The 64,829-nt window shown below is 37.3% G+C and overlaps 1 protein-coding gene across 3 annotated transcripts; it reads right to left on the minus strand.

Annotated features, from left to right (window-relative positions):
- Positions 1-3,341: 3,341 nt before the first annotated feature.
- On the minus strand, positions 3,342-57,100 carry WDR33 (WD repeat domain 33). Of its 3 annotated transcripts, none has more exons than XM_009582583.1 (22): positions 56,884-57,100; positions 54,923-54,991; positions 54,336-54,440; positions 53,613-53,708; positions 52,968-53,119; positions 51,108-51,205; positions 23,274-23,400; positions 22,540-22,694; positions 22,327-22,405; positions 21,702-21,812; positions 20,780-20,874; positions 20,562-20,570; positions 19,818-19,904; positions 19,447-19,586; positions 18,947-19,099; positions 17,441-18,490; positions 12,550-12,652; positions 11,809-12,070; positions 8,039-8,205; positions 7,816-7,908; positions 6,781-6,966; positions 3,342-3,989 (listed from the first exon to the last, which is right to left on the minus strand). In XM_009582583.1, exons 1-22 carry the CDS (start codon positions 57,085-57,087, stop codon positions 3,757-3,759), a joined length of 3,774 nt encoding a protein of 1,257 aa, XP_009580878.1. In that variant the 5' UTR covers positions 57,088-57,100; the 3' UTR covers positions 3,342-3,756. The 3 variants fall into 3 exon arrangements, with proteins under 3 accessions (XP_009580878.1, XP_009580875.1, XP_009580876.1); XM_009582580.1 differs by having other exon boundaries at positions 11,809-12,271; XM_009582581.1 differs by lacking the exon at positions 20,562-20,570 and having other exon boundaries at positions 11,809-12,271.
- Between the last annotated feature and the right edge of the window lie 7,729 nt (positions 57,101-64,829).

Here is a 64,829-nt window from a genome sequence, read left to right on the forward strand (position 1 = left end):
TGCTGGCCTGCCGAGCCGTACCTGGGCACGGGGTTGGTTTGCCTTGTTGCAAAGTCAGCTCGATAGCCATGGCCTGGAGTCTCTCCGGCTCTGGGTGGGAGCTGGCAGCATCCCACTTTCCTACCTCCAGTATAGGACCATGTGGCTGCTGCAGCCTACTTCAAAACGTGAGTGAGATTACGGAGCCGATGAAATGTCATTGACTTGCCCGTTACTTGAGAAGCAAGTATCTTACAGCTGAGGTGCGCAGGGCCGACGGGTGTTGAAACATGGAGACAATTCCGCGAAATCTGATAAAGTGTGGGGGTGGATGCTCAAAAATAGTTAGCTGCTATTAACTCATTTTTGTGCTGACCCCTACACTGAACACTTTAGTCACTGTATAGTGCAGTCATCAGCCACCTCAGACCAGTGCTGAATATGAATACTATGTGCCACTGAACTGCATTTCTTTCTAAAAATCATCTTTAAAATACCATCCATTAAGTGAAACAAACTTTCCTGGGTCTGTGGGTTACAAAGACTACCCATAATTGTAAGGGTAGTCTTCTTGCCTGATGATGATAGGATGAAAGGTGCTAATCTTAGTTAAGAGCCTTGGTCTTTGCAGGTATTGCTGCCTTACAGTTGCTGTAAGGTGGCAAATACTGGGGCTCTAAAAGGGTAGCTTCAGCTCCTAGAACTTTATTTTTTATATATATATTTTTCACTCTTTCAACTTGGGCAGGAATTGCTTACTTGTCACAGCATGACCTTCAAAAATAGGTTTGCTAGTAATTAGAGCCTGTTTCAGCTAGCACAGCTCTGTTTCAATCCAGAAACTAAGCAGCCTTAGGAAGGTGCTGAATTCAGGCTGACAGTCCCTGCTGAGAGCTTGGTACTTCAGTCTGGGCTGTATGCTGCACTACTGCAGATACACAGGACTACCAGACCTAGCCTGCTCAGAGCCTAAGTGAGTATCTCACTGAGTATACGTGCCTCATATACAAAATAACGCCAAACACTGCAATATTTATCTGCTATCACTACTTAGGGTTTAGCGTATTCACCTAATACTTGCTCCGAATTAAACTGAAATTGTTAAATGGGGGTACTTAAATGTACATAGATTGCTTTAATAAAACTATTTGTGTACCAAATGTCAGTATAGACATCCATTAGTGGTCGCTTTTTTCCCTTAAAAAGATCAGAGCTCTCTGAATAGCATTAAATTAGTTCTCTCATTTTTACAACTTCTAAGCTATAGTATATAAAATTAATTTTATTCCTAACAGCAGTATCAAATCAAACAAATCTTAGACAAGGTGGAGCTGTAAACTAGCAGGTAGAGCATAAGGATTCTACATGCAGCACTGGTAAAAGAATTTAACCTGAAAAGTACAGAAGTATAATCCCATTAAGTAATTTAATCCATTTTCCAGCAATAGTGGGTCATGGTATCACGGACTGGGAAGCTGCTTCTGTCTCTCCTGCTATGCTGTCACCTTCTAAGATTTTATACAAAACCTAGCTAATTATCCAATTTTCTTATGACTTTTTGTGCATATTCCATGGTCGTGGAATATTTCAAAACTAACTTAATTAAAAAAGCTGCCCCTTGATGAAGAATATTACTTAACACCAAGTACCACAGTGGTTTAAGGAGTTAACCAACCATGAGAGGAAAAACAAGCATACTCCCTTTTGTCTAGATAGAGAAAGCTGGGTTTCCTAGTATTAGGTGCACTCGAACTTGTTTTGGTAGAGGACTGTGGTTTAATTAAGGACTAAAGCTCATCCTCTAAATCACATATTCTAACTGTTACACAAAAGTAACTTTCAGCCCCTTAAAAATATATAAAAGGTTTTTGGGAAAAAAAAAAAAGAGGGGGCAAGCTTTCCCCTTTGCTAATGATTAACTCATTGGTATTTATCACTAAAACTTCAGGATAGATCCTAACTCCCGGACATACAAAAGTAACCAAAGGCCTTCTTCAGATAGAGGTAAAAAGCACTTCCCCCCTCCTCTCCCCCCAAAGGAGATACTGTGTCATATCAGGTACATCTCAGCTAGCTGTTTCCTGGTTAATTCCTTTAAGACCATTCTGTCTCTCTGGAGCCCCTTGACAAGGATTTTATAGGCTAATGATCAGAGTTAATTACTATAACTTTCAAATACCATTTTATACACTATGAATTAAAAACTAAGGGAAAAAAACCCTACTTGTGACTGACTGAACCAAGAGAACAGCAGTTAAGAATCTATGCTTTGATCTCATTTTTTAAATAAGATAGGTCATCGGGACTTAAGCCAGTCCTTAGTAAATTTAACTGTAGGAGAAGTCAGATAAAATAGCTGCCATGTATCGCTATGTTGTTGCAGTAGCCTTGTCAGCTATAGAATTACGTTGCCATATTATCCTGAATATTATAACATGAAATTCAAGGCAGGGGGAGGGAAGCCTGGTAGTGATATTTTTTATTATACGTTATATCCTATACTTTTAACATAGGACCTTCCTGAGAGCTGGCTTTAGAATATGTACTTACGTGATAGAATTTTCATTGAGGCTTTAAGTATTAAAGGAGCCGTTTGATAACCTGGTGACTGGAGATGATTAATATGAATGATTTATGGGGAAAACAGAAACTCATGGTTGGTAAGCAGCTTTATTATGAAATGTGGGAAATGGGAATAACCCCTCCTCCTCATTTCCCTCCCCTAGTAAAACTAGGAAACAATATCCTAAAGAAAAAGATACTTAAAAAATGTTAAGGTGAAAGTGATCAACTATGGAGGTTTGCACGTCAGCATTTGAACGCACCAGACTCTGCTGAACACTCGTATCTTTAAGCAATGCATCCTAAAGCCATTGTAAAACATGTGCATCCATATTAATCAAGCTGCTAAATTTTTTTCTTCCTCAATTTCTATAAACAGATGCTTTTTTGAACAAAAATATCTGACTTGCCCAGGTGAAGCATAGAATGCCAATATTTGTCATGATGTCTATTTTGCTAGCAGTCCAGGTTATAACTCACACTATGTCTATGACAACTTTTTCTAAATGGTGTTCCACGTTTTTCTCTTTCAGGATGGTAGACTAGCAAGCAGCGGTGATTTCCCGTGTTTTGGAATTTTAACGTCAGCACCACTTGTAATCTGTAGACAGCTGTGGCAAAAGGTGAAAATGAAAGTTCTCTATACATGACAAACCAAAAAACTAGGAATCAGCTATTGGTATTTTAAACTGTTGAGATTTCAGGAGGTAGTTCTGTTGCTCCATCTGATATACAAGTTTGCCTAAAGACAACCCTCTTTATAGTAATAGGTGAGTAAAGAATCACACACTGTGTTGATTTTTTGTTAATTTTTGCGCAAATTACATTCTGTATTCATACAAAAACAACGTAACTCTTCTGACAAACTGTACATATAGAAACAAGTTTCTGTCTGGAGGTGAACTGAAATCTGTGGAGGTGTTCCATGTCTCACAACACTTAAAAAAAATTCCAGCTCTTCACAAAACAAAGTAGGTAAAAGAAGGTAAGGAAAACAGGGGTGGAGAGGTCAAAACAGAAAGCTAGCTACAATACTGCAGCTAGTAGCAGTTGATGGATCTAGGAAAAGAGCCTTGTTAGGAACTAATGCACATTCAGTTATCCCAGTTAAGAATCCAGGTTTGTGGTGTTGGAGGGTTACTTTATGAGTCCAGAGTAGCAGTTTATTTAAATATTGTCCAGCAAGGACTGGGTGTGACCCAGTCAAAGCCTCTTCTATCGGCCTCTTCCACCACCCCTGGATGCTCCTCTTCTTGATTGACCAGAGTTCATGTTATTTCCTCTTCCCCAATTACTTCCACTCCTTCCTCCTCGAGAAGGGTTATTGCCTCCTGCAGGGCCTCCACCAAAAGCTTCATCCCTGTGGAATCCGTCATGATGGTCTCCATCTAAAGAACTAGACCTCCCAGATTTTGGCGCTCTCTGTGAAGGTCCTGAATTTCCTCGTCCTAAAAATGAAGCACAGTCAGTTACTGATGTTGAAGTCTAAGCCATGCCTCTCCTCAGACATACCATATACTTAGCTAGTTCTGTGGTATAATCATTCACAGACCATATGTAGTCGAGACCTATAATTTTATGCCTCCTCCCTCTATATGATTTTTCTTACATAGATTTAGTGTCTCCATTACAGTCCAGAAGATGGACAGCAATCAAGCAATTCCTTGGGAATTAGAGGAGATTATATCTGATACCATCAGCAATCACTTAAATGAAGTAACTTAGAACAGTGATAGACATGGTGTCCTCAGAACTGTGGTTAACACCATCTGTGGTTCTCTGTATATTTTTATTGCAAAATACTGGTTTTTTCCCTAAACAAAGACATTACACTGATGGATCAGTTGAGGTTGGTGGCGAAGACAATGAGTAACATTACTGTTTCATTCCATTTTTTGCTAGAAACAATGGAAAAATGCTCTATTTTACTACTAACCAGGACATAAACTACAAGAGCTCTTACTGCCAGGAGCAGGATTTTCTGCTTCTCACAGATCTTTTTAGTACTAATGCATAAATTAACATAAAAAACTCCAAAGTCATTAGCTCAAAATAACAAGCAGTATTTTGAAAAAAATTAATGGTAACAGTGCTTTATGGACACGTGCTACAGCTAAATTAGGATAATTTTGCTCCACTTTAGCAAGAGTGATTTTGTTGACTCTGCTTGGTTCTGTGTAAAATAGAGACCAAATTCTTCCACAGAGTTTATAATTCATGAAGTTTTAATCTTCCAGTGACTTTACCAATACAACTGAAGGTGACACAGCCCATATATGAAAAAGTATTGTTCATGTTTTGTTTATCAGGCTTTCTGCCATCGTTCTAAACTTTCTTTGGTACATTAATGAGTTGTCTAGGCACAAGAAGTGTGGTAGTTAACAATTGTTTTGACTTCAATAAACAATCTGATAGAGTTATCACAATTATTATTGAAGCTGGAGAAGGAATCCTTACAGATTTGGTAAGATGCTGGCTAAATGAGAATCACAACATACAGTTTTGAAAGGAAAAATATTGATACAGAGGGAGTTTGCCAGCGGAGTTTTATTAAAAACGTCTGTGAACGAATGATAAAACCTGCTGTTAATACAACACTGGAAATACAGTCCACACAGAGGAGGACTGGCATACAGTTAAAACTAAATGAACTTCAGGACAACAATAAGAGAAGTGGAATGAAATTCAGTGGCATCAAAGACAAAGCTGTGCAGCAGAGGTCTAACCACAAAAAATTCAACTATACGCTGGCAGCTCGGTATTCGGAAGCAACTGAGAAGGATCTCTGTCACTGAGCACTACCTAACAGTGGGTAGTCAATGAGGACATTAAAAAAAAGAGGACATTAAAAAAAAGACAACAGCAATCCTGAGATTTTTAAGAAGAAAAAGGATTAGGAACTGGTGCAAGGCTAATAGGATGATTGTGGAAATGGCATACACAGTAATAAGCTCTGAACCAGCTACTAACTCCAAAAGAATGTATTTTATCTGTTACAGTAGCTAGTTGCATGACAGTGCCACGTGACTGTTTAGTAGCTAGTTAAAGAGGGAAATACGACATCAGGAGCTATTGGGAAAGAATGGAGAAAACAGAACAAAACCAAGTGAACTGTAGAAATCCATGGTTAAACCAATCTTAAATAGTGTGTGCAATTCCTAGTTACCCTGTTTAATTTACAAAAGGATAAATTAAAACTGAAAATAGTATATACAGAGTGATAAGGATAGTAAAAGATACAGAACAACTTCCCAGAGAGAACAACTAAACAGATTAGAGCTCTGACTTGGAGAAGAGCTAGTTCAGGTTGGAAATGGTAGAGTTTGATGCAATCAGAGGTGGCATTTAGAAGTAATAGGGATCAACTTTCAAATTGTTCCAATTACAACACAAGACATCACCGAATGAAATTAGTGAACAATAGGCTTAAAACAAGAGAAGAAACATTTTCCTTCCTTCCTTTTTTTTTTTTTTTTTAAAGTATAGTCTACTGCAGTTAAGTTTTAGAGCTTTGTCCATGGATGTTGTGGATGTCAAAAGTTTATATGATTCTTAAAGCAATTAGAGAAGCACACAAAAGGTAACTGTCAAAAGCCATTAAATGTAGTATTTCAGTAAGTCACTGAACTACAGATCTTCGTAGGTTTAGAGAGCATTTCAGGGACATACCACTACAGACTTACAGTGTTCTTAACACTCTTCCCTCAGTACCTGCTACTGGCTATTGTTGAGGACAAGGTACTGAGCTTTATGGACTTCTGGTCTGATCATGGATGGCCACGCTTACACTCTTGCAAGTAGAGAACTCATAAGGAAAGACTTAAAAAAAGTCAGGGTTCATTAAGTCCAACAGAATGAAGGCTGCGACAGGAAAGATATTTGAGTTAAAGGACGCTAGCACAACCATGAATATTAACAAATAACTATTCTGAAAATTAGAGAAAAAAAGCTCTTAAGAGTTTTCCAACTGGAGTAACAGGGAGCCAAAAACTAACTGCTTTTGAACAGGGCAATAAAGAAAAGGATTAATGATGCTGGAGAGAACATTTGGACTTGATGTCCCAGAAAATCCCCCTGTTCTTATGTTCCTAAGATTGATCTTCAGCTTCACAGCTGGTAAGATCAAATATCTACCAGTTCAACTTTATCCCCTCTGAATAGATCCGGAATTCTGGATAAGCCTACTGTTGAAAAATGTGCCGGTGTTACATAAGGCTTTCAATACAAGGGGCTTTTTACCTTTGCCCCTCTCCTCTGGAGGTCCACCTGGAGCATCCATTTCTCTGTGGTCAGAGGTCCCTGGTCCATCATGCCAGGGACGTTTACGTGGTGGCAATGAGGCCATGTCCATGCCCTGGAGCGAAGAAGAACGTTCTCTGTTAGCTGGAGAATGCCCATCATGAGGAGGGTGATCTGGACGAGGACCTGAGCATGAAGAGAAAAAACAGGATAATAAGTAATGTTCATTTGATCATTATTCCTCATTTTTGGAGGCAGTCACATAAATTTACATACTTTCCACCCTATTTGGCACATAATTTTAAGTTAAAGTAACAGAAAGCTTCCCCCCCAGTCCCAACAGGCAAACAAGCAAACATTAGATTAATAAGTTGTAAGAAAGCTAAAGGTAAAAAAAGGTTTCAAAGATAATGGGAAAGAAAGAAGTGACAGATCTAAAGTGTTCTTTTCAGTATAAAATATTTTCATATATCTTTGAGACAATCACATCATCATTTATTCATGTGTCATCTGTGCTCATTTTTTCCATGACATTCTAAAACTCAGTTTTGCCCCATATGGGGTTGCCATTAGTAACACAAATGCAAATACTGATAATCTGTCAGACATGGCAGCTGAAAACATTATTTTTGCAAACAGTAGAGAAGATGCCATCCAAGAGAAAGATTACTATTGGCATCAATATACATCTCAAAAAAATCCCACGAGATACGCTTCAGTCATCTACAGGCGATAACAACAGGCAGTTCTGGCCTGTACAAAAGTTCAACTTAAAATCAAGACTTTGAGGCCACAACCATTTTTTGTTCAGTGAGACAGTTGCATTTAGAGCCAGTTAAATTCAGCATAGTTAATTTTTCTCTACATTTAGAAGTCGAAAGAATTACATTTTGCTTTTCTTGTGGTAAAAGACTGGTAACAAGCATATGAGGTACAGGGAAAAAGAGGTGATTTTTTAAAAATTTTTTTTTGTAAGTGGTTATATTGTAGAAGTCTAGTCTATTATCTAGAACAAACCTCACCACATTTTTTTACCTGGTTCTCTGTTTCCATCCCAGGATTCTGGTTTCCGCCCTCCTTCAAAGCGTGGAAATTCATCTGGAGTAGGAAGTAAACCCTTCCGGCCTCCTGAGCAGTAAGAGATGCAGGGAACAGGAGTGAGAAGAGACATTGTATTCATGAAAATACTGTAATTTGCTCAAGAAATGTCTTTGCTTCCTTATCCTTGCATTTCAGTGTGGAAGAATGTTCCCCTCACCTCTAAGAGCACCACGACCTCGCCCCCGAACACCATGGTCCCTTCCTCTTGAGTTTTCATCTGGAGAGTCAAAAGTGTCATCTGGCCCAAAATCTTCAGGGCCAGGAAAGCCATCTCTCCCTCTGGGTCCCCGGCCCTCATGTCTCGAGGCTCCTCCTCTTCTGAAGCTACAAGAAAGAACATGGTACAAATGTGGTTTTTAGGCAGAATTTAGATTGATAAACTTGAGTCAGCTTCAGTTTAATAATCAACTCATTTCTGAACTGTTTTACTTAATACTATAGCACATACAGTTATTGGAATAGGATTTGTAGGTGGAAAAGTGCTCATTTTCTGCCTTTGAGCACTTTGTTTATTCATTTTTATAGTTTTTCCTCATATTTCCTTCTGTTGATTGTGTTGGTTTTTCATACAAGAAAAATATTGTCAAATATACTGCGTTCATTTGATGAAAAGGGGGAAAAACAATCAGTGAGTGATGATATATCTAAGGTAAGGTAAGGAAAAGTATAAGTGAATTTCCCTTAACTGTGGTGGTCTTACTTTCCCCTTCCCTTTTTTCCCTTTCATTTTAGTGATAAAAACAAACTGAAAAAATACCAGCAATGAGAGTCATGGCTATAACAAAACATTCCAGCATCTTACTCCTATTGATTTGGGATTCTTTTGCTAGAACACTCCCTTTTTCATTCCATTCTTCTAAGTTTACAATTTTAGCAAATGAACCTAGACTGCACTTGGCTCTGTAGGAATGACGATTGCTTAACAGTGCATTCTACACAGTGCACAGTGGCATTCTACAACCTGGAGAGCAGTTTATCCAACTGCAATAATGAAGAATTTTGTTCTGCAAGATGTAGTTATGACACTAAAATTGATAAGTTCCTTCTAGCAAGTACCATGGCATCTTCAGTAATTTGGTGTGATTGGGTTCTGCATCTCATCTTAAATGAGTATAGCTCCTCCAGTATCACACTGGGGTTTTAACAGAGACCTTCAGAGAGAAGAATGGTTCTTAATGAACTGCCAGTGCCATTTCAGGTAAGCTTATAGTTGGCTACATGAATACTAGTAGTTTTGTTTTTTACATTACCAGTTTAAACACTTGGAGTGCTTGTAAAAGCGCATACATGTTCTGTGTATTACTGCAACTCCAAAAGTGCGCACTAGCACCGGTTGTTAACGATTGTCTCAGTTTACAGCCCAGTTTCTGTGCAAGCACAGGTGAGATGTTTAGGTGGTGCAGGCACACTGGTTCAGGAGTCCTCACGGTGTGACCCCACATTGCTGCCCACCCCTCAGTGACAGCACAGATAGTGCGGAGCACTCTTTGCCCGTTCACACTGAGACCCTCCACCTCCCCTCTCTTCCCAGTTCCACACTGGCCAAACCGTAACCACCGTAATACTTGGATGGTGTTGGCTTTGTGCAACATCCCCTTCCCCAGCTCATTAACGACACAGTGCATCCTATTACAAGCAAAACTTTAGATACTTTTATTTAGAATTTTAACAACATTAACCTTTTAATTACAAATTTAAATATTTTAACAGTAGTCATAACACAATACAATATTTTTAAACTTTTACATTTTTTTTAATTAAAAACAATAGGTCTGTCTCCACCTCCCAGAAAACAAACACAATACAGAGAGGAGGCTGCTGTGCCTGTATAGGTACAACAGTGGATGGAAGGAGTGCTGTGTATGGACAATGAACCATTTTACATTAACCTGGATGATTTGGGAAAACAAACTGAACAGTTTCAGGTACAAATGGTTCAAATAACCACATAGCAATATTGTTTAGCCTTGAAACAGCACAGTCCTCTAGATGTTCTTTAGAGGTCCTCCCATTTTAATACTGACATGGTGTGATTCTGCTTAGCTTGTAAATTACCAAGATTTGCAACACAAGGTCCTATGGCTAGCAGGAATAGGGCCTTTCCTTTTGTTTCCAGGCAACATTATGGACACAGGTTAGTTTTGAAATCTATCATACCTATGCCTGACATAACCACAGCTCCTAATATTGTTACGTATATCCTTTTTCACATCGGTAACATGTAAAACCCTGCCTTGCATAGGGCTCAGTTCCTGTTTGACTGCTCTCAGATCTTCTTCCTTGAGGCCTAGGACCTTAACGTACAGAACTACACACTGTGCAGATTAGCAGGCAGGAAGAGGCAGGTCTCTGCGGTAGAAGCATCAAGTTGATATGCACAGGTAGAGTGAGAACAGGACAGGGATGAAAAGGACGGGAAATTAGAGAGAAACACACATACACACACTTCCCTCTCATGCTTGATCAAACCAGTTACAATCTAAATTCCAAACCAAGTCAGCTAAATGAGTGGTTGGGATTCTTAAGTTCACTTCAGCATCTGCAGTAAATGGCACCTAATTCACCTTCATTCAAAGGAATTCATTAAGTTTGCAAGCACAATAAGCCTTTTATAGCCCTGTGCTGATTCCTTTTAAACCAAAATCTCTGTACAAACACTTGTACTCTGACAAATAGACTCTTCTCAGTTCCAAAGTCAGATTTACAGGTCACAAGGTTCTTGGACTCTCTTCCTGAAACCTTTTTAAAACTTAGGATCATCATAAAATATTTTCCAGTCTCTAAGCATTTCCAATATAAGATTTGAAAATCTCTACTGAGCTTCTAAAAGTGTTGTCTGCTGTGTCTTTTAGAATTCTATAATGCAGACCATTCAGCTTGAATTCTCTCTATTTTTACTTTTTTAAAATGGCTTTAATTGTTACCTTCTTTTAGTTACTGTTCATTTCTTTTCATACTCTTCACACAAAAGGAAGGTACATCTTTACAGAGCTAGGTAGAAAATAGCTAAAAGAAGAGCTGTATAGATGCAAAGTAAAAGGAATGTAAGAAAATGATTAAAAAGGCAACTAAAACACACAAAATTCACATTATGTGGAGGCCACAATATATTTGTACAAGTACATGTTCTTATACATACAGAGTTGGTGGTCAGTGAGAGGCTTAGACCTTGGAGGCCAAATTTAACTCAAACTAGCATAATCTGGAGCAATTTCGATGACAGTTAATCTTGCTGACTTAGCATAATTCCTCCATATTTACATTGGTAACTAGAAGCAAATTCATCTCTCTGTGATTTATTTGGAAATTGTGAGCAATGACATGGACATTGCTGTAAATTAGATTATTTTTGAGTTCTTCACTTGGCATTAAGAAATCAGTCAGAAAGAGAAATAAAATCTCTACAAGCAAAAACATGAGAAAATAGTCTCAACAGTCCAACAGATGCTGTAGCTCTGCCCCTTATATTTGATAGTAGGATCACTGTTCCTGCTCCTTACAAGTATATTACATCTCATTCTACAGTCATGCTGTAGTTTGTGACTGGAGACAAAGTCTCAAAATCCACTTCTAGTGTTCAAAAGTTTGTCACTTTAACCTTCAAGTTTCCTCTCAATTTTCATCAAAACGGTCTCAAATCTTCATCCTGTGTCACTGGATCTTCTCTACAAATTTCCTCCCTTCTCTTTACTTACTGTTTAAAGACACGGAAGCTGCTGTGTACAATGACCATTTTTCAAGTTTTCTTCTATTACTGAATGATTTTTATGGACTCTATACTCAGGTATATTAGAGTTTTCATTTCCTTATTGGTTTCCAGTTTATAAATCTGAAACAGATAGACTCCTTAATGAAAAGGAAACCAGGAAGAAAGAGTTCCATCCATTTACCCTTTAACCCAAAAAAGATGAGTAGATTTATTCTTACCTCTCATCTCTTCTTCCTCGGAACCGTGCATCCTCAGGATCCCGTGGATATCTATCATCTGAAGGTCTCCGTCCTTCCCAAGCACCAGGAGGCCCACGGTTTGAACCCCCTCCTTCAAATTCCCTGTGATCAGGAGGAAAGGGAGGCCCAGGTCCACCTCGTCTCCATTTTTCATCTTGCAATGGTGGGCCTCCTCTCCCCTCAAATTCCCGTAATCGATGGCCAAATCTCTTATCTGGATGGAAGTCGTCACGGAAGTCATCTGGTCGATCAAAGTCATCATGGAAATCTGGGTGAGGTCCTCGTCTATCTGGCATGCCCCTGCTGTCTCTACCATCACCCCACTCCTGGCCACCTCGAAACAACCCTCTCTCAGGCCCATGATCAGGACCACCACTGTTCTGGTCGTGCCTTCTATCTGAGAGAGGGCCCATGTGATGGTTTGGTGGACCACGGGAGTCACCTTGAGGGAAAAAATCATAGCAGATTTCTGTAACGTTTTCTAAAACGCTCTAGGATGCTCTAGTTCGTACAGTTCTACAAAGCATACACTATACATTTCACATTAAATAATCTTTTGGGGAAAACTTTTCCTCTATATTCCAGCCCAAGTCTACGGAAGCTTTCCTCTCAGCCAAGGCCCTGTGCTCTGCTGAAGCCTTTTCTGTCTAGAGGCACTGCACTGGAACAGCCTCTTTCAGGAGAATTGCTCACAGAAGAACAGACAATGTATTTAATTACCTTTATTAAGACCAGGTCCTTGGTTGTGAGGGCCAAGACGACCTTGTCCTCCCTGCTGTCCCAGTCCTGGTATCAGTGGTGGAGGACCTGGGTTCTGTCCGTCCTATGAGCATATAATAAGAAAAGCCATTGAATTGCCATGCAGGAGTATTTTTGCTTTTAAGCATTTTGTAAGGGGGCAAAACAATTTTCTTTATGTAAAGACTGCATCTTCACAGGTCTTACAATAGAAACAGCTGATTTTCCAGTGGTTTCAGCCTAATTTTTTAGACATTCACATCAGTAATGCTTTTCAGTCATGTCTGAGAAACATATAATTTTATAGGAAACCTAGCATTCCAAGGACTGATATTTTACCCATAACAACCAAAGATGATAAAGCTCATATTCTAGCTGCCAGTTAGAGAAGATGAGGAAACTGTGTATATTTGTTTGAAAAATATCAGGTATTGATTTATATGCAGTTAAAGAGCTGCATAGACCAAGGACTACTTTGAAAATGAAAAAAAAAAAAGAAACAATGAAAAAACAAAATATCAAGAATGTCGGGACAGGAGGGACAACAACAGGGCCATAAGAGAACCTCTCCTATAAACCTTTGTAAACTGTTAACATGGAAATAGATGAGTTTCATTTTTAACATGCTGGCAAAGTTTGGTTTTCTTAATTCTAATTCTAGGGTCAAAAGAAAGTACTAATACTTGGCTAAGCACCAACAGCCGAGTTGTTAATGGGTTATTAAGCAACGACAGGGCTAAAGGCAGAAGCTGCAGTCACCTGCTTTTCTCAAGCAGAAACAGTAGAGCAGGAGTTTTGTGTAAGTTATATGATCCCATAATAAAAATAAATTAGATATGTCTTTTGTTATTTTATTTTTTGTGAATTTTAAAGTATAAAATAATGTTCTTTAAATGTTCAGCTACTGTCACAGACCCATGAAAGATTTCTACACGTACCATGTTTACACTGGACCCACTATGATAACATTGGTTGGGAAACAATGTGGTTGAACTGTCCGATTCTGCCTTTAAACAGCAAAGGCCAGACAAAAAGTCATCATTTGGGGTTTATACTTGACTAGAACTAAAAGGGGGCACGTACATAATTTACACTGTGAGATCCAACAGTAAAAATGTATCACTGTGAACAAGACAGAGTGGAAACTTGCAAGATTGCTATACAAAACCTTTTTATGTTCACATCACCAAAAAAAAAAAAATACCCCCAAAACCCATACCAGAAAACCCTAGACACGTAATATTTTCTTCCTAGACATGTCTAATATGTAAGATTTAGGCTTGGCCTTCATATTGGCTTGTAAAAAACTCTCCAGACTGCAGGTAGTTTGTAAATACTTAAAACCTTACACTCCGTCACTGTCATCATACTCATAATGACACTGCTTAATCTCTCCATGAATCAAAGCTAAATAATTTTCATGCTCTACGTTCATGCTTCTACCTTTTTTTTTTCTGGTTGCAGAGAAGCAATAAGTTAATTTGTGTATTTTTCCCATCATGTCTTGAAATACTGGTTTTAAATTAAACATGTATATTCAACTGCAATATAGGTGATAAACACAAAAAAGCACACAAATATATACTACAAACATCACGTTTGCACCCAGTAATTTTGTAAGGACTTTAAAAAAAAAGCAAAATAAAAGGCCTAGTCCAATGCCTATTAAAAAAACCCCAAAAATACTTTCCTGTATTGACTGAATGTTGACTTGAGTCCAGAACAAATAAATTCCCTGGCTAGGTAAGATCCAGCTGTCGCAGTGCTCCTGCCATTCTTGACCAAAACCTTGCTGGAGTTCCATGATTTCTCATATATTTAGCATATAGTTATTTACAGTAAAATTTATTGAACTTCTTAAATTTATGCCACTAGTGTTTAACCAAAGCAGCAGTTTTTAGCGCTCACTAAATGAGTTTCCTTAGCATTTGGCAAAAGCTTCCATTCCAAACAAACCATGCTTTGACAAGGTAGGAAGACAGAGCCGTAACACTGCATTTTCACATGCCTTTCATTTCAAAATACATTCTGCGCCCCAAACTGGGCTCGTAACTGAAAAACAAACACGTACAGCTCAGAAGGAGATACCGTACTAAAAGCTGCAAAAGGCCCTGTGTACCCTGCACCTCGAGGCGGGTACGTGTGGAGCACCTCACGCCGCCGTCGGCTCAAGGATTCCCCAACGCGGGCTGAGGTTCCGCACAAGTCAGGTAAGCTGGTGCAGCAATACGCAACTGCTCCACGTTACCCGCGTATCTGCCCTATATATGCAAATGGGCAGATTTTGCGTATATAAAATGCATATATAAAAGTGACAGCCATCTGTATTAATTAAAACTACGCACTGAAGGGAGAAAGAATTCTTTGTATTTACCCATAAGAAAAATTTGCATTTCTTCTAAAATACTGCACAAGCTCCTAAAGTCTGTCTCTATGTGGACAAGAGACTTGGCCTGACGTATTCGTACCTCACTCAACCAGTGAGTGAGATGACATTCAGCACATCTGTCTAAACGGAATGTGAGAGGATCGAATCTAAATTAGCAATAGCATAAGAGCTCCAAAGTACTACTGCTAACTTGGGAATATTCTATATATCCATCTGCATTTTAATATCAACATGCCTATCTCCAGAATAAGACTTTGACAATCGTATCTCAGGCAATTTCCTTCTCATAAACAGTTCTCTACTCGTTTCACGTTTGCAGAAAGTAGCAGATCTCACGTTCAGGAAGAGATGTACGTCTCGCCCACACACTCTGCAGTAAACCTCTGCTTTCCAATGTACAGCAGATGCAGGTAATAGTGGTATCTTATATGGAGATTAACCTTTACAAATATGTATAAATGTTCAGTATTAATGTCACTAGCCCCTGATAAAGCAGATATATATTCATACACTCCTGCTATTGAAAAGGAAGGCAAGTGATTTGTACAAGTTTACAGAAGATAAATGTCAAATTCAGAACAAAAAACAAGCTAAAGCCTATTGTTTAAAAAATGACAGATGGGGCCTTTTTAAATAGGAACTGCTATTATATTCATATTACAAAGGAGCAAAAACTGACATTACGAATTTTAAAATCTGTAATCTGTGCATTTTTAAAAGACATTATCATACTAAAGCTGCACAAAGAAGAAAAAATGGTCAAAAATACCTTGCTTTGTCTTTTTTTAATATCTGTAAAAGACTTCAAGATAGCAGTATTCATTGCAAATAACCAGCCACCTGTCAAAAGCAACTTACTGAATTCTGACCAGAGTGTTAGCAGCGGGGTCAGACAAGGACAGCCCTACACATATATGTAAACATACAGAAACTTTTATACACACACAAGCTTGGTAATTATTCTCAAAGCAGAAAAGTCAGTCTCCCTGGGATAGCAATGAAAAACACTATGCTAGTTTAAGTTAGACAATTGTGGAACCAACTCTCGTTCGCTTAACTTTGATGCTTTTGAAATCTCAGCAATAGTGTCACATTAGCAGACTTCTGGAGGGAATTATTGCTGATTTGTAAGGAAAAAATATTCAACTAAACCCACGATTTGTAGGCTACTCTGTCTGAATCTGAAATGGGATCACTGAGCTAAAGCTCATTTCAATGTCATCACTCATTGTGATTGGTACTGGACTACACACTAAGGACTATATGTGTACCTGTCTAAAGCTTTAACTAGAAACCATTGGGTGCAAGTCTAAAAGAGTTAATTCTGTTTAAAAAGGCCCACACATTTTTTAAAATTGAGTAAGTAGAATTTTTTTCCAAACATCCCCTTCGAAATTCACCTTAAAGCTGAAAACAATCAAGAGAAATTTTAAGTACAGAATCAGTGCCATACAAATAGGAACCTGTAAGAGCTAATACAGAAAGCTCTGCATTATCTGTGGTAGATCAAAAGACGGAATAAGCCCGTTACAAAAGATGCTGAAGAGGGCAGAGCAGGTTGCACCTGGTACTGAACCAGACTGAATCAAAACCTGACTTGATTCCTGCAGAATTAATTGGTGCGTCTATAAGCGACACTCTCCGGTATTCCAGGTCAGCTGAGCGCAAGTCTATTGCTGAGCTGGTGATCCCTCCTGGAGCTGAGTGCCAAGGCAGCACGGCACAGGGACATCTAATGGGCAGCGCAGCGGTCAGCACACATCCAGCAGTTCCAGCTCAGTGCTCGCCCTACCAGACCTGGGCTAGTCCTACACAAACCTGTCTGGTACCTGTGCTCCCTCTCCTGCTTCTCGGCAAAAGGTGCAGTAACCAGTTAATGGTGTACAATGCCGGTCTCTGAACTTGTGCTCCAGAAGGTACAAAGGTGGCTAAACGATTTCTATACTAAGCAGGATAGCTGTGTTCCTGTGCGCTTGGTTTGAACTGGTAAGTTCAACCAGACCTAAGCTGATTCCAGGTGTGCCAGCATCTATGGTAAATTCATCCCATAGTTCAGATTAACTACACTGGGACAACTGAGAGTTGGCAGTAACTTGCTTTAATTAATACATATGAGGTTTTTTATGTTCAGTTTGCTTAAATTCAACTTTTATTAGTACTTACCTACTCCCCAGGAAATTCCCCACTTAAGATAGTTCAGTGTCTTTAATTAAAATTAAAAAACCTGGAGTTTCTCTTAAAGTTACATATTTTCATAGCAGACTGATTTCTGGACCAGTATTTCCAATAATCCCTTTTCTACAGTTACCTCTGCTGTTTCCAAACTACGTAACTCATTTCATCATCATTTAAGTTTTCCTGAGACCTCAGTCTTGCAAGTATACCAAACCTTCAGCCTCTCAGCTCTTGCTTTGCATTTCTACCGCGTGATGTTATCATTCCTACATTCTTAACACTCTTCTCGTTATACAGACCGACACATACCTGATTAAATGGGGGACGAGGCCCATCACCCAACAAAGGCGTTTTCTGCTGCTGGAAAGGCAGAGGGCCCTGGGAAGGGTGCGGCCCCCTTGAAGGGTTCGGTTGTCCCTGAGGTCCTTGCATGTTTCCTTGAGGCCCTACTAAAGAGCCTTGTGGAGGTCCCTGCTGGCCTTGTGGACCTGGTGGCCCACGCAATTCTTGTGGCGGTCCTAACATTGTACCTTGAGGCGGGGGTCCCTGGAGGCCCCTCATCTCTTGAGGACCGTGTCCTAGTAAACCACTTTGCATATGAGGACCTCTCATTTCTTGCGGATGACCCATCATCATCCCTTGTGGAGTAGGTCCCTGGTTATCTCTGGGTCCTGGTGGACCCTGCATCCCTCTTGGATTAAGTCCCATCAAAGGCCCTTGAGATATAGGGCCCTGCATCCCTTGAGATCCTGGAGCTCCTTGCATGCCATGAGGAAGAGGTCCTTGCATTCCTCGGGGACCAGGTGGCCCTTGCATTCCTTGACCACCAGGGGGACCTTGAGGACCCAAGTGACCTTGTGGGCCAGGCGGACCCTGCGGTCCTAAATGAGTCTGAGACCCAGGTAGACCCTGTGGTCCTAAGTGGCCTTGTGGACCAGCATTACCCTGTGGACCTGGAGGCCCCATTGGCCCATGAGGGCCAGGATGTCTCTGCATTCCTTGATGTCCATGTAAATCCTGAGGCCGTGGCATTCCTTGTGGAGGCCCTTGGGGGCCTGGAGGTCCTTGTGGTCCCATGAACCCTTGTGGACCTGCTGCTCCTTGGTGTAATGGAGGACCTTGAGGTCCCATTTGTCCTTGGGGTCCCGGAGGTCTGAACTGTCCTTGTGGACCAGGAGGTCCCATCTGAGGCATATTCATTGGCATCTGCTGAGGTGGAAGGGGCTGCTGAAATCCTTGAGGCATCTGTGACATTGGGCCTTGCCCTGGAAAAGGCTGGGGTCCGTGAAGAGAGCCTCCTGGAGGTGGCGGCTGCACTTGCTCGGCTTGCTTTTGTGCAAGTCTCTCAATCTTCAATTGCTGTCCGAAAAAAGAGACCCAGAAAATCAACTAAGCACGGAAGTATAAGTAACAACTAAAAACCAGAGGCATGTAACAACTAAAAACCAGAGGCATGTAACAACTAAAAACCAGAGGCATGTAACAACTAAAAACCAGAGGCATGTAACAACTAAAAACCAGAGGCAATCATCTCATTTCTCAGGAGTTTAAAAAGATTGAGTGCTTTTCTCTTAATTAACAGAAATACAACTAAAGAGATCCATAGGTCAATATCAGTTAACTGAAATGTGGGGGCCTCACTGAAGGTTTCATAGCATCATGCATTAAGTCCAATACCCTGTTCAATTAAATGTTTTTTTGAAAAAAGGTGAAAACAGTACTGCAAGAGCAAGCTACACATTTTAGTGTTGAGGTCCAAATATATCACACAGAGCACTAAAACAAATTTGCTAATAACTGTCTTTACATACATACCTCCAAGAGTTGCGGGTTTGTGTACTGAAGTGCTGCCATTTCCTGTTCAATCTCCGCCTGTGTCTTCTTTTTCTCCTCCAGCTTAATATCTTCCTTTCTATCATTCAATGGCTCAGGTGGGGGAGGCAAAGGAACTTTATTCTGCATCCATGCCTATAAAGAATTGTAAACACAAGATGTGGAACAACATGTGTGCAGTATATTGCTGCACTGGGAAAGGATATGTTGTGTAGTATGGATATTCAGAAGCTAAAACCAATGCTGAATAAAACTTCCGTATCTTATAACATCCTATTTTCCAGGTACAGATACAAGACACAAGGGATTTAATCAAATATTTTATGCTTAAATAGTAATTAAGCTAACTACTGTGGTAAATTATTTTGCACTGGGTGTTGATATAAAAGAGCTGGAAATCCAAAACATTTCAAGAGCCACACACTTTTGAAGTTGGGAAAATAACAAGTTGTTCTCCTGTTCACTGTTTGTCAGGTACTTACCTGCTGAAACTGTGCTGGTATTGGTTTTGCATAGGGCACTTTTTTCTGTGGCACCTTCTTTTGGTCCTTTTGCATTACTTCCTCCATTCCCCAATCCAGTCCTGGGATTGTCATTTCAATATCATTGGACTCATCTTTCCCTTTAGCACCAGGAAGACAAACAGTCAGAGCAATGCAGAAAACTCTTTACAGCTTATTTAGCAAAAGAGACCAAGAGGTTTTCTCCTCTTCCTTCTTTACATGGGAAATACACACAATACTAAACTTCAGAAAAAAGCATCTGTGCTACCAAAATGTATGAAAGGAACGAAAGAGAAGTCACACAGTATCTGGATGGCTCAGGAAAATGCTTCCCCATAGCTACTACTTACCCATCTGCTCTTGCTCCATGGCTATTTTCAATTGTTCAGGAATTCCCATCCCAGGAATAACTGCTAGGCTGTTGGGTTCCAGATCATCTACAGAAAAACAATAAATATTTATACTTGGAACATTTTTCTTTACATTATCATTTTATCCCTTTGGATTCTCACATGCTTTTACCATTGGTATCATTACATATTTCACAACTGGTGGGTCACTTTTTAATTCTATACATGAATTACAGGATATTAAAAGAACTGCAAGTTCAGATTCATAAATACACCCCAAAAGGTCAGAAACTATGTCCTTTCAGGAAATTTACATCTAGGGTAGGAGCTCAGAAAAGGAAATAATAACCCATACCCATTCCCATTTTTGTTATAACAAATCTATGTATTTTAAAACTTAAATTGGATTAAAGTGCTGCATTTTAATTAACATTCCCAAACACAAAAGCAAAAATAATCAAAAATCTGAAGAAACAGATGCAACCCAGAGATGAAAAGGTTGCTGAGGATGCCATAGAGCTGGGCAACCCTGAGCAGCCTAAAATTACCAAGATAAATCCATAAGAGTGGGGTAAAGTTTTAAGATTTTAGTCAAGTTCAATAATTTTCAAGATTTTCCTGCTGTAGTTCAGGACTGTGGGAAGTCTTGAAGTCACATGAAGTTTTCAGGAAGAAAAGTAAACTGGAGATATTGCCAGAGGGAGAGCTAAACCTCCTTCCTGTGATTAACAGAGCAGGTCTTACCTCCCGGAGCTGCGGAAACAAAAGAAAACTCATTGTTGGAATGGTGATCGCTGACAACATGGAGAGTAAAATCATCCTCGTAAAAAAAAAAAAAAAATCTTTGTCTAGGTAGTCACCAATGCTATAATACTGTTCCATCATCTTACCCAGAAGCTAACGCCCTAGGCTTGTTCCTGACCCCAGCCCTCTTTCTTCCATATTGAGGGAAATAGCCTTACCATATTCCACACCATCCTCTGACATGCCAGGCAGCAGATTCAAGTTGTAACGATCTCGCATTTTATCTCCAGGCCGATTTCTAGTCCAAAACTTGCTGTCAAAAGGAAGTTATATGATCTCAATAAAGGGTCAAGAGTATTAACTACTTTTAATCTAATTAGGTCTTTAATTTTTAGCGTGCTATCTTCATTATATAAGGATTCAACTCTTATTAAATCAAGTCCAGCGCTAGATCTGAACATTAGGTGTGAGGTTCAAACCAAAAATAAAACCCCAACAATTATCATATTGAATTATATAGTTATAATTCAGAAGATGCTTCAAAGTGTAAGGGGTATAATACAAGACATGAACATCAGATCCTGAACAGACAGATATATTTCTAGTCCATTCCAAAAACTTCTCACCCAATTCAAATATATTCTTCGTATACAACTGAACTTGTCAACACACACATCCACACACAAAAATTTACTCAATTTATAGAATGCTGCATGTTTACAGCATGTTCAACCTAAAAGCACAAACTATATGCCTCCAAACATGTTTGCAATGTGAAAAGACAGACATGACCAGCAGATGATCTGCGGGAAAAATGCTGTGGAGGTAAGAATATTTCTTCAGCAAGAAACCACAACAATTCTTTTTAAAAAATTTCTTCAGGAGATTTCAAAGCTCACACAAACCCAAAATCCTAGTATTTTTTAAGGCTTCCTTAGTTGAAGGACAAGAGGTTAGACTCTACCTTTTAATGTAAAATGTCAGTGCATTCCCATTTAGTAAGTTTGTCTCTCTGCTTTGCCCATTGGCTGCGTATCAGAATCATCCCAATCTATTCTTTGTTACTGATGCCATGCACCTTTCTAGTTTCTAAGTGTACATACATTCCCTTAGATCTTTTCTTTAGATATTTGAAGATACCTGGTGTGATCATTTGAGCCTGAACAGAGAATGTGTCCAAGGGGATGCCATGCCAGACTCCAGATCATTCCCTCATGGGCCATTTCCATTCCACCAACCTCTTTCTCAACCCTGATGTATCAAAAAAAATCAGTCATCACACAGGTGAGTATCTGCTACAGATAAAATACAAAACTTTTGCTATTCAGTTGTTCCTCCTCCTCTATCCCATATTTTGCTAAACTGAAGCCTCTATTATTTTTCTATTGGGTGAATTGATCCTTCCTAGTTGTTCCTAAGAGGGAATTCAGTAACGTAGGGATTTTTAACTGTACATTTAGAAACAAATTAATTACAACATCTCAGAACAAGCTCTAAGAAACTAGGAGTTTCAACCATTCATCACCCCCTCAACAAAAGATCATTTCCTGTGCAAGCAATTGTATCCTTTAAAATACATCTGCACAGGAAAACTTCTTCATAAATGAAGCATATTCACAAACTTCCTCAGGTATAGAAAAAAACTATACCATAAACATGCATGTTAAATACAGATTCAAAGGTGAAAAGTATATTTTATGTTTAGTATAATAGCTTGCACATCTGACCAACATCTTTACAACGTGCTGATGAAAATGCCACATACCCAACGTGCCAGAACAACAAAGAGCCATCAGATCCTCCACTGGCGAACAGCCCTTCATGAACAGGATGCCAGGCCACAGCTGAAATACAAAGCCAGCCACAATCAGAAAGTGTAACGCTAGGATTTCTAATGAACGGAAATCAGGATCTCAGAAACTTTCATTTTTAATCCAAGCTTATTAATAAAAATCCACATAATATAACAAATTCTGACCTGTGGCCTCCTTCTTATGACCCCTGAAGACCTGAAGTTCTTCTTTCAGATTACGAATGTCAAAGAGCTTACAGAGATGGTCACGAGAAGCTGTTAGCAGCCAGTTGCCATTCAGATTCAGTTTCACCTCCATCACTGTGTTTTTATGAGCATGTCTGCAAGCAGAGAAAGACAAACTGTTTGTCCAGATACTGATTTCTTGGGCACAAATGAAAATGTGATAATTTACCAGTCCTAAATACTCAGGTCAATAAAAAAGTAGTTCAGGCTACTAAACCAGAATATTGTGGCTTTCTGTGCAAAGGCCCTATGCCTTAATACAGTTCTTTCATATTTCAGAGCAACTGGTAGTACTCATTGAGACAGTACTCAGTTACTCTGCACGTTTCTACTGCAGCATAAGAAATTTTTCATCAGCCAGATGAAACATCTCATTTGTGTTTCTGTATCTCAGTTCTGTTTTCCAAACGAGAACTGTGTGACTAGGAGGTCTATGGAGAAGGACAAAGTAAATTTAAATAAGGAATATTAAAGTCACAATTTTCCCAGGATAGACTTGACTTCATCTAACCTCTAGATTTTCTGGCACAGCTAAAGCAACTAGCTTTATATTTGAAGCAATTGTGTATGGCTGAAAAGATGTGAGGCGAAAAGCTAAGAAGGGAATTAAAACCAAAATATTTTATAAAGTTAGCTTATATTTGAACAAATCAAGTCTGTGGGCAAGAACTTACAGTGTGGCAAGGCTCTGTCCAGTCTTTGGATCCCAGAACTTGATGGGCTGTTGGCTATCTTTACTTCCCGATACAACTAATCCCTTTGTTGGATGCCAGTCAACACATTTCACATCTGCTCCATGTCCTGTTAAGAAGATAAAAATTGTTCATTTTGAGATTTCACAGACACTGAAAAGACACTGGAAAATTAAAGGGTGCACACCTTATAACTGTAATGTAAAACTGAATGAAAAACATCACAGATCACAAAACATAAAATCAACCTAACTAAAAAAATCTTCTGAGTTATTTAGGTTGCATTCCTTCCCACTAATCACTGAGAGCATCTTTTCCTCGGATTACGCCCTCAAACCAAGCTCACTTCACCAACATAAAAACTGTCTAAGAAGTTTCTGCTCAAACCTGTACTTTTCTTCAGGCTTTGGCCCTCCACTATTACACAATATTTTAAATATAACACTGATAAAGCATTTGTATGGAAGTGGTAAGGGAAAATAACACCATGACACCTCACTTTCTGTGAAATATTGTAGAAATGAAAGGCAAATACATATTTGTTCCTATGCTATCAGTACTACCCTTTGCTTATTTTCTGACAGGACAGCAAAAGAAATTAAATTATGGATCTGAAAACTAAATTAGCATATGATGAAAAGAAATCTTACGAGATGTAACCTCTTATCAGGTCAGAGGGATTCAGGTTTTTCTACTGCTCAAGAGTTAGGAGAGAAAAACCCTCGTGATATCATTTCTTTTTAAACAGACTGACTGACCTTGACAGAGAATCAGTGCTGCTCAGATGATCTAAAATCTGTCAGGAAGAAGCACTTGTTCCTGCTACACAACAAAATGAGGTTTCTGATCTGAACTGTAGGGATTTAGAGAAGAAATAATGAACAATAATTTCTTTCTCTAATCTCTCTCCATGCCAGCCCACTTCAAGGGAAAGCCAACAGTAATAGTCAATGCCAGAAAATAAGGCAGCATGCAGTAACTAAAGAAAAAAGCAAAATGAGAAAGGAAGGTCTGTCTGCAACATAAAGGCACTGAAGTTACAAAATGGTATGGAAGAATGGTAGCATGTTCCACAAAAGACAAAGGGTTCCCATCAAAGTCAGAGAGCTCCCACAAGTACTGCTTTACTACATGGTGGAACATGTAACTTCAAGCAGCCCAAGCTGTCTTAATATAGGCCTCAATTCAACAAGACATTAAAAATTAATATCAGTTGAAATTTTCCTGAGGCCACAGAAAAATCAAATCAGAATAAGCAATATAATTCTATCTTAAAATAAAAGCAAAATGTGAACACACAGAGCACTCTCTCCATCAAACGTGTGCAACTTTCCTCCTCTCCAGAGGAAAGGACAGACAGGGAAGAGATTCTTGACCCATGAAGAAATGAATACAGCTTTGGTAAGTATACGGGGAACAACTTTAAGGACTGATTGACAACATGGATGAAGGAACCCAACTCTCCTCCCCCAGCCAAAGCAGGCAGAATTGCCCTTGGAATATTCAGGATCTCAGGGAAGAGCAGGACCCTCAAGTTGCAAAGACTATAAATGTCCTCACAAGTGACCGCTCTGGTGGTCTGTCCGACCAACAGAGGGGCATTTCGAGATGCATTGTTTCCCTTCTCTCTGCCTCTTCTGATGCAGAAAGAAATGAAAGGCACTGTCTGTCTGCATTTGCTCTGACTAAATCTCTCTCTCTCAACTAAAACATGAAGCTGAATGCTGAGCAAACCTTGCTTCCGAGTGTTTATTTGGGAGGAACAATTTGGCCAGTAGTAAGAGAGAAAGCGCTCTTCCTCCACAGTGGAAGGCAATTCATGCTTGCAGATTTTCAGCTGATGATATTCTATAGCTACTTGCTACCCTGCAGCTCCCAGGGAAAGACAGGGGATTTTAATTCAAGGGTACAACAGGCCCTTATAGAGAAACGTTCCATTACAGTTAATAACTGGTTGAACCATATGAAAATGTGTTCAGACTAGAATACTTGAGTACTATCAAAAATATGAAAAAAACAAAGCCCAGCAAAACCATAAAAAAAACTACCCACACAGTCTGGAATTACATTGGCCTTGCTGCTCCCAAAATAAAGACAATTAGTAATGGAAGAGCGCTGAGAGACAAAGGGCTACTCTGTTTAGTCGGTAAGATCACATCCGGAAAACGAGTTATGCTGGTGAAAGATCATCTCTGGACGACAGCTCATCCTGTGCAAGGCCTGATTTAGGCTTTTCTTTCAAGACCTCACCTGAGTTAAACCAGCCCAAATACGTGCCCCGAGGGAAAAAAGGCTCAGAGTGGGCAATCCAGTTCAAGTTCAGAGCCACACTTAAACAGAGCAACCCAAGCACCCATCCTCTAAAAGTCTTCAAAAGGGAGCGACAATGACAGGACAGCACCGGACTGATGGGATTCTCAGAAGCCAGGTGGGATAGTCACTACCCACTAGCCCCAGACCACAAAGCTGAAAGGTAGTAAAAGATGCCCGGACACTCAGAACTTGTAACCAGAGCAGATAAATCATTAGGAACTTATCAGCAGGCTTTTAGCCATCATCAGCACGTTAAAATTGACCATAGGGATCAGAAGAAACTTATCATATTTAAAAACATAACCATTATAAAGATAGATAACTGGCATTTCCCACAGAGATTTCAACCAGTGTGCTCTGGTCTACAGCGATGGTGGGCGAAAACTGGGACTCTCCTTTGTAATCTAATCAAAATGATCTATCCTGCCCTCAAGAGAGGCATCTCTTAGATAAAGTCCTGCACTAAATGGGATCATCATATATCCTTAGCTATAGGTTCCTCATGCAATGAAGCTTCCTCAAGAGAAAATAAATTACTTCCTACAACAAAAGTGATTTAAATAAACTATTCCCAAGGGACAAACTAACTCAGAAGAATTACATAAGATAACCAAGATAACTGAACAGCATCATCTAATAAGACCTTTTTTAATTTCTTTTTTTCTCTCTTTTTTTTTTTTTAATTGGAGCAATTGACGCTGTATATTGCTTTTCCTTCTTTCTGCTGATAGATGTACATACTACTATCTGTAATGAGACAGACAATGCAGAAAATACATTTAAAATAAAACTCCAGAGAAAAAGAAGCCTGGTAGATTTTACTTTGTAGTTGTTTTCAGTTCTTAGTTCTAGGCTAAGACCCGGGAATCGGACTCTCCTCTGGTACAGAACCCCTGTCACCAAGCACCACGCTCAGAAAACCTGAATTCATGCAAATCTCTGTTGTTTACACTCCTTATTTGCTGACTCTAAGAGCTTTTGCTCAGTAACTTCAACAGTCGCACATAGGTGTTTGTGACCTAGGAGAGCCAGGATGGGAATTCCTCTCTGACAACGCTTGCACCCTTTCTGCCCCGAGCCCCTGCCTGTAAAAGGCACAGATGTTATATCATTTCCCTATCTTGTAGGGACGCTTTATGGATAAATGAATTGAAATGTGTGAATTGTTTAGAAGTCATGGCAATGGAAGGCCTATAAACAAACTGAAATGAAAGACCGAAGGTAAAGATTTCTGATAAAACTGAACTTGTTTAAAATCATGAGTTAATGTCTGAGCATAAAACAATATACTAACGTTTGTCAGTTTTACTTACTACAACTTTTTCTAACCTTTTAAAAAATCTGCAGAAAAAATAAATTAAAAACAAGCATATGTAGATTCTTTAAAAAGTTCAGATACAAAAGTATTTCTCTAATAATACTTTGCATATACATAATAAATTTTTGAACTGAGTCACTGTAGTCACAACCCCGTTAATTAAAATACTGATTGTTAATACTTCTAGCCAACTTATTTGAAGGGTTGTTCTTTAAAAGACACTGAACAGAAATACTGGCTGGTGAAAGGCATAACAAGCTATAATAAGATTATGTGTAACAGCGTTTGATCAAATCCAGCATGTCGCAAGTCTGGAAAAGTACACACAAACTAGGGACTTGATTTTTTTCCCCTCTCACTCTAATTTCTGCATATATGACTTACTGAATGTAATATATTGTGTAAAAAAGTTGTTTTGGATCATTGTCTTTTTATTACAGTCTATAACATATCCATACACTTTATAATGCAACTGTGTATAAACTATCAATTATAGATATATCACATTTATTGCTGTAGCTAAATTTTTTTCTATTATATCCTTTCCCCTAGGAATAAGCCCCATTCTGAAGGCACATACATTGGAAAGAGGATTTTATAGACGATACTGTAGGATTTCTAGATCCTTCTCAGCAATTATTTGGATGTATATCACAGACTGAGATGACACTCTTAAGGCATCTTCTTGCACTTCAGCATCACGCTCCAAAGAAAATCGATATTTGTAACTACATATATTTTAAAGAATGAACATAATAATTTAACTGCAACAATACTGACTGTTTCTCATTTAGAGAGAATTCTATTTGCTTGGATTTTTATTTTTGAAAGACACACGGTTCTCTTATGCTGTTTTAAATGGGGAGTAGAGCTGTGTATCCACCACTTGAATTGGTCAGACTTGAAGTCTTTTCATCACCACACAGTAACATTCACCTTCCTGTAATCTGTATCCCCAAAATAACAGAACACCTCTCAGAAGAGCAGGCCCTTTGTAGGGGACCATTTCCCAGGGATCTGTAAAGAGACATCAGGTCTTACTACCATTCAAGCTAAGGTTCTCCACCCCCAAAAAGAAAAAAAAAAAAAGGACCTGCAAGTTAAAGATAATGGAAAACAACCATGTTAGCAGAAAGATGTTTTAAGTTTTCTACATAATTCCCTTAGACTTCATTAGTTGCTTCCAGCCTATTAGGCAAATTGGATTATTCTGCCTGTTCCATTTTTATGGAAGGCTTTTAAAACGTTATCTGATGGTTACCCATTCGCCTAGCAATTCCCTCCTCCTTAAACTCACTTAGGAACTGAATACCTCGTATCTACAAGAACCTAGGTATTGTTTTGATAACACTGATCAGGTTAGCAATAAGAGTAAGAATACATTTTAATTCCAGTAATTTAGTGTTCTTGCCCTATCACGTTATGTGAACTATACTCTTGAAAGCTGTCCTATGAGCTCTTTCACTTCCTATGCTCCATTCCAAGAATGAATACCACAGAAACCCCCCATTTACAGATCTACAGTATGCTTTTTATTTTTAGCATAATGTGGGAGGCTGGTGAATAAGAAATTAAGGGAAAAGCTCCTTTCAGTCTTCAGTGGATTAAGAACAATGCCTCCCACCATACTTTCAGGCCTCTGTCCCATAAACTCAAGTTTTATTTTCCTTTATTTGCTCACAGTCTTTCTCTAGCTCTCTGCTAGTTTATTAAACATGGTATCTAGAGACTACTAGAGTTTTAATCTACCTACAGGGAATGTATGCTAGATCATCAGTATTCCTCTAAACCAGCAGCAGAATGGTTTATAAATCCCGCCCCCCCACTCCCCCCCCAGTCCTATTATCATACTATGTTTTCTTCTTGGACAAAAGCTCTTGTAACAGGACAGTTTGTTTTTACCATCTGTGACATCAGAAGGTTAAAAAACCCCAATAATCAGTAAACACTAATGAAACGGGTGTGGGTAAACAAATGAGTTTTCCCAAGATTACCTGAACATGTAATCAGCCCCCAAAATGTGCTTCCATAAATGAGTTTAGAATTTGTATGTGCTAGTCCCAACCGAATTTACACCACTCAGTGAATAGTTTGAATTCTACAAAATCCTAGAACACTAGCAAAAAAAAGTTTGAACTTAATGTTAGTCGTGTGCTTGCACAGCTTGCATAACAGCACATGCACTCTAAAGAATCATGAAAAAAATCTTGTAATGTTACATGTAATTACCAGTAATGGCATGGAGTGATCTGAATTCTTTACATCTGTTGAAATTCAATGACAATGTCTTCTGTAAAGGTTTATAGTGAGGGGAAGAAATCCAGCTGGGTGCCAGCGTATGTGGGAACTGGGTCATGCAGGGTTCAGTCTTTAACTAATGGGACTACTCACACGTTAAAGTTAAAAGCGAATGTTTAAATTCTTCAGTGAATTGAAGGTAGAATGCTGAGCAACTTCCAAAGCTGAAATGCATTGCTTTGGACAGAAACAAAAACTACACAACTGAAAATGCCTACTGGTTTAGATTTGTGGTGTCAGGTCTTTTTTTTTTTAAATCATTGAGTATGTTCATGCTAGAGTTTACAAACAGTATAGAGATACCTTTCCTTTTAGACATACTTGTTTTTTCCTAACTCCTGAATTTTGAGCATTATCACTACCTACACCAAATCAGGTTATTTCCTGTATATGTTGCAAAACAAGTTTGACAGCAGGTTGTGCAACAGCACAGTAATGGGACCAGCAACTGTAACGTGTGAAGAGCTGTTTAACATTCTCTTAGAAGTGAGAACTACACGAAAATCAATTAAGTATGCATGTTTCACAATTTCTAATCATAAGACATAGTTAAGTCATATTTAGATTGATCACAGATAACTATCAACAGAAAGTTATTATTTTAGTATGTAAAAACATTACAAAATTTTCACTAATTTTGCTTAATCAGCGTCCAGATTTTCTAACTTACCACTACTTTTATGCACTTAATCAAAAAAACCTATGCATAACATTAAGCACATCTGTCACAGAGACTTCACCTATGTGACGATGCTTTAAAATGCAGCATAATGCTTAGTGCAATACAGTAGTCATTATTTCTAATTAAGAAGTCATTATTAATCTTAAACAGCCATCAGGAAGCTCAGAGCTAGCTCAAGAGAAATGACAGGAAAAATAGGGCAGAAAGTGTAAAAGGGGAAGATACACCGCATTAAAACTGTCCAACACCTTCTTATTCAATATATATATGCTAGTGCTTAGCAGTAATGGCAGCTGAATTCAAGGACAAAGGCAGGTTTTCATCACAGTTAGAGTTACATTATTTATGAAAAGCAGACTGGATTCTACTTTGCACTTCGGCACAGTTATCTGTCAAAATTCTCATGGCATATTACTTGTAATTCCTTTGCAGGTATTCATCAGAGAATTAAGAGGGCTTTTTTAAATCGCAAAAGGTAGAACATCATCCTTTTTTTTGCTGGTTATATTATCTGTAAAGTAGCTGGGACCAGATGTTCTGTTCAAAAATTAGCCAGCCTACTTTGAAAGCAGCAACACACGTGCTTGTCATTGACAGAATATATTTATTTACAATGGTATTTACATTTAATGATATTAAAAATAAATGTTGTACAAGAAACATTAAAAATGAACAGCAATTGTAAGAAAAATTCTCATGCTTCATAACATAAACAGCTGACAGGAGCAAAAAAACCACTCCCTCAGAGAGAAACTGTCCCACAATTTTCTATTGCTTGTTTTCTGGCACCTTCCTTTCAAGTATCTGGTACTAGTCACTGGATCTGAAAGAGCTTGCAATGCCTCTAATGAGTGTTTACTGTCTTAAGCCATCAGACAAGGCTGATCTCTCATCTGAAGCGGCATGGCAATTACTACATAACGCCATACAGAAAAGGGGAGAGTATAGCCGTGTCCAGGAATAGAACAACTGGCGGTCCTTCAAGGGAAGAAAAAGCGTGAACTTGAAAGATGAGAAATTCAATGATTTTGTCAATCATTAGTCTGCAGTTCCCATAGATTTGTGGCTTTATATCTGGGTACAAGATCAGTTTGCTGGGCAGCATGGTTTTTTGTAAAAACAAAACAAAAAATATCCCCAAAAAGTGTGAGCTTTCATGTTAAAATGTTCCCAGTCAAGTCCTCCAAACAGGAACAAAACAAGTGTTTTGGAGTCTGCTCATAGCCTGTACCATCAACTTTAAAAAAAAAAAAAAGATGAATCTGATTAGAATGCCAAATAATTTGAAGCCTCACAGTGAGGCTTATCTTAAAAGTAACTATTTAACTACTGCTAGTCAGAACATACACTTATATTTTATGAAATGAGAACAAAGCGGGGCATGTGTTAAAAACTGGTGCCTGAAGCTAAGCTTCTAGTAAGTGATGTAATTTTAAGATGCACTGATCATAGAGTAGCTTCAGTGAGGTGTTTTAAACACATACTTAAGAAACTAGTTTTATTCACTAATTATTGAAAATGTTGACTGGTGTGTTCAGTTGCTGCCATCAAGGTGTCAAAATCCCTAGCCTTTCCACCTGCAAACTTGTCAAGCCTTTGCCTGTTACACCTGTGTGAAACACCACTAAGCAAAGCCAGACAAATTTTGATATTTTTACTGAATACTACAATAATAAGTAATGGAAAGAAGGAATGCCAAAAACACAGTATTGATTGAGACATATTTTTGAAATTAACTTGAAGCTAATAAACCTTGGTGCATCCTAAAATTCAGCATGGCAATTTAGTGAAAGGAGGGAAAGGAAGGAAATCAGGGGACACACTGCAGAACTTCGTACCAGCTTGCCTCAAGCTCCGTGCTCTAATTGTAATTTCAGTCAAGGTTGTAAGCGATAGTCTGAATACTTAGTTCCCAACTCAGGGAAGAGAACAAATACTTGCAGAAAAGCGAAGAGTAAACATGATTAATCATTTTCAGTACTTATTTCCTTTAACATGCTGCTGGATGTTCATTAGTTCTGCTGGCGAGTATGGCCGTTGCAAGAGAAAAGCATGGTCCAAATAGCTAGTTTAGAGGTTAATCCAAGTTTCAAACCACTGTCTGGCCACACGAGCAGACATCACTCTCAGCAAGCTGCTAAAACCTAAGAAAAAATTTTGTGGATCCCAGCAAAAGAAGTTACAAGAAGTCTTTTATACAACTTGATATACCCTTACTCCCAAGTGAACCCAGAATCTTTTAATAAAAACACCCAACACAGAAGGACTACCAAGAACTTTCAGTCAACTTGATCTTCCTTCATTGGAAGAATAGGTTTCAATGTGTTTTTATGGTTAAGACTACAGGGCAGGATCCTACTATTTTACATCCCGTTGAGAGGGGAGGTACTATCAACGCTCTTCTCTACCAGACAAATAAATTACTTTTAAAGAAAGCCATGTTCATCTGGCCAGTCACAGAAGAACACTTGTCCAGCCAGCTTCTCACTTTAAGGGACAGCAAGTTTGCAGGAAAACCATTTTCCTTCTTGCCAACCAAAAAAGCCATGTAAGCCACTTTTGATAGCCAGTTTACCAATACAGAACATCCCATAAGTATGAGCCCATTATCATCTTTAAGCAAAGAAATAATGAGTTGAGGTATACAGAAGTTAGGAGAACTGTTTTCTTTGGTTCTAGGGCAAATATTGCATAAGCACCTGCTCTCAGTAATAAATGAACAGCAGTTGGCGCAGGGGTGGGGCGAGGGGACAACAGAGAGATTATCAAACTTTGTATAGACTCCAGGAAAAGATTTATTTGTGTCAGTCAATAATCCAGACAATTGGTAAGTGTGAGAGATCCAAGAAGGGATATGCAGATAGAGGCCATTTAACTTGCCCTTTGCATTTTACAATACCACCAAGATTGAGCAAACTAGGAAGCTGCAGGTCTACTGAAGTAAACTGCTGGCAGAAAGCAGAGCACCTAATATTGGCCTAAGCTACAAAGCACTACTCTTTCTATACAGAGGTGAAGCTGAACAGACAGGAGAATTTTCATCTCAAGCACAGAAGACCAATTTTCAAGCAACCGAAATATGAAAGGGCTGTAAATTATGAGGACAGAAACACACACAATGAGCAGAGTACCATGAACTAAAACAAAAAAACCCAGCATGTAATACCATACGGTGACTTATGAACATGTCTAATCTAGTGGTGATCTCGGGGCTAATGAGAAGAAACACAGCAAAATTTAAAAAAAAAAATCAGTGCAAAAATGTAAGTAAAATGCAGGACCAAAACAATGATTTGAACAGTGTTACAGAAATGTATCAGAGGCAATACCTTCCACTGAAATTTCAATCAAGCAGCAAAGAAAAGATGAGCTCAGGTGAAAGACAGAAACAAAGAATGTTTTATCACAGTCTTCAAATTTCTGCACCATCAGTGCTCCTATTCCCTCTTATTTTCCTGTGCCTTCCTGTATCACCACCACCACATCTGTGCACTCAGTCCTCTTTCCTACCACCTATTAATTTTGAAACTTAAGATGATCTTTTCCTCTTTCAGATTTAAAGATAATAGTGAAGTCCCTATTTAACTAGAGGAACCCAAATACTTACTATTTCTGTTTCAATTCTAAAAATAGGTCCCCTATTAAGCAACTGTTCTGTAGAATGTGGCTGTATAAATATCTATGAAGCTCTCTAAAATACCATGCATCCCCATGTATCTTTTTAAATTCCACAAGCACGTGAATGGATCGAATAGTAAAGCTCTTCACATGTGATCGAACAGAACGACAGGGAAAAAGATGATGTTGAAAACTTACCAGGGATTTTGTGCGATAACACCTAACAAAGAAAGGGAGAGATGTCAACAGGAAGAAATGGGATAAAACAATCCAGAGAGTACTTAAATAAATCAGATATATCAAAACCAGGGAAAAAAAAACATGGAGAACATGTAAAAGACGAGATACATGGTCGTGAGAAGAAGAAAGGCAAAGGGGCCCATCACCAGTTTAAGTGGGGTTCCAAACAAAAAGTATTGGTAACAATTCGTGGAAAACGCTGTTTCAGATTCATTTACTAACGTCACAAGTAGATGTGAACAAAACTAGGGGTATTGATTTAAAGCGCAGGGGAAAAAAAAATATTATTTCTTCTTCGTGTAAAAAAAAAAGCTTGAAACAGGTTTCCTATGACAACATATTAAGGAACTATTCTTTCAAGAATAGAGGATATAAGAATTAAACGGACCCCACCACACCATATTGTGGATGGATTGAATATGTCTTTGAACCCCGCGTTCTTGAAATGACTACCAGTTAGATTTTGTCACTGCTGACTTCAAAGGAATTTAAAAAAAAAAAAAAAATCAGACAAGATACAAATATTGTACTAGCATTTAAATGTGGTGCTTCCCTCTGTGATGCAGTCCATGACTGAATTTGTATTTGAATCTACAGGTACATGTACTCAGTTACAAATTTCCAAAGTAAGCATAAAGGAATAATGCGGAGGTTTGTGTACATTCTCATGAATTAAGCGGAATTTTCATGGAAAAAAGTGTTGAACAGGAAAATTTTCTCCCTAGAAGCAGAAAAATATTCAATTCAAATGCCACATCTACACCTGGAGCAAGTAACTCCTGGATGTTATTGCATACCCCTTCATGTTAGCACCAGAAACATTGTCTAATATTTAAAAATGTAAATTTTCCAATTTTCCAATTAAAGAATAGACAGAAACTTTGTTAGTCCAAAACCTGACACTCCCAGGGAAAAAAAGTTAGTCTGAAATACTTTTTGAACTCTACAATAAACTTTTAAAAAAGCTTTTAAAAAAGTTTATACAAAGTTCTAGAAAATACATAAAGCCAAATGACGTGGACAAAAGAATCCAAGACAGAGAATGTCCATCTATTCGTAAGTGCATGCATAGCAGAAAAAGAGCAATTCAGACCATCTCCTCAGCAAAGCTGAGAAAAAAGAAACTTCTAAATTTTTCTGAAACAATGATCTCGCCTGCAGTATTTTAACTCAGTCTTCTTTGTTACAAGACTAGCACAAAAACAGTAATATTAATACTAGATATTTTAATTATTACTATTCTGGAAATAAAAGTTGAAAATATAAACAAATTATTTATGGGACTTTTTTCCTGGGTTTTGGAGCATTTGTTATATGAAAACACCACCACAAAAGATACCTGCTAAACTTCAATTGTGCAAATCATCTGCAGCTGTGCAAAAAATGTGAGCTCAAACCACCAAAAGAAAATGCCAACTATATAATCAATTTAAAATAAAAGAGAACAAGTGTTTACTGGGCAGATGTGATTCAGAAAGAAGCTCTTTCCTAAGGAATCTTTAGGTTTCTCTCAGTGCTTTCTGTAGCAGCTTTTAAAGTTTTTAATCTTACACACACCAAAAGAAAGGAAATAAAAAATATCTTTCCAGTCTCAAAAATGTACAAACCAGTCCACATAATAACAATGAACTGGGTCCATATATGAAACTACAGAGATAGGAGACAGAAGCCAAAAAGCAGTGCTTTTGGGAAAATGGCATACGTTCACAAAATAACAGGAAGAACAAAGTAAGTAGGTTAGGCACATAAATAGTGAGGGGAAAGTCATCACCAGTATAAGGCTGCTATCCTGACTGTTGAGTGGAACTGATCTGTGCTCTTCAAATAAAACACCTTTTACAGTGCTGTCTGGGCTGTGTAGAAATAGCTAAGCTGAGGAATAGAAAACTGCAGTATTTATCTTCTAGGAAGTTGGACTTTAGAAATCATCTATAAAATAAAATTACTGAAATTGAGTCAGTGACTGTGGGGGAAGTAGTAAAGCCTCCTCTTCATTTGCACAGATAAATCTCCATACATAGTCTCATTCAAATACTAACAGAAGCAGGGACCAAAAAAAGATGACTTTCATGAAAGAAAATGACATAATTTCTATTTCAGAAGAGGCTGTGTAAGAGCATGCCACTGCTACTGAAGTAACCCACTGAGGAAACTGAAAAAAAACCAAAAATACATTTGTTGGCAAAATGATGCAAGATAACAGTTCTGCCAAATTTACATTTTGATTTTTAATATTGTTGTTAATACAGCAACCCTGGATTGGGGAGCAAAGTGCATTTTTAACCTTAAAAAGTTAACAAAAAAAAGGAAGCTTTAACAGGTATAATCCCATGTCAACAGTTTATTTTCAGTGCAAGTTAAAATACAGTTATTGCTTTAGTACACAGAATACACCTTCATTAGACTAGTCTCTATTTTTGGAATACATATTCCCTTGTGAATTATCTGCTGCTAGAAGATGCAGTTTTACAAGCGTCAATGTGCCATGAACGTGATCAACTGCGACACAAGCACTACATCGGAGAAAAAGGTACAGCAGGCTGAGAATCACCTGCCTTTAAGAATAACAGATTCTTCATCTATTGGAGACTGGGCATTAATCATTTGTACTCCATCAGCGGTATCCTAACCTCCTTAAGATGGCATATCAATGAGGCTGGTTGTGCCTTTGTATCAATGCAGCTTTCATAGAAAAGAAAACACTAGGAGTTTTAAGTTCTTTTACATGACGTCTACAGTGAGATGCAGTATGCATGACAGATACATTCTATGGCAAAGTAAGAGCAAACCCCATTATTCCTGCTATCAGGAATAGTAAACGAGTAAACTTTTACAAAAGTTATAGTAGTTTTTAAATAAAAGCCTGATTTATCTGTCATATAGTTTTATGAATTCTACTACTGAGTCAATGAAGAGAAGCTTTTTTTTTTGTGAGGGACAGATTTTCTAGATGATTAGTGCAATTTACCACCTTTCACTACCAGGTAATTTATTCAGACTGATTGGAACTAGAATTATCACACGACATCTGGTCAGCAGAACGTTACCTAAATCAGCAGCGTTACCAGTTGCTACCATGCAGATGTCCAGTTCACAGTAACTGGCAAAGAGACGTGGACTGTAATAAACTGAAAAATTAATTCACTTTTCACCCTAAGCTTGAGTCCTCCTTTCTGTGCAAGGATGGCAAAGAGTAGACACGTCAGGAAAAATATTCTGATACTCTTTATGTCTAACAAATGCAACATCAATTTCTAAGATTTTTAACATGGCACTTCAAATTAAAAGTCAAATTAAATTCTAATTAAAATTCCCCAACCTGTTCATTTTCAAATATCACTACTTAACTATGTTTGTTAGATACTTGTGATAATTGCTGCTCTAACAAATCCTTGTAAGTATTTTTCAGGAAAACCTGTCTCATGTCTATTCCTTAATTGCATTTTGACATCTTGCAAAAAAGTTTAAAAACTTATTCAAATACCAACATTCTATTGGAACAAAAGTTATTAATTTGGTCAATAAAATATTTTGCAATGGGTTAGCAAATACCAGAAGTTAGTATTTCTAGTATTTCTAGTATTCTAGTAAATAATTCCTGTGGAATAAAACACTATTGCTTAGAACCTTCTTTGAATTTCAATAAAGTGCTGTGGCTTGCTACATGTTGCAGTGATGATACCTGATAGGACAGAGTTCTGCAGAAACTAATGCAACTTCAACCATTGTGCACAACACAGACAGACTTAATTGCCAGTATTTCCATCCAGACTTACTAGGAACAGACATCCTCATGGTGGAATTGTAGATTGAAACATACATAGTAAGTGCTCTTAGGGAGAAAGACTGTATGTTCCTTGAAGAATTCCGTGATGCAGAGAAAAGAAAATGGCAAAGTGGGAGAGAAGCACGCAGCACGTGAAGAAGCCTTTGAGCAAGCAGGAGGATGTTTTTTTCAGACAGGAAGCAGCAGTTATATCTCTACAAAAACGGCCGGCAGGATTGCACCTGCTATTTAAAGCCTCCACCATTCCGGTTTTATAATGTGAACACAGAAATGCTAAAGTTTAACATTAGCATTAAAATTTCTGATTGCATTTTTATAAAAGCAAATGCAACACGTACGACAGAAATGACAAATCTAACATGCTTATGTAGGTGATCAGAATGATTATTTTTTTCTCCATTCCTTTGGTAGCAAAGGATATTCCTGATAAGCTGGGAATAGTGTGAAAGAGAGAACCTACCTTTGCCCAAAGACCTGCAGAATACAACTGCAGAGTACAAATCAATTTAATGTAATAAAATAATTGTCTGAGTGAATTTAGCTTTTTACGTTCCTAGTCTTAATACCATATGCTTACTTGTAAGTCTCTGGAGAACAGGGACTTCCAAAAGGAGAACGGTGATCCACAGAAATCCATATTCGTCAACATTATCGATATTCCTAATCACTAGATTTAGCAAACTAGTGAACAGAATAATGATTTTGAGAATATATGTATTGCCAAAGAGAAAATACCTTACACATTCATTTTAAGTAGGTGGAGTTTCTGCTAGGGAAGCAACAAAGAGTTGTTGCTGTTTGAGGATTTAAGAGTATAAAGCTAGATGTGTTGGAAAAAGACATCTTGTTATCCAGCTGTATCAGCTGACCTAAAATAAGCAAGTGTCTGTGTCCTTAAGACGGGTTGGTGTGGCTTTTTCTTAAACAAACAAACAAAAAAACCCAACAAAACTCAACCCTTTTTTCTAACTATATCAGCTGGTCTAATTAAAAACATTATTTCTGCCTACAAATTATGCATGGATAAGAAAGAGCGGAAGGCAGATGTAAAGAAAAGGCAGGATTCTTCTTGACCAGGCACAAACAGCAAGCAGTAACACACTGCACCATATCAAGCTGCAGACCTAGTCAACCTATAGAAAAGAGAGACACCTTCCTAAAAATTTTTAGATCTTGTAACTATGCCATATACCAGTATGCTTGATAGCTGTCCAGGTAGTATTTTCCATGTGCAACTGTTCCTGCTACTGATTAATCACAATTCAAAGGGGGAATTTTGTCTACAGGTTTTGAAATGTGGTGTTACTCCTTTCTAAACTCATCTGTAGCAGAAACACCAGAACAAATCTGGCTTGGACTTTTTAAGTGCTTGAAAAGTAGCATGTTTCAAGACAAAGCAACTTCTAATCTTTTTTTTTTTTTTTTAAAGATAATTGCAGCCTCAAAATTATATTTAATATTGTGCAGTCTTCTGTTAATATGCTTAAACTTGAAAATTAATTAAATAATTTTGTTTCAGACATAAAGGTCAGTCAAGACCTGGTATAGGTGTGGGCATGAACAATGAAATACACTATGTAGACCAGCTTTTGCTTGAAAGAAAAAAACAATTTCTCTAACACCCATTTCATCTAGACATAAAGGCTGATGTTTGCGAACACACCAGGTCTACTTATGGCTCCTCTGGAGAACTTCAAAACATGATCTAAAGAAATGCACCTTCAAGAATAGTGACAAAGCAGATGGACAAAACTAGGCTGCTTCAGTTTAGGGAGTAAAGCAGTTACCTAAATTACTTTTTTCTTTTACAGCAAACATTTTCAATCTATTTTAATTGTGCATACCAGAGCTTTACAACACTGCCTGCACAATTTATTTAGGACTGCATAATTTCGAAACAAACAAGAAAGCAGCAAACTAATATTAAGTCCATAAAATGTTCCACTGGGTACCATTATAAAGGCTGTATACTTACAGAGACTGACTGAAATTACATATGCATATAACAATTGCATATATACATATATCTATATATCTACAGATCTCTTTTTACCTCACTGTTATTACATAATCAGAAGCAGCTTTGAAGACGCTGAGAGCATGCTATCACATCTTCTGTCTTATTTACAAGAAATTTTCATTGCTTGTAGGTGGACTCTAAGCAATACTTAAAATTCAGTAATTATTAAGTTGAACAAACTATTAATCACTATGGAATGACCAAACATTTATCATCTCTGGAAAAATTTCCACTAAACACTGAGAAATCTTTCCAATCCAAATAGCTAGTGTGCATTTCCTCAGGCATGTTAAAAGCTGGAAGAAAAACAAACTTCAAAAAAAAAAAAAAAAGAATTTTTGATACAGTCTTTTGAAGGTCAGTTCCTTATGTCATATAGGGTGGTGTACAGCTGAAGGTAACTAAAAATTAAATCACTAGGGTTTTTTGTTCCTTTGTTTCCCCTTTGGCAAAACAGGGGAATTCAGTATCGTAAGATCAAGGATACATCAGGTTGGAAGGAACCTCAGAAGTTTCTTATTCAACCTCCTGCTCAAAGCTATTGGGTCAGACCAGGTTGCTCATGGGTTTATCCGGTTTTATTTTGAAAACCTTCAAGGACAGAGACTGCACAACACCTAAAATTATGCAAAACACACACACACACCCCCCAAAAAAAAAAAAAAAAAGAGAAAATGACACCCTCCATCTTCCCAGTAAAAATGGCATTTTAAATGTGTTTTTCCACTGGACTAGATAAGGAGATAAACTAAAATATTTTCTTTTTTTAGAACTTTTAACTTTACCATAATACTTATTTTCCTAATGGCAACGTACCTTGGACATCAAATGAGTTTGAACTCAAACTTCTGGGGATTCCCATTAGACTTGTACTTAAGTGGGAAATTACTTACCTGTGAATACCATTTTTACATCAATTTGTGCTATGTATCTCCAAATATTAAAGAATCATGAAAATTCTCTTTTCAAAGGAGAATAGGAAAACGTTTTACTTTGATCTGAAACTCTAAGCCCTATCTCAGGACAAGTCTCTCCCATGAAAAGTTTTGAGCGGGGCAGGGAAAATCAGCTCTTCATTGAATTGAAAGAAGATACTCATATTTTTTTAATCTTTAAGTGTAGTGATCATCTATAAAGCCAGGAAGAACCTCGACTTTTGATGAAAAATAGTTCTCAATGAGCATGTTAAGCCTTGTGTTAAGCAAGGAAAAATGCTGAAGTCTTGCTATGCAAATTCTCAATCTGAGGACAGTACATACTTATCAGAGCTACTTCTTTCTTAACACACACAGAAAAATAAAGCAGAATAGGATCATCTTGGAGAAAAGAGAAAGAAGTCAGCTATAAAGAGAAGTTCAATTGTAGAAGTATTGTATAAATATTTAGACTTGATTTTCCCTAATGTATAATAATAGTAATAATAGACTGGATTCTGAGCTACATCTTTTCATCAATTCATCCTACTCTTTCTTTGAGGGCTAGAATAGCTACAGTTAAGCTCCTAATTTATCAGGTGTTATGACTTTTTTTAGAGGAAGGTTTTTTAAAGTGGAAGTTTAAAAAGTAAGATTTTAATATAACATTTAAAATATTTTCATGCTCCATCATTCTAAATAAAAAGGCAAAGAAAAAAGCTATTGCACATACGGTAGAAAATATGCATCTGTCAGCACACACCAGAAAGCTGGGTTTGCTTTTTACTAAAAGATACTGTTTTTCCCAATTTTAAGCAGCCAAGGGAACACATTCCTCAGCTTTTTTGAATGGAAATTTTAAGTTTACTCTCTGAGATCTTGGGGACTTGGTGGAAGCACCTATTCTAGTCCTGTTATAATTAACTTTCAGTTTCTCATGTCAGGCTCATATTTAAATAGCCATAAGTTCCCCTTAAAAGCTTATTTTGGTGAGCAAAAAGGTACACACACCATTTCTATGAATGGTCAAAACCAGTTAAAGGTAACTTTCTGTCTTCAAAGACAATATACGCAAGATACTTGCAGTCCTTGCCTTGTCTACACCAGAAAATTATACTGAAATGATACAACCACTTATTTATGTGGCTGTAGTTATACCTGGAATAGCTCTACCTACTACCTATCTTTATTGGAGCAAAATCAATTTATACACCATATGACAAATATTAAGAAAATAGTGCATTTTAAAAAAAAGATTCATAACTAACCCATGCTTTAAATTGAACACAAGCCAGACCTTGATGGATTGTGTAATGAATCAAAATAACGTCTTGCAGAACTAGAAGTATCAGATGCTTCCACTAAGATAATAATTACAAATAGTAATCCAAACTGTCTGGGATGGAAGAAATGTTAAACTTAGTCCGTGAAACTTTTAATAAGATAAACATATTTTGAAAAGTTGTAGTTTTCTCCTATATAGCTGTACTTCTGATGCTTACAGCTGTGCTTCTTTGAAGCTAACACACTTAACAGCCCTATCATTTTTTTAGTAAAAAAAAAAAAACACAGCTGTAAAAATCCTTCCCTCTATAAAATACAAATTTATAAAACTTCCAAGACAGTTACTTTACCTGCAATACATACATATACTTTCAGCAGTAAAAATCAAAATGTCTTCCCTTAGAAAGTGTTTTGTTTTCAACAAAAAGCCTTTATCTGTAAATAGCAAAATTAAATGACAGTTTGTATTTTCACTGTGAAATGAATCTCAGTCACTTGGAAAGTTCTGGCATTGTACTTTGAAAATTAATGTTTATTACAGGTTTGCATGCTTAATCTAATCAACCACTTTTTGCAGAAGCATGCAGCATGTATGTGCCTCAATCATATTCTCAACTGAAACAAACCAGAGCTAGCCTTAGGTCTGAAGAGCAACTATTAGATATTTCAGTTTTAGAGCTGTTAAATTGACAAAATTGAAAAAAAAAAAAAAAATCCACATTGCTTCTTAGAGACTAATAGAAACCATAAGGAGTTTTAATCAACTGGCAGAGACAGCTTTCTCCTAGTTACAGTAGGAATGCTGGTATCATTCGCTCACTAAAATAGCACTCCAAACTCATCTTCCAAATGAATACAGAATGTGTTCCTAACTCAAACTCATCAACTTGAGTCTCTAAAAGTCATGACATAGAACATAAAAGATATTGGGGGAAAAAAAGGTGTATGTATATGGATGCTGTTATTACACATTTCTACACACACACACTATAGTATATATACACAGACTCTTGGTACATTATATACTGTCCACTTGTGTCTGAGCATGTCATTCAGCCATAAAAACCCAGTCTCTTCTCTGGCTGTTCTGACAATGCCAGGAGCATAACTTCTGTTAGTTTACACCACCTCATTCTCATCTCCTTGCTCACACTGCCACTATCTTTTCTCAATCATTACACCAGCTGTTGTTTTATTAAGTTTTTTCATACTGACACAGCCTCCACACTTTCCTCCCGTTTGTTATCCTTCTCATTGCCAGCCACCTTTCACCCAATTTTTTTCAGGATTTTTATTTATCCCTTTCTCCTGGTCTGCTATACAATCCCATTTCAGCACATTCCCCAGTTTCTCTTTTGACTCTCTGTTTTCCTACAAACACAATGTGTGATGAGCAGGACTAGCTTTCTCATGAGAACGTAAGGCCAGGCAGGTAAGGAAGAGAGAAAAAAATACCACCGTATTTTAGGGAAAACATTTGCAAGCTATCTCCCCATCTCCCACTGCCTGGCTCTCCATATGAACGTGTAATCTTAAGTATGAGAACTGCAATGTTATTCACATGATAAAACTTGATGCAAAGTGTCTCACTACTAAAGCCAGAATATCACTCAGAGCTAGATGTACTATAATAGGAAATATTTTGAGTATGCAGAATTTAAATGATGCAAAAGAAAATATCAAATGCTTTGCAAAGTCTATGCTTACCTAGATGCACAAAAGCTTTTAGTACAGTAAATGCAGGATATGAAAAGAGAAAAGGAAAAAAAGAGGTCTGTTTAATCCACACACAAAGAAAAGTGGAGTCAAGAAGCCTGCAAGGAAAGTTTCTAAGGACTGACATGGATTATTTTCACCAGGGAACGGTGGTTTTTGTTTTTTGAAGACTTCTACCATTTATTCTAAAATAGCATATTTCTGTAGTTACACTCTAGTAGGAAATATGTCAGATGGAAGATTCCATAAATAAAAAAAAAGTGCCCAATTCCGAGTATTTATCCACATAAGATTTTCTCAGAGAAGATGAGATACTAACATAATTTGCGTAAGACTGTCTCCAGATGATTCTTCTTCTGTTGAGAACCTTTGACATGACAAATACTGGTGAGTAGATACCAGGAAGCCACCATCCTTAATGCATACAACCTGCATCCTTTTCAACAATTACACTTGCGCTGAGAAAGGAAGACTGGTATCATCTTAGCATCAGTATTTAAATGCCTCTGCAGTTCAGGATTTTCTTCATTAGTATCAACATAATCCACTTAAAATAGTGGTGGTCTTTCTCAACAACAATGAGCAGGGCTTGAGGACAAAACTCACTGCTGCATCAATGGTTCTCACTGTAGGTGAAATTCTGTCCACTATGCAGAGTATCATGCCACATTATGTTTACTGCTATATGTAGTCACAACAGATGACAGTACAGTTCTCAGCACTGAAGTATTTATACTAACAAACCATGAAAAAGGTTTCGCCTAGTTTAGTATTTATCTACCCCTTGCAATTATCAAACACACAAAAGGAAGCAGATGCAAGAAATCTTAATGATGCAATCATAAAAACTTCTTAAGGAAGTATGAGCAGCACTAAGAGTTGGCTGTCCTGTGAAACACAAGGGTTTCTCAATATTCCTCCAAGCTTAAGAAAATGTATTTATTACAAGTATTAGTCTTTTTAGTGTAAAATTTGCCCTTGCACTCAACATGAGAGATTATATAACTTTCAGCTTCAGGAGAATTTTCAGGGAGGAAAAGAAATTTCAAAATTGAATCTGAAATAATCTCATTCTCACACAGAACCTCTTCATTCTTGTCTCATGAAAAGGGTTGACAGAAGTGTCCAGTATAACTTTTTTTTATAGCATGGTGCTATGGCTCATCTCTCATGATCTCTTTCATTCATTCTTTGAGAATTCTATATACTCTTCGTTATTAACTTTTCAGGATTTTTAAAACACTAGATTCTAGATGAGAATCAGAATCTAAGACTTAGTATGTTGTACTTCAACATTACTCAGAATTGAACTGCAATATAAACAAATACTTTTAGGCATATCAGATGCAACCAGCTCCAAGAGCATTGTTTTAGGGAGCAGAGCAAAGGCATCATGATGTTACCTCCTAATCACCACCTTTTAATCACAGAAACCAAGGACCTCAAGTATAGATCCAAATAAAATTTTTGTCCAATCCAGAACACTTCACAAATAGAAACCTTAAATAAGTCAACATAGCAGGAAGTTTCTTTCTCAACTCTCAGATAGATTTTTACATTTAACACAAATGGAGTTGGATATTTTAACAAGTCTACCTCTAATAAAGTTTCCTATACAGAGAAAACCAAGATGCTGTAGCCTTGAAAGTCATATTCAGGAATAAAACTGACTTGTTAGATGACACCTGAACATTAGTAGCCTCAAGCAAGAAGAGACTGGATTCTTCCCATCTAGCGTAGGTTATACCCACCACCCTAGCAAGCAACAGTGACTGAGGTTATCTATGAACTCAGGAAGGCGTATATGTATTCACACTCCAAGTCCTTGGTGTTACTAACTCTGGAAAAAGCGTAGAGAAAGATACTAGGAAAATATATTTTGCATGATAACTTCCATTTATGAAGCTGGAAATTGTATATAATATTTCTAACTCTTAATCTCACAAAGGCAACAGAGAGGTTTCCTAATGAGATGAAAAAGCGAATGAGACTGTGTAAAGAGACCTCTACGCATGCAACCCCAAAGAAGCAGCACCAGGGCTGGCGCAACTCATACAGCAGAACAAAAGGGCTCCTGCATCACTGATTGTGCAAGTGATCTCAACTGTTCGTGAAGAAAAAAGCCCCTCACAGGTTCACTATTATCATCCCAGTGAGCGAGTTCCCTAACATTTCTAGTGTCTAAAACACATAAAAGTTTGATGCACAGCCATTCAGAGTGCAAATGTACATCAAAAGACTTAGCTGCAACTTATCCCTCTCCCTCATCCCAAACTTCACTTTGGCAACGAAGATTCACGAAGATCAGAGACCTGCAACATGAGCTGCCATACTAAAATCTACCAACAAAGATACTTAACTCATTCAATACTAGCATTTCAAAACAGCTTATCTTTTTTAAGTTCAAAAATTCAAGGACTTGCCTTCTCTAGATTGATATGGTTGGTGCCAATATCAGCCAGGTCTCATCTCATCTTGGCCTTTTGTTCTGAGGAAAAATCCTTCTAATATTCATTCACGTAGGGATGCATCAGTAGACTAAAAGACATATCAAATATACCTGAAATCCTAACAGCACAAAGAAGCAAGCCCCCACAAAAAACTGAAGGTTTAAACACTACATCTCGTTACAAGAAACACAGTATCAACATACATGCGCTTCTTGAATTTGCTGGGTTTTCTCTCCCTACTGAGACAAGGAAAACAACAGAAAAACCTCACATAAAGGGAAGAAAGATGGAAACAGAAACATCAGGATTTTTTTTTCTTTTAAATTATCCAATATAGAGTTCAATTACATTCCAGGAAAAGGTAACAGTTTTAGAAGCTACCTGCTTCAAAGGCTAACAGCTAGCTACTAATGTTTAAAAGTGAAGGACCAAACTGAAGATGTAGTTCCAGTTAGTTCTGGTTCTCAGGTTCCTTTTAACTACTGAACTCACCATCTCTGAATTTAAGTACAGGATTTGCTATTTGACTGGGAAAACGGATGTCAAAAACTTCGAAGAGATCCTTCGCTTTCAGGCAGAAAGTGCAGAGTATACAAATCATACAATAGATTTAAACAACTAAAGACACTTCATGGTATTTTATTTGCTAATGAAAATCCAGAAACGGAGTGGAAGGAAGGAAGGAAGGAAGGAAGGAACAAAAAAAATTCTCCAGTTATTTCAGTATGACTAGCTGTGGAGATACTTTTTCAGAACTTGTAAGCAGATGAAAAATAAGTTTACCGTGATTGCTGTGACTTCTGCATGCATGTACACACATACATGTTATTTTGTAGGTGATGAGTTTTTGCACTGGTGTTACGCCTGAACAGGAGATTCCAGGCAGAACAATGTTATTACAGACAGGCAAAAGACTTTCCTTAGAATAAATCACGTACGAGTAAGAAATTACATGTTGTTACAAATCGCAAATTTTAAATCCGGACAGAATGTAAAGGAATCATGATTGCTTTTAATTGTTCAAGTCAGGATAAGAAAAATCTTTTGCCAAATCTACCATGTTTGCAGGAAGATCATTTAGTGTATTACTCTATTTTACAGCCAGAAAAATCAAAAAACTTATCTACAAAGTATCTTAAATCCTGGGTTACCATCCTTCAAAGAGCCAGGTAGAGTCGTCCTCCCCAAAAGACCTATTTAAGCCAGGCAACTTTTGAAATCCTGGGAACACATGGCTCATCCAGACTGCTGAATGAAAACCCTAGAGTCCTCCCCAGCACACATTGCTACTGGATTTTGTGTGTGTGACTGTGAAAGGAAGGAGAAGGAAGGACAGTGGAACTGACAACACTGAAATGTGTTTGTAGCCTCCTAACCCATGATTTCATGCTGGGAATAATTAAGGAATCATGTGTTTACTAATGATCTACCCAAAATATTCTCAGGGATAAATTAGCACAGACCCAATACCCAAAGATTCACAGCCACCAGTCAAATCATCGATAACATTAATTTCTCAATAGAAATAGAAGGACAGCAAGCTTTTACTGCATATATTTTTTCACTAGATGTAATTAGCATTATTAAAAACCATCAGTGTGTATGTTCTTATAGAAATGGGGACTGTTTACATGAGTCCTGGCATTAACTTCACTCCAACTTTTTAGACTAAAGACCTGATAGTGTTTTGTTATAAATGCCATTATTGGAAATGCCTTTCAGAGTAACAGATTATTGATATGAAAACAACATATTGCTATACTATAGACTGTTTTCCATGTCTTAATATTTTAACAAAAAAACGTTTTTATTTTAACATCCGTTCAATTCCTACCAGTGTATTTTAGCAAGTGCACCAAATTTGTTATCATCATCAAGATGGTAACATGACAGAAATTAACGTAGGCAAAAACTACCAGTGCAGAATTAGGAGTACAGCACCTTTACTTCAAGAGAAGAGACAGACAGTAATTGGGCTGAGGGGAAGCAAGCAGGTAAGTGACTATGACAATGCCATTTCCCCCACCTTCAAGTTCTTCCAAGATAATTCACTTGAAGATGAATTACTTAAAGATGGCTCCCCAAGAAATGGAAGATTTTAATCCTATTTATTTCTTTACAATATTAAAAAGGAGCCTGATAAATTTGCACATACTTCTAACAAAACGCCCAAACTCCACCTACTATGCCCTGGAAAGCCACGATGGTAGGAACAGCAGCAAAGTAACATAAATTAGGGAAAAGCTGGGCAGCAAAGTGACTCTGAGCCAGATGAAATAAAAAAGATCTAGAACTTCTGGCATTATGTATGAAGAACAAAACAGGGTGTCCTGTTTATTTTCATTTTGACAAATTAAAAGGAAGCTGGACACAGTTAATACGTGTTTCTCATGCAGCTCATGTATTCACGGCTTTAACTACTGAAAAAATTGTGTAGCCTACTGTAGACAGCTGAAAGAACTCCAGCAAAACCTTAAGAAGTCGTCCTATGTAATTTACAACTTCCAATTTGTTTTTCCAATCCTCTATGGAAGGTAAGACTAGAGTTGTTCCTTCAGACCAGTTTCAAGTAAAGGGAACCATTTCATCAAATACTACAATTAAATTGTATTAGTTCATTCCAGTGCAAACAAAAGCATTTGTAACAAATCTATAGAACGTTGTCCTTTCTATATCAGCAAAACTTATCCCAGTACCTTTAATGCTCTTTATAGAATTGCTTTAAAAGCATTCCTTAGCATTAAAGTCCTCAAGTCTGTTTTTTAAAATATGTTCCTTAATTTGTTACTAAAAAAATCAGTAGGAATAATGATATATTGATATTGTATCCCTGTGAGTGATAATCATCTTTATGAACACATCTGACTGTAAATTGATAATTTCATTTGATTTTTATAATAAAAATCAGGTGTGATAACCTGAAGAATACCTTAAGACACTAAGTGAAGCTTTGGATCTAAACTACGCTGTAGAATCCCTTCAACTTCACAGCACCAATATTAACCAGAATAGCTGAAGCATGGTTTGTGAAAGTAGGAAATAAAAAAACCACTCCTTAGCACGGTTTTTAATCTAAACACTTTTTGTACATAATGAAATATATTTTTAGCGAAGTGCCACCAGAATTTTAATTTACAGATCACTAACTTTGGAATGGCAATGACATGAGTATTTACACATTTTGAAGGTTGTACTAAGCAAAGTTTTACAGGTCACACTCCTAAATATGTTAAAGCAGAATGCATATGGAGAAGCAAAAAGCTGAAGATCAGCTTCCTAATGCCATAAGATCATTACTCCAAGTAACAAAATGAAAGCTTCTATTTTCCACCAAGAAAGCTACTTAAGTGTTACCCATACAACTCTTTCAAATATGTCTTCTGATCATATTTAACAACAGTGTTAGGGACCAAAACCAAATCAAACTTGCATGTTCTGCAGAAACATCCTCCCACCCCCAACACTCAGGGTTTTGGGTATTATTTTTGTTTTGTTGGGGGGGATTTTTTGGTAGTGGTGTTTGGTTTTTTGTTTTGGCTTGGGTTTTTTGTTTTCCCCTTATCTGACAGCAGAAACAATGAATAATGTGCCCTGTCCAATTTCATCCAGAGATGTAAAGTTTTCAAAGTATTTCCAACTTACATAAAAGACGAAATGTATTGTGGGTACATCATATAAGTAGAAGCAAAAATTATTCTTTATAGAGCTATTTTGCAAACTAAAAAGTGTATATTGAGATGCATAAACTATAAGAAATTAAAGCATTAATTCTATTTGAGACAGTCACAGTCACAATGTTCAAGTATGCAAGGTAACAGCAGGAAATGTAATGCAAGTTCTGTTCTTTATGGCCTAAATTAAATGCTTTACTCCTACTTTATGCAGAACATTAAAAGAATGTAGAAGAATCGAAGGGATTTTTATAATCTTGACAACTCTGCATGGAGGCAATCCCCATTTCCTCCACATGGTTTAAATGAGTAGTTAGTACAAACCTGCAGGAGGATATAGAATGTATTTAGTGCAGAATGATTTCTTTTGTAAAGCGTCAAGCAAAACAGTCCCAAATCTGTTTGGGTCCTTCCAGAATAACAGGTGTAAATGATATAGCCTAGAAATTTGCTTGCCAGCTCCTGTACGGAACACATCTACCATAATGTCTATGCACAGATTCTGTTAAAATATCATCATTGCAAGAACACTGGAGCCCAATGTCTTTTCAAAGTAGTGGTGTTTAAAAGTAATGCATTAGTAAAACAAGAAGAGAGCTTAAGAGTCAAGAGAAACAGGGAGAGCTCTACTTCATAAAATACATAATGCAGGTCCAAGTTGGAAGCATGATTTTAAAAAAGAAAAATCCTTAGTTTAGGAAAGCACTGATCAAGCTCACACCCCTAAAACTGGAATTCCATGGTTTTATTGCATACCTTCTTTGCAGTTTATCTGCATGCCTACAACCCCCAATCTCATTTAATATATTCTATTAAATTATGTACCTTTGACATCTTCTGCAAGAAAGGAATAGTTGCCAGAAGCTATTGTTATAACTCAGTAAGATTGCAACAAGAGAAGGAGAAAGCTCAACAAGGCCAGTGGAAAAGCACTAGAAGTTAGCATATAGAGATAGTGGACAGAAAACTATTGAAGCTAGGATTATTTGCATGTGCTATGCATGATGAGATCTCAATTTACTTGTTTTCTCTACCTAAATGCTCTCCTGCTCTTAAGGACTGAGAAAAAGTAACTACCTTGCCTCTGAGGAAACCAGAATGGAAGGCACTCCCATGAAAAGAATGGAATCCTCTGCATGAAGATGCGTGTTCTGAAGCAAAAGTGGTCACAAAGATTAAGCTTTGGAGAAAGATAAATGTATTCCTGATCCAGAAACAGCTGTTCCTACCAACATTAGGAGTAGAAAAAAATGTCCTTGTATCCACCTCCATTGTTTAGAGCTTAAGTGGACAGTAAACAGAGTAACGCCATTGTGAACTGCAGCCTATCTGAGTATTATAAGGCACCTATAGCAGCAGCCAAACAAAAACTTGTTTGGAGGATTTAAGACAGGGATGTAATACAAAAATGTAGACAAGCTGATACTTCTGTATTGGGAACACCTAGTTAAAAAAAGGTTTTCCCCCTCCTGAAATACCCCAATCAGTACTTTTGGTACACATACCTCGAAGAATTCTCTCCTCATGGCAACGTAGAAAGTCCCAGATTCTAACAGTGCCGTCGTCAGAGCATGTAGCAAATTTATTATCCGTGGGTGAGAAACTGTTACATGAAGACACACAGCAGGGGAAAGAAGTCAGCATTTAACAGATTATCTATGCTTCTCAGACAGGGCAAAATTATACTGTAATGTGTTATACACTGAAGGATGCATTTGAACGTAGGGACTTTTAAGTGAATACAGTGCCTGCCAAATGACACTTCATCACAAGACATGAATTTAGCATAGGATTACTATTGCATTGCAGTCTCCTGTCAAATGAGGAAAAAATCCAGAATTTATTCTTAGCACCTTCCTACCTATGACTGCACACGGTAGCGCCTTCTCTGCAGGATGAGAAGCAACACCAATATGATTTGGTAACTGTCACCTTAGACTTTCATGTTTGGTAATACCATAAGAAAGTGACACTGTGTAGAAGCACAGGAGAACAGTTCTTAGGAAAAAACTCCTCTTCAGCCACAGGTGCTTTGCAGCAGAGAAGCAAAAATAAGGGAAAGCTGGTCACAGGAAAATGCTAGTTGGATTAACTGTTGAAAAAATTGTATATATATCAAGTGTACCACTTAATGTAAAAGTAATTTGGAAAAAATCCCTCTTATTACACCCCATCAACACCATGAAAAGAATCCTACAGACACAGAAGAAGCTTCCAGATGGAGCAGCCAGTATCGCTTGATGAAAGTCACTGGAAAAGCAATGAGTTATTTAGCCGTGTGATTAGGGCCAGAACATCTCCAGCAACTGACAGGCACTCACTTCCTTTCAGTGCAGCGAAAGACCATGAGGGAGCCCTCGTGAAATCCTAGATCTTTATGATCAGGAAAGGGCTTAAAATAGTAGAGATATTCAGTGTATGGCCATGACAGTCAGTCAGTAACTGAATCCAATGTAAGCACTTCTCATAACCAAACTCTGGCAGAAAATGCTGCACCCTATCAAAGAAAAATGGTGACTTTAGTGGAAAGTGGTTTTGTGGCAGTGAACCTTTATCGCCAAGGGCCAGCACCTGAACCCGAAGAAACACTGCTTTAGCTTCATTTTGGATCTGCAGCTTCTCTTCAGGCTTACTTTAAAAACATTTCCATATCTTACTAAAGATTATGTGCAGGTTTGCTTTAGAAACATCCTTCATTTACATCTTACTGATAGTATCACTTTAGATTCCATTTTTTATATAAATAGACATTTGCACAACTGAGGCATCAACACTGAACCAAGAGAATATCCTACAGTCTTCTTTTCAATGGCTTGCTTACAGTTTCAAGCTTGAAGAACCCATAACATTAGACTTCTGTATGTGGCAGTCTGCGTGGGTATTTAGTATTACTGGAAGTCTTGGCTTCACCAAGCCAAGCAGTTCTTCACTTTATTTAGTGTTTTATTATTTTGTGAGAACTATGCAGGTGTTTTATTTCTGAAGGCTTTATATTTTATTCAGTTAGATTATTAAAGACTGAATTCTTTATTTGGAATGAAATTGTTGTCTTACACAGTGCGTATAAAAAGGAATAACTGATACACATTGTCACCATATAAAAATGAAAAGAATACCAGTGCAAAATGCGGCAGACAAATACATCTCTAACATATTGCAGAGGCGGATACTGGGACAATACTAATTCAGAAAGGTGCCAGCAAAACGGTGAGAATGTGGAAACAAAAGAAAATATTGTGTTTATGTGGTGCAGGAAGTTTCCCAGAATCTGACAGAACCCATGCATTTCTGCACCCCGAATACACTTAGAGAACAGTCTAATCATGGCAATAGGTACTACAGAAAATGGTATATTGTGTATAAACCTGGCCTCTCTAATCGCCTCCTTATGTGCCTGGAACATCTTGACGTTGTTCATGTTGGACTGCCAGTATTTCACATATCCCCCGTGGTCTGCTGTCAGCATCCACATATCATTGTGTGACCAAGTCATAGCCCTTACAGGGCTGTCGTGAGCCTGTAAATTCAGAAACAAAACTTCTAGCAAACGTGTTCAAATACTGTCCGACCCACACAAACACAAAAGTTAGTAAAGTTCCTACTTAATAGCTGCAACAAAGAAATGAAAGCAATGATGATCTAGTTAGATTCAAGATGTTAGTGTGGAAAAAAAAAAACACCCTTACTTTGTATACAATGGTCTTCTAAATAATAAATGAAGAGTATTTGCATTTTGTTTCCAAAATGTTTCTTTATTATTACAAATACTCATAGTATGTTCTTGAGAACAGTTAGTATAGCATATGGAAATGGAATGAGAAGCATTAAATGAATTGCCTATAGCCACAGTCTGACACGGGGTCAGAGCAGAATGAAAAATAAAAGACCTTGAAGGCTCCCATTACCGCACTCAGACCACAGACCCATGATGAGCAGGATGAAGATGTGTTCCTAAAACATGCTCTGAAACCTCAAAGAAATACACAGAAATCTTGATATGATGAATTTACCTGCAATATCGTTTCAAAATTGAAAGTCAGTCCATTCCATAAAGTGAACTCTCCACTAGATGCACCAGTGACCAAGCGTCTCCCCTCAGGAGTCCACTGCAAAAGAAAAATTTAACTAAACTGTGCAAATACAACATTCAAATATATCATAAGCTTCTTTCAGGGAATCTGCAGAACTGGAATTTACTACATGACTTTCTAGAGGATGCAAGATAGACAAAAATGTAGAACTGTGCAAGAGGGCTTTTGACTTTTGTAACAACAGGACAAAGCCCACTGTAAAAGCAGCGAGAAAAATCTAGTCGTAGAGAAGAAACACCTTATTGGCACCAGTACATTTCTAGCACACAATATCCACACTAAACAATACTGCTGACATCACAGAAAAGTTGTTAAAAGATGCTACAAGAGTCAAACAGCACAGAGACTGAATTGCCTGTTTTTCTGTGAGTCAAGATATATTAGCCCCCGAAAATGAGGGGGGGGAGTGTGGGAAGCGCATCTCAAACTCCAAGAGTAAGAATTATTTTGTACTCAGATCTTACCATTTAATTTCCTAAAAACCTCCACAGAAAGACTAGACACAGAAGTAGTCCATATATTCCACACGCTAGTTTTATTTGCAAATGCTTTAACTGTTATCTTGTTTCTTTCTTCAGTTAAGAGTACCACTCTAATTTAAATTAAGACAATACAACTAAGTAAATCCAATGCTATACTCACCCTGACAACAAACACTGGGCATTTTACTTTATTAGTAGATGTCCGAACAAATTTTGTGGTTACAGCATTCATAGGGTTGTTCAACATTCCTATAGGAGGGACCAACTATGAGAGAAGAAACAAAAGGTTTAGTAATGACATTTCTAACCAGAAACTGCAAGAAAAGCATTCATTCTGAACACCTATTTCTGGAAAAGCAAGTTTTTCATTTGCAGTGATATTATCAGAAGTAAGTTGGTAGAAACGTTCAAAATAATCAGAAGTCGGTCAGTAAAAATGTTCAAAACTCTGCATGATTTACCATCTCAAACATCCAGAACCAGCATCTTCAAGAGCAGCGTTGCAAGCTCAGTGCATTACATCAGAGAGTTCTTACGTCCAAAAACTAAAAGCCTATCCAATTTCAGGTTCTCTTCATGGACATGGATTCCAACAGAACAAGACAATGTAGACTGAAGATACCCTTCGTATCTTTAAGGCCTCTTGTGGACAAAAAGATAACCTCAGCTGATAGGCAGAATCCTTCCGATTTTCTGGAGAAATTTTATCCACAGAACTTCATCAGGGAATAGAAAGATGTTACTTACGTCATTATAATATCCTGCATCAGGCTGGATTGCTCGCATATCTCGCTGGTCTCTCTGCCATACTCTATTCTGGAAAGAAGAAAACAGCTCCTAGTTCATACCACCACTATACTTCATTGTCAAACAACAGAAAATAAGGAACATGTTCACAACCTGTTTGGGAAATTCCCAAGATTTTAGAATAAACTCGGTTAAAAGACTTTGGTCTCAAGAAACCTGTAGAATTTGTACAGCATAAGCAAAATATTCAAGAATGTTTAAAGTTTTAATTTCATCGAACTAAAGCAGCTCATTTAAAATTGCAGCTTAACAATATGAAAGGAGCAGTTCTATGTAATAAGCCACATTATTGTAATGACTGGTACTTTGCTGCCCAGGTTAATAGGTACTCTACAAGAAGCACGTTCACTTATTTCAAAAGCTTTACTTTCAGGATAAGCATTTACACCATTAGGAGCTGCACTGATGAACTCCCACACAGTGGGAAAAAGCGGGAAAAAAAAAAACCAGCGGGAAAAGTGAAATCCCACACAGTGACATGAGCTAGAAAGGAAGCTTCTGTGGCTGAAGCATAAAGATGATAATGCATTCAAATGGATACAACTTAGAAGACCAAGGGATAGAAATGCCTTCAATTAGTTAAATTTTGTAAGCTGTCAAACACAACCTTTTCAAAAACACTTTACATGAATTAAGAATGAAATTATTTCAGCTTCATGCTGTAGACTTTACCAATTTGGATCTGTGTACATATCAGAAACATAAGCTAAAATTCTAGGTAAAACATTTCCAGCATACACTACTACAGTTTGTTAGAATTTCTTAAGCCAGGAGCAAATTACATACAAACCATTTTTCTCATTTTTTATAGAACCACATCAAATTAAATCAGCAGTATTGAAGCTGGGACTGAAATGGAATTCTGGTATATCCTAATTTTGTGTAAGTATACAAAACATACAGATCTTTTTGTTTGTTTGTTTTGTTTTAATAAACAGAAGTTTGAGGGTGCTTATTTCTGCCACAGTAAAAAAGGTCCTGAACTACTAAAATTATTTTTTTAGAATTAGTCCACTACTAATAGAATCTTTCTTGGGGAATTCCTAAAACAGAAGGATATGTTTTAAATGTTTGGTGTTTAAACATATATTAGAAGATAATTTAAATTTATTATTAAGAAAAATTTCCAATTGTTAACACCTACAAGCTATAATCATGCACTGGCCACAGCAGATCAAATTCATTTCATCAAGTTTTTGCAATGTCACTGTTGAGATTCCAACAATTCCTCTATTTACAGATTTGATTCTATTTCTTCTGAGCTAATATCCAGTACTTGTACAGTAAATCTTGATCATAAAATTGTATCTCTTAAGAAATTAATACCACCCCATCAGGAAAGCTAAATAAGCATTTTTACAGAAATATTTCTTCAACAAAACTTCATTTAAGTTGTTCTGTATTTATTAACTGTACAGAGAGGGATTTTCAGAGACCACAGTGCAAGTTGCAGTGCTATTTAGTAAAATGATGAGAAATCATTTTTATGGTGCCCTAGTTTTGGAGTGGAGGGAGTAATAGTTTACTTCCCATTTTGGGAAATTTCTGTTTCAAAACAAAAAAAAGAACAATTACATTATTTATGATGAGTTTCTATGTTCACTGAAAAGTCAGAACACAAGACACTCAATTGCATTCCAAGTTGAAATTCCGAGACAGAATGTAAAAATTGGTCTTTACACAAACTACAAAGTCAGCTGTGTATATGTGCAGTTTTATTACCAAGGACCAAACCCCTTCGTATTCATATTATACCAAATTTACAAGCATTTGTCACTTAGTTTGCAAATGCAGCAGTAGATCTCCCAGTATTCCAGACTGCTCTATGGGCACTGAAAAGCACAATCACAAATTTCAGGAAGGAAAACAGTTTTTCAAACAAAACCAGAAAATTAACTAACCTCCAAATATTTAATTACAGAGGGATTGTAATCTATGGTCTTTCGGTTCACAGCTTTTCTCATCCGCTTTCCATCAAAAGTAAGCTGTTGCATTGCTTGCTGCTGTGCAAAATCAGGTCTTTTGTAGAACAACTGCCGAGGCGCCTGGTGCTGGAACCTCGGCATATGGAAAAATCGGGGCGGGGAGCCAATTTCTGTGGCCATGGCTATCTCGTTTCTGAAAGACTGCAAAAAGTGAAACATTAGGTTACTACATAATAATGACAAAAATGCTGCATTAGTATCTCCACTAACTTAAGTTTACAAGGATGAATAACAACTTCATAAAGCACTGTTTATTGGGAAGAAATATTTGCAGGTTCCTCTCAACAATTTTTTTCTTCCCCTGTGCCACCTAACACTGACATTAAAGTGGTTAAATACTTTGTTCTCTATTAAGAGGAATTTCCTGTTGAAACAGATCACTATAAAGTTTGCGTTACCATCCCTAAACTAGAACTGTGCGGGAAAAGAACATCCTTAGTAAAAACAGTATAAGTAAATGCAAGAAAAGGTAAGACCCTTTAACAAAAGATGATATTTCAGATTCAACGTACAACAGGAAACACCACGTTAGTTACAAATTAATTTAAGTAATTAATTTAACAAATTAATTTAACCAATTAATTTTGAGGGCTGCCTCAAAACCTTATTCTAGGACCTGAAAATAAAATTACATTCCCTTTACATAAGTTACAGTAAACACACCACAGATCACATTCTACCTGTAGGTATACTTTCAATTCCATTATCGCAAAATAAATGGATTACATATTTATCAAGGTTTGATAAATGTAACCGAACATAACTTCCCCCCAACAAGACCCACTGAGAATGTTAAGAAAATGTGAGGGGCAAGGAAAAAAATTTTCAATATTCAGATTTTTTTCTGACAGAGAGAAATGAGTCTAAAATCTAATTTTTCAGTCTGTAAAATCCTTAAATTATGAGATCACAGCAACCTCTTTGCAGCTGAAAACTACACGTTGCCCTTTAAATACCAGTTTGTCTGCACAGGGCAGGGATTAACCTTCTTCACAAGCTTTGCAAACCTAGAAGTTACACACTCCTTTCCACTGCTAACCAAAAGTGTGTCAGGCCACTTATAAAACAAGCCATCTATGACACCTGGCTGTTAGCTACACAAACAACTCTAATGTACAAGGGGACAAAAACAAACTAAAGCCATTACAACTATTCTCCATTCAAGACAAAAAAGTCCAAACTAAAATAGCATGTTTCCTTAACTGAGGTAAGGAAATTTAAGACCTTTGGCAGGAGTAGCATCTTTTATTAGACCAACTCGTGTAACTGGAAAAAGAGACCAGCTTTCAACTAAACAAAACCTTCATCATGTGGCTGAAAGGCTCATTTGCCTGAAAGCTGCACAATACCAGGGGGTCTAATAAGACACCATGTCTACCTCCAAATACTGCCACATCCATAACACCACTGTAACAACACAATTACTACAACATTAAGCTCGTCTGAAACAAGAAAAAGGTATCAAAACTTTCTCATGCAGGAAGTATGTCAAGTACCCCTAACACTATCTCAGATTCTCTTACAACTTGTCAGAAGGTAGCTAACTGTTGTACAGAAAGTTTCAGGTTTTACATCTCAAAGGTAAAATTAAAAGGTAAAATTTTACATCTCAAAGGTAAAAGTAGTGGTTTTATATCAAAAAAAGAGAAAGCAGCTTCTTCAAATGAGCAAAGCAAGCTGGCATTAAACATTCAAGTCCATTAATAGTCTTTTTAAATTTACTTTTAAATTGTATGCATTACTCAGAAAAAGACCCTAGAGAAAATTTCCAGTACTAATCTCTCTCAAGTCTAAAAATATACACTCCTATACCAACCAGTGCTTTAAACCAGAGGGAAAAAGATATTTTTTTCAAAGCCACACATCTGTACTCTCTTATAGTCAACACAAAAACAAATTTCAAGAACCAGGACCAAGAATGCAGACAAACATACATGCTGGGGCTTCCAAAAACCTTTGATCAGATATATTTCCAAGAAAACATTACATAAAAATGCCTTTTTAGAGAAACACTCTAAAGCAACAAGTTAATTCATCATGTGTTCTCATCTTTCAGAAAAAACGAATTCTCCCAAAGAAAATTTTTCAATTACAAACATAGGTAAATAAAGCATTAGCTATGATATGGATCAATTTAGATTGGACATACCTAAAACTGTCACAGTGTCTAGCTTAGATTAGCATAAACAACATTCACTTAACATGCAATCAACATCAGAAAAAACTACTGTTTAAAAGGTGACCAAAGGCATAAACATGTTAATTACACCTCTTCACACCTACAGACTCTTCCAAGTTCATGATTACGACAAGACAATATGTGACATCACCACTACAACAACATGACAAGCGAAATGACACAGGATTAGGAAAATGAAGGATTTGTGTTCTGTTTATGTTCTAAGCTGTTTCTCCAACTTTTGAGATCATTGCCTCGATCACAAAATGTCTCCTACTTGCAGTTACAAACTTTGCAAAAAGATTTTTGTTTACCCAGCTGCTCACAATCATTGTCTTCTAATAATGCCTCAAATTTCATGCTTTTATCCATGTAATATCCTTATGCCCAAGTCATATTTGCATACCATATATATACATATGAATATATATCTATAAAAAGTGTGTGTGCACATGCATATAGATGTCTGTATATACACACCGAGTGAAGCTTCCAAACAAAGAAGCTTTAGAAATTAAGGGGGGTTTTGGCACAGATTCAGTTATCAGATGAAACTGGAGCATTTATTTCCAAAGACCTCTACTCCAGTCAGAGAAATATACCCATTTAATATTTAAGTTATCAGTATCCTACTTCGTCTTTTGTTGGGACAAACCAGTGCCTCAACAGGCTCTCCTTTAAATTTTTCGTATCGGCTAAAAAAGTGTCTGAATTCAGTGCTCTATAGCTAAAGCTCCTGCTGTATTGGGAGAGTGAGTAGAAACATGCAAACAAATATTAGAAGACAATGTGTAATCCAGAGTAGTAACATCCAAATTCCTCTTTTAAGCAAAGTACCAAACTTTGTTTTTATTTTAGAATCTATCAACAAGGGTTTAAATGGAAGACTCCATTTTTTCCATAATGCGCAGAATTAGAAGCAACAGCAGGATTTTTTCCAACATCAAGAATAGGTCAGCTCTTTTTTTATGGTTTCTGGATAGTAATGTTACCAATTAATTGCTATACTCTTCTAGTTCATTATACTTTTATCACAATTTGAACTGTAAATTGAATTTTTGTACGCCATTCTTTCATGCATCCTTATTGTTTGCAACAGAAACACGACTTTTCACAGAGCTGACTGTCAGTTTCCCCCTTTCTGTCCCCACAAATACCCCTTCAAAGCTGACTAGCTTTCACACACACATTTGCAGGGTAAATTTGGGGACATACAGAGAATACATAATGAAATCACTAAGCAAAGATAAGGCCATCTAGAAACACTGGAAGATAAGTAACTGGGCCTACCTTTCAGCTGAGATGACAAAAGAAAGCCTGGAAAATGCAATCAAATTGGGGAATAAATCAAGGCACATCTAACATGAAACTGAAGGCAGGAATAGGACCAGATGTACAAAAAAACCCAATGAAAAGTTAGAAGACAGACAGTAAGAGTGGGAGTAACTACAGAAGCAAAAACACTGCGGAGCAAGGTCAGTCAAGAAAGAGAGAGTGAATGAGAAACCTGACAAATAGACACAGGTTAAAAAAAAGAGAAGTTAAGAAGAATTTAGTTGACAGAGAATTGGGCAGAAGAAACTATGCAACAGAACTCAAGGAGCTTGTGATAGGACCCGAGATGTCAACGGCTGTTCCTTAACTGTCAACAAACACACTTGCAACAGAGCAAGCCTTTTATTCGTTCCTAATAGTGTCATAAGGATGGCAGGTTTACTAACGCTATCGAGTAATCAGAGGAACATGGCTATAGAACAGAGTTTAAAAATGAAAAAAACTGAGGATGACCCAGGGCAGCATGGTATCACAAGGCAGATGGATTTGTGGAGTTTGTTTGCTTTTTAAAACAAGAGAAAAGTCACATACAGTATTAGCCCATTACAGAAAATGTTACCACTTAGTTCATGAACTCAAATAAGGCTACAAAGATAACACTGGCATTTTACTTAGTAACATTGTTACTTTATCATCTTATTTGGGTATGTCTGTTTCTTTAATATCAAAATGAATCTCACAATAAGCTTTGAAAATTGACAGATTTGGACTTTACTGCCTGAAATCATGCAACCAAAGCAATTCACACACAACTTCACTAAATCAAAATAAAACAAATTAGGCTAATCAAACCAAAATAAAAACACTAAAGCATCCTTCTACACTGGTTTAATCAGATAAAGTTTGGAGAAAGAGCGTGTCATGGCTTATATTAAATCCATCACTTCTTACAGATAGTTCAATACTAAAAGAAAAAAAATCTGATTTATGTATAATCTTGACAAATTTTATATGGTTTACCCAAACAGTAAAGCTTATCATTAACGAAGTGCAATAACTGGTAATAAAACGTGCTTGCCTATTTAATAGCTATTTTTCACTGAAGTGAAAGCAACTTGGGTGCAGTACAGTGAGCAATAACCCAAATACATCAAAAGAAAAGTATGTTTCCAAATGGTAGAACAGAAGGCTATTCTCCTGGGGAGTGCAAGCAGCCAGTTACTTTGCAAACCCTATGCTGCCCACTACAACAGAACACAGAATTATAGAATCATAGAATCTTTAGGTTGGAAAAGACCTCCAAGAACATGATGCAGTTTAAAAGACATTGCCCTAAAATGGCTAAACCAGCAAAGGAAAACAGGTGCTAAAAGTTTCTTGAGCGTATCTGTATACTACTACTTTAAATGCGTATTAGACCGTTAAACAAAGCATATGTAGGCTTTAAAGCAAGCACTTCTACAGTGTAACAGAAACAGTGAAAATTAATAGTAATTATTTGCATTGCAACAGCACATAGGAGTCCAAAACATGGTTCCGGACATTCAGTGAAAAAAACACTATCAGAGTAGAACCACCTCAGCTTTCTGAGGCAGAAGTACAAGGTAACAACACCACAATGCAAAGTTAGCATAACAAGTTTATTGTTCAATACATCAGTAGCAAACATCATCTTTCTTTGATTAGACAAGCACCTTTACATGTACAAGGTATCGATACTGCTTAATTCCCTTTTAGTAACGTTTCTCTAAATTCAAACATCCTGTTGTAAATAGTCACCTCTGAAAAAATGCGCCTCTGCCTTTTTTAATTTGTATATTAAGAAATCTGTAAGCACATCTGAATAAACACCACTGTTCAGAAAAAAAAAAATCAGACCAAATACAATTTAAAGTTATTCCTTTCCCTCTTTTACAGAGTATCAACACTGAGTTCCAAAAAATTCTCCTTTCTTTCGTCCTTTGGAAGAATGTGCACCTCTGCTCTGGAGACAAGCCGTGGATCCTTCCATAACTTCCCCTTCCTGAAACATTCCCGCTACTTTCAGGAAGGCTCTTTCTTGGTCTCATCATGCACTCTTTTTCCTTATCTGAGAATTGTACCTCTTCCCAGTGCAAAAGAATTATGTGGAGGGATATATTCCAAACATAAATGTATTTTTGGCTTCTTCAGCAATTTTTTTTTATGTTTTAGAAAACAAAAAAAGAAATAAACATGCATGTAAACACATCATTTCTCTATCACGCAGGAATAGAGCCAGCCATCCTGGCTAAGGGCTGAAAAGAGTGAGAGATTGTTAAGACTCACAGGCATTTCTTCAAAGCATAAAATCAGCAGGTAGGGGGTTACATAGGAAAAGGATTCTTCATTTTTGCAAACCATGTAATCTTAAGTAAATGGTCTTCCTAATATTTTAAAATAGGCATTTTTCAATTAGGCATTCCCAAAATAATTCCTCTTTTAAACAGGAAATGAACCTGAGCAAAAGATTAGTTTTGAATCAGTGTTTCTGCATCTCCCCCGCTTCATTCACTGAAGCAGATATGCTTATAATCTACAAGTATTAGAAACTCACATTACTAAAAACTCTGCAAAAACAGCACTAGCAGCAGCAAGCTTCCACCACATTTTTCTGAAGATATACTTGAAATCTGCTGAAACTAATTCGCCTGCCTGCCAATGAATTAAACTCTCACAGCAGAGGTGACTTTGCTTCTGCTCTATGCAGATGTAATCATTTTTCTGAAGAAAAGATTGATCATAAGTTTCCTTCGCAATATATTAGATAATTCCACTCTGAAAACACAGAAAAATTATGAAAAAGTGACGGTGATTTGCAGATCTAGTAAAGAATATATTAATTTGACCAATTCCTTGAATTGCTTTGTGTTTCAATTTCCTATTGTATGAGAAACTCTGCCCAAAAGGTCAACAACCTCTTCTTACTTGGAGACACTTCAAAGATTTGTTTCATACACAGCCCTGAATCTGCTACACTGGCATGATCAAGGACCTAAAAATGCACAGGTATTTTTCCCCGCCCCCTTTTACTTCATTTCTGTACTTTCATTATGCCTAGTTTCACCATGAAGTTTAAACCTTTGGATTTTTAACATAATCCAAACACATACATGATATGGAGTCTGAAAGGATAGAACATGTAACATTTCTAACATATCTATCAAGAAAACAATCATCTCTAGTGAGTCAGACCTGGCAAAAATGTGATTATTTTGATGCAGTCCAAAGGGTTTATTCTCTGCAGGAAGAGAAGCAATGCTGATACTTAATTAACAAAAGCCCTTTGAAGTTTCACATACAAACACACTATGCCCAAGAACCTCTGAAATAGTAGAGAAAGCATACAGACAAAATTTGAAATTAAGAAATCTAAAAGCCCAAGGGAGAATGGGCTATCAGGGAAAACACTTCAAACAGCCAGTCTGAAAGTCTCAGGTTACAGAATCTGGGGGACAATCTTCAACAGCTGAGTCTGCTTAGCTGCACACAAGTTACATGTACATTTAACACTTTCTTCAAATTTTGCATTTCTAGTTCTAAACAAATACCTAATAATCAAACAAATCTCAAACATTTCTCATTTTATGTTCAAACTAAACCCTTGACTCATTCTAAAATAGACATATTTACAGAAGACAGGTGCTTAGATACATCATAAAAAAAGTCAAAATACTTTAGTTCCCAGGACTCAAGAGACAGGTCCTGCTTTACCACTTTGGCCACAGTAGAGAAAACTGCTTTCACAAGTAGAACAGCCCAGAACAATTCCCTTTCTGCACCTCACAAAAGCAACTTGTACAGCAAGTTTCTTGAAGTGTACTTCAAAACAAACATGGAAGCAACCAATTGCAGTAAGAGGATGTTTGGCAGACTTGCACCTAAACCTCAGTTAGAAGACGCACAGGATTTGGTCTGCTGCCATGATTTCAGTATTACTGATTTGATAGTTTTGCTTTAAGTGAAAAGTTTACTTGCAATATTTTAATATTTTTTAATACTAAAACAAAATTCTTCCTCCCTCTAAACTATCAATATATTCCTTTACCTTGACTCCTGCTTAGCATTTGTCAAGACCTGCATTTAGATTATAACCCAGACTGTTTTTGACTACTGTGAGTCACTATGGTAATAGCAATTCATCTTAACTGGCTGAAACATATCCAGCTTGGTTTTCATGCTGAAGTGATTACTGATGCTGCCTTACCTTGGAGCTACCATTTTGTTGGGAAACAAAACTTTAGGACTAACTTTTAAATCACATAATATAGCATGACAAATACTAAAAAACAACAAAGAAAAAGCAGTTTAAAAGCAAAAAAGGCCTCTCATCTTTGCTAATCCTAAATATCAAGATATTCTTCAGCTGGTTATTACATCAGGACCTGCT

This window comes from Fulmarus glacialis, unplaced genomic scaffold (assembly GCF_000690835.1).
Source record: "Fulmarus glacialis isolate BGI_N327 unplaced genomic scaffold, ASM69083v1 scaffold31077, whole genome shotgun sequence".
Classification (NCBI taxonomy): domain Eukaryota; kingdom Metazoa; phylum Chordata; class Aves; order Procellariiformes; family Procellariidae; genus Fulmarus; species Fulmarus glacialis.

Excerpts from the sequence above, each read along its gene's own strand:
- WDR33 (XM_009582580.1), bottom strand. The coding sequence starts at position 57,087 with ATGGCCACAGAAATTGGCTCCCCGCCCCGATTTTTCCATATGCCGAGG. Across the intron at positions 19,100-19,446 it reads TACCAGCACAGTTTCAGCAG|GCATGGATGCAGAATAAAGT; the intron begins GTAAGTACCTGA and ends AATTCTTTATAG. Across the intron at positions 12,653-17,440 it reads CTCGTCCCCCATTTAATCAG|GACGGACAGAACCCAGGTCC; the intron begins GTATGTGTCGGT and ends ATATGCTCATAG.